The sequence below is a fragment of the Rutidosis leptorrhynchoides genome, chromosome 10 (genome assembly GCF_046630445.1).
Source record: "Rutidosis leptorrhynchoides isolate AG116_Rl617_1_P2 chromosome 10, CSIRO_AGI_Rlap_v1, whole genome shotgun sequence".
In the NCBI taxonomy this organism is placed as follows: Eukaryota; Viridiplantae; Streptophyta; class Magnoliopsida; order Asterales; family Asteraceae; genus Rutidosis; species Rutidosis leptorrhynchoides.
Genome location: NC_092342.1, coordinates 33,981,618 through 34,053,706, shown reverse-complemented (window position 1 = coordinate 34,053,706; position 72,089 = coordinate 33,981,618). Strand labels below are relative to the sequence as shown.

Genomic DNA, 72,089 nt, shown 5'->3' with positions numbered 1-72,089 from the left:
GTATTGATCACAACTCAAACTATATATATTTTGGAATCAACCTCAACCCTGTATAGCTAACTCCAACATTCACATATAGAGTGTCTATGGTTGTTCCGAAATATATATAGATGTGTCGACATGATAGGTCGAAACATTGTATACGTGTCTATGGTATCTCAAGATTACATAATATACAATACAAGTTGATTAAGTTATGGTTGGAATAGATTTGTTACCAATTTTCACGTAGCTAAAATGAGAAAAATTATCCAATCTTGTTTTACCCATAACTTCTTCATTTTAAATCCGTTTTGAGTGAATCAAATTGCTATGGTTTCATATTGAACTCTATTTTATGAATCTAAACAGAAAAAGTATAGGTTTATAGTCGAAAAAATAAGTTACAAGTCGTTTTTGTAAAGGTAGTCATTTCAGTCGAAAGAACGACGTCTAGATGACCATTTTAGAAAACATACTTCCACTTTGAGTTTAACCATAATTTTTGGATATAGTTTCATGTTCATAATAAAAATCATTTTCTCAGAATAACAACTTTTAAATCAAAGTTTATCATAGTTTTTAATTAACTAACCCAAAACAGCCCGCGGTGTTACTACGACGGCGTAAATCCGGTTTTACGGTGTTTTTCGTGTTTCCAGGTTTTAAATCATTAAGTTAGCATATCATATAGATATAGAACATGTGTTTAGTTGATTTTAAAAGTCAAGTTAGAAGGATTAACTTTTGTTTGCGAACAAGTTTAGAATTAACTAAACTATGTTCTAGTGATTACAAGTTTAAACCTTCGAATAAGATAGCTTTATATGTATGAATCGAATGATGTTATGAACATCATTACTACCTTAATTTCCTTGGATAAACCTACTGGAAAAGAGAAAAATGGATCTAGCTTCAATAGATCCTTGGATGGATCGAAGTTCTTGAAGCAGAATCATGACACGAAAACAAGTTCAAGTAAGATCATCACTTGAAATAAGATTGTTATAGTTATAGAAATTGAACCAAAGTTTGAATATGATTATTACCTTGTATTAGAATGATAACCTACTGTAAGAAACAAAGATTTCTTGAGGTTGGATGATCACCTTACAAGATTGGAAGTGAGCTAGCAAACTTGAAAGTATTCTTGATTTTATGAAACTAGAACTTTTGGAATTTATGAAGAACACTTAGAACTTGAAGATAGAACTTGAGAGAGATCAATTAGATGAAGAAAATTGAAGAATGAAAGTGTTTGTAGGTGTTTTTGGTCGTTGGTGTATGGATTAGATATAAAGGATATGTAATTTTGTTTTCATGTAAATAAGTCATGAATGATTACTCATATTTTTGTAATTTTATGAGATATTTCATGCTAGTTGCCAAATGATGGTTCCCACATGTGTTAGGTGACTCACATGGGCTGCTAAGAGCTGATCATTGGAGTGTATATACCAATAGTACATACATCTAAAAGCTGTGTATTGTACGAGTACGAATACGGGTGCATACGAGTAGAATTGTTGATGAAACTGAACGAGGATGTAATTGTAAGCATTTTTGTTAAGTAGAAGTATTTTGATAAGTGTATTGAAGTCTTTCAAAAGTGTATAAATACATATTAAAACACTACATGTATATACATTTTAACTGAGTCGTTAAGTCATCGTTAGTCGTTACATGTAAGTGTTGTTTTGAAACCTTTAGGTTAACGATCTTGTTAAATGTTGTTAACCCAATGTTTATAATATCAAATGAGATTTTAAATTTTTATATTATCATGATATTATCATGTATGAATATCTCTTAATATGATATATATACATTAAATGTCTTTACAACGATAATCGTTACATATATGTCTCGTTTAAAAATCATTAAGTTAGTAGTCTTGTTTTTACATATGTAGTTCATTGTTAATATACTTTATGATATGTTTTCTTATCATAGTATCATGTTAACTATATATATATATATCCATATATATGTCATCATATAGTTTTTACAAGTTTTAACGTTCGTGAATCACCGGTCAACTTGGGTGGTCAATTGTCTATATGAAACCTATTTCAATTAATCAAGTCTTAACAAGTTTGATTGCTTAACATGTTGGAAACATTTAATCATGTAAATATCAATCTCAATTAATATATATAAACATGGAAAAGTTCGGGTCACTACATGTATTTGAAGGAAGTCGTCTCCAGACATGGAATACCAATCTCTATTATCTCTGATAGGGATGGCAGATTTATTTCAAGATTCTGGCAGACGTTACAACAAGCATTAGGAACTCGTCTAGACATGAGTACTGCCTATCATCCACAAACTGATGGGCAGAGCGAAAGGACGATACAAACGCTTGAAGACATGCTACGAGCATGTGTTATTGATTTCGGAAACAGTTGGGATCGACATCTACCGTTAGCATAATTTTCCTACAACAACAGCTACCATTCAAGCATTGAAATGGCGCCGTTTGAAGCACTTTATGGTAGAAAGTGCAGGTCTCCGATTTGTTGGAGTGAAGTAGGGGATAGACAGATTACGGGTCCAGAGATTATACAAGAAACTACCGAGAAGATCATCCAAATTCAACAACGGTTGAAAACCGCCCAAAGTCGACAAAAGAGCTACGCTGACATTAAAAGAAAAGATATAGAATTTGAAATTGAAGAGATGGTCATGCTTAAAGTTGCACCTTGGAAAGGAGTTGTTCGATTTGGTAAACGAGGGAAATTAAATCCAAGGTATATTGGACCATTCAAGATTATTGATCGTGTCGGACCAGTAGCTTACCGACTTGAGTTACCTCAACAACTCGCGGCTGTACATAACACTTTCCACGTCTCGAATTTGAAGAAATGTTTTGCTAAAGAAGATCTCACTATTCCGTTAGATGAAATCCAAATCAACGAAAAACTTCAATTCATCGAAGAACCCGTCGAAATAATGGATCGTGAGGTTAAAAGACTTAAGCAAAACAAGATACCAATTGTTAAGGTTCGATGGAATGCTCGTAGAGGACCCGAGTTCACCTGGGAGCGTGAAGATCAGATGAAGAAGAAATACCCGCATCTATTTCCAGAAGATTCGTCAACACCTTCAACAGCTTAAAATTTCGGGACGAAATTTATTTAACGGGTAGGTACTGTAGTGACCCGAACTTTTCCATGTTTATATATATTAATTGAGATTTATATTTACATGATTAAATGTTTCCAACATGTTAAGCAATCAAACTTGTTAAGACTTGATTAATTGAAATAGGTTTCATATAGACAATTGACCACCCAAGTTGACCGGTGATTCAGGAACGTTAAAACTTGTAAAAACTATATGATGACATATATATGGTTATATATATAGTTAACATGATATTATGATAAGTAAACATATCATTAAGTATATTAACAATGAACTACATATGTAAAAACAAGACTACTAACTTAATGATTTTGAAACGAGACATATATGTAACGATTATCGTTGTAACGACATTTAATGTATATATATCATATTAAGAGATATTCGTACATCATAATATCATGATAATATAATAATTTAAAATCTCTTTTGATATTATAAACATTGGGTTAACAACATTTAACAAGATCGTTAACCTAAAGGTTTCAAAACAACATTTACATGTAACGACTAACGATGACTTAACGACTCAGTTAAAATGTATATACATGTAGTGTTTTAATATGTATTCATACACTTTTGAAAGACTTCAAGACACTTATCAAAATACTTCTACTTAACAAAAATGCTTACAATTACATCCTCATTCAGTTTCATCAACAATTCTACTCGTATGCACCCGTATTCGTACTCGTACAATACACAGCTTTTAGATGTATGTACTATTGGTATATGCACTCCAATGATCAGCTCTTAGCAGCCCATGTGAGTCACCTAACACATGTGGGAACCATCATTTGGCAACTAGCATGAAATATCTCATAAAATTACAAAAATATGAGTAATCATTCATGACTTATTTACATGAAAACAAAATTACATATCCTTTATATCTAATCCATACACCAACGACCAAAAACACCTACAAATACTTTCATTATTCAATTTTCTTCATCTAATTGATCTCTCTCAAGTTCTATCTTCAAGTTCTAAGTGTTCTTCATAAATTCCAAAAGTTCTAGTTTCATAAAATCAAGAATACTTTCAAGTTTGCTAGCTCACTTCCAATCTTGTAAGGTGATCATCCAACCTCAAGAAATCTTTCTTTCTTACAGTAGGTTATCATTCTAATACAAGGTAATAATCATATTCAAACTTTGGTTCAATTTCTATAACTATAACAATCTTATTTCAAGTGATGATCTTACTTGAACTTGTTTTCGTGTCATGATTTTGCTTCAAGAACTTCGAGCCATCCAAGGATCCATTGAAGCTAGATCCATTTTTCTCTTTTCCAGTAGGTTTATCCAAGGAACTTAAGGTAGTAATGATGTTCATAACATCATTCGATTCATACATATAAAGCTATCTTATTCGAAGGTTTAAACTTGTAATCACTAGAACATAGTTTAGTTAATTCTAAACTTGTTCGCAAACAAAAGTTAATCCTTCTAACTTGACTTTTAAAATCAACTAAACACATGTTCTATATCTATATGATATGCTAACTTAATGATTTAAAACCTGGAAACACGAAAAACACCGTAAAACCGGATTTACGCCGTCGTAGTAACACCGCGGGCTGTTTTGGGTTAGTTAATTAAAAACTATGATAAACTTTGATTTAAAAGTTGTTATTCTGAGAAAATGATTTTTATTATGAACATGAAACTATATCCAAAAATTATGGTTAAACTCAAAGTGGAAGTATGTTTTCTAAAATGGTCATCTAGACGTCGTTCTTTCGACTGAAATGACTACCTTTACAAAAACGACTTGTAACTTATTTTTCCGACTATAAACCTATACTTTTCTGTTTAGATTCATAAAATAGAGTTCAATATGAAACCATAGCAATTTGATTCACTCAAAACGGATTTAAAATGAAGAAGTTATGGGTAAAACAAGATTGGATAATTTTTCTCATTTTAGCTACGTGAAAATTGGTAACAAATCTATTCCAACCATAACTTAATCAACTTGTATTGTATATTATGTAATCTTGAGATACCATAGACACGTATACAATGTTTCGACCTATCATGTCGACACATCTATATATATTTCGGAACAACCATAGACACTCTATATGTGAATGTTGGAGTTAGCTATACAGGGTTGAGGTTGATTCCAAAATATATATAGTTTGAGTTGTGATCAATACTGAGATACGTATACACTGGGTCGTGGATTGATTCAAGATAATATTTATTTATTTCTGTACATCTAACTGTGGACAACTAGTTGTAGGTTACTAACGAGGACAGCTGACTTAATAAACTTAAAACATCAAAATATATTAAAAGTGTTGTAAATATATTTTGAACATACTTTGATATATATGTATATATTGTTATAGGTTCGTGAATCAACCAGTGGCCAAGTCTTACTTCCCGACGAAGTAAAAATCTGTGAAAGTGAGTTATAGTCCCACTTTTAAAATCTAATATTTTTGGGATGAGAATACATGCAGGTTTTATAAATGATTTACAAAATAGACACACGTACGTGAAACTACATTCTATGGTTGAATTATCGAAATCGAATATGCCCCTTTTTATTAATTCTGGTAATCTAAGAATTAGGGAACAGACACCCTAATTGACGCGAATCCTAAAGATAGATCTATCGGGCCCAACAAGCCCCATCCAAAGTACCGGATGCTTTAGTACTTCGAAATTTATATCATATCCGAAGGGTGTCCCGGAATGATGGGGATATTCTTATATATGCATCTTGTTAATGTCGGTTACCAGGTGTTCACCATATGAATGATTTTTATCTCTATGTATGGGATGTGTATTGAAATATGAAATCTTGTGGTCTATTATTATGATTTGATATATATAGGTTAAACCTATAACTCACCAACATTTTTGTTGACGTTTTAAGCATGTTTATTCTCAGGTGATTATTAAGAGCTTCCGCTATCGCATACTTAAATAAGCACGAGATTTGGAGTCCATGCTTGTATGATATTGTGTAAAAACTGCATTCAAGAAACTTTTTGTTGTAACATATTTGTATTGTAAACCATTATGTAATGGTCGTGTGTAAACAGGATATTTTAGATTATCATTATTTGATAATCTACGTAAAGCTTTTTAAACCTTTATTGATGAAATAAAGGTTATGGTTTGTTTTAAAATGAATGCAGTCTTTGAAAAACGTCTCATATAGAGGTCAAAACCTCGCAACGAAATCAATTAATATGGAACGTTTTTAATCAATAAGAACGGGACATTTCAGTTGGTATCCGAGCGTTGGTCTTAGAGAACCAGAAAATTTGCATTAGTGTGTCTTATCGAGTTTGTTAGGATGCATTAGTGAGTCTGGACTTCGACCGTGTTTTCTTTAAAAATGATTGCTTAACATTTTTGTTGGAAACTATATATTTTTAACATATGAATATTATGTGATATATTAATCTCTTAACTTGTTTGATATTATGTGATAGATGTCTACCTCTAGAACAAGTCCCATTGACTCACCTAATAATAATGAAGAGTCAAATGTAAATTGGAATGATTCGTGGACTGATTCACAAGTTCCCGAAGAGGAACCGGAAGAAGAGTCGGAACCGGAAGAAGAATCGGAACCGGAAGAAGAATCGGAACCGGAAGAAGAAATAGAACCGGTGGGGGAAATAATAAAACGGTTAAGTAAAAGAGAATCCTCAACCAACCGACCAAGGTTAATTATGGTCAATGGTGTTTCCGCCAAGGAAGCAAAATATTGGGAGGATTACCAATTCTCCGATGAATCGGATTCCGACGAGAATTCCGATGATGTTATAGAAATTACCCCAACTGAATTTAAAAAGGCAAAAGAAAATAATAAGGGAAAGGGCATAAAAATAGAGAAATCTAATTCCAACCCCGATGAACTTTATATGTATCGTCAACCCCCGAAGTCCTTAAGTTGTAACAATGACCCGGGAACCTCTAAACCACCAGGTTTTTCTAAACCAATGTGGACAACGACGGCTCGTATTAGGGGAACATCATATATCCCTAGAAACTTGGCAAAACGAACCAAAACCGAAGAAGAAGAAACGAGCGAGTCGGAATAAGATAGTTGTATTCGTGTGGTGTAATATATGTAATATAGTGTGCTTATGCTTTATGATATATGTAAAAATTGCTTGTATTAATAAGTATTTTTTATGAATCTAACTCTTGTCTATTTTACAGTTTAAAAACACAAAATGGATAGACAACCCAATATTTTAAGAGACCTACCCGGAGACATGATTGATGAAATCTTGTCTAGAGTCGGTCAGAATTCCTCGGCACAACTATTTAAGGCGAGATCAGTTTGTAAGACATTCGAAGAACGTTCCAAGAATGTCTTGGTTTATAAGAGACTTTCGTTTGAAAGATGGGGGATATCACATTGGGAAACCCATAAGTTACGATGTGTTTACTTTGACGCATATATTGCAGGGAACCCAAATGCTATTTTACGCAACGGGTTAAGAAATTATTTTGACTCAATATATCCGAATATTGGACTTCGTGATTTAGAAAAAGCGGCTAACATGCAACATAAAGAAGCATGTTATGCTTACGGATTAGTAATGTTCGCTTCTCACCAAAGTGAGAACAAGAACATCGGGCTACAACTATTAAACAAAACGTTTCCACAAGTGACGGAGTCGGTAATTGGGGTAAGAAATGAGGTTTTTAGATTGTTACGGGACTGTTGGACATTACGTAACCCTCGTCCCTTTGACGACGTTACAACACGCTGTCTTATCAACGGCCATAACAGTTATGTTCCACAAGACCAAGGATGGGAAGTAGTCCTAGTAAAACCAGAATGCATGACTTGTTTCTGGACGTATGAATTACGTGTCTTTATTGCCTTTGCTGAACGACTTGTGTACTAGCTAGAATTATCTTCACAACTATCTTGTATCAAAGTTATTGTGTGCTATATTTCATGCTTTATGTAAAATAAGCGGTATTGTAAGTTTGTAAAATATTGTATAAAAGTTTGAACGCGAAATATTATTACAATCAGTTTTTCATATAGAATTGTAGTAGTTGAATTGTATATTAGCTACTAAGTATGAACTTAACGGGTAGGTACTACCCGAATTTAAACTTATAAAACGCTAATATGAAGAAAAAGCTTTTATAAATGAGTTCATATTATGCTACGAAATACTATTAACTACTCTTAATATTCTGTATGATTAACTTGTTCCATTTGACTATTTTGAAGGAAATGGCACCGACTACTCGACACACCATGAATATGAATGAAGAGGAATTCCGTACTTTTCTAGCTTCAAACATAGCCGCAGTACAGGCTGCGCTACATACCAACAATAACCTTGGATCTAGCAGTACAGGAAATCGTGTAGGATGCACCTACAAAGAATTCACTACCTGCAAACCTTTGGAATTTGATGGAACCGAAGGACCGATCCGATTGAAACGGTGGACCGAGAAGGTCGAATCGGTGTTTGCCATAAGTAAGTGTACTGAAGAGGACAAAGTGAAGTACGCTACGCATACCTTCACAGGTTCTGCATTAACATGGTGGAATACCTATCTAGAGCAAGTGGGACAAGATGATGCTTACGCACTACCGTGGTCAGCATTCAAGCACTTGATGAACGAGAAGTACCGTCCCAGAACCGAGGTCAATAAGCTCAAGACAGAACTTAGAGGATTACGAACCCAAGGATTTGATATTACCACGTACGAAAGACGATTCACAGAATTGTGCCTATTGTGTCCGGGAGCGTTCGAAGATGAGGAAGAGAAGATCGACGCGTTTGTGAAAGGATTACCGGAAAGAATCCAAGAAGATATAAGTTCACACGAGCCCGCCTCCATACAACAGGCATGTAGAATGGCTCACAAACTAGTGAACCAGATTGAAGAAAGAATTAAAGAACAGACTGCTGAAGAGGCCAATGTGAAGCAAGTCATAAGAAAGTGGGAGGAAAACGGTGATAAGAATCACCAATACAACAACAACAACAATAATCGCAACAATTATCCCAACAATCGCAACATCAATCGCAACTACAACAAACGGCCCAACAACAACAACAACAGCAACTACAACAATCATCCCAGCAACAATAATAACCACAACAACAACAACAATCAGAAGCAGCTATGCCAAAGGTGTGAAAAGTATCACTCGGGGTTCTGCACCAAATTTTGCAACAAGTGTAAAAGAAATGGTCATAGCTCGGTGAAGTGTGAGGTCTACGGACCAGGGGTTAATAGAACGAAAGGAACAAATGGTGTCGGAATGAGTAATGGCGGAGCAAGTAGTGTCGGAGCAAGTTATGCCAATGTAGTTTGTTATAAATGTGGAAAACCGGGCCACATTATTAGAAATTGCCCGAACCAGGAGAACACGAATGGACAAGGCCGCGGAAGAGTTTTCAATATTAATGCGGCAGAGGCACAGGAAGACCCGGAGCTTGTTACAGGTACGTTTCTTATTGACAATAAATCTGCTTACGTTTTATTTGATTCGGGTGCGGATAGAAGCTATATGAGTAGAGATTTTTGTGCTAAATTAAGTTGTCCATTGACGCCTTTGGATAGTAAATTTTTACTCGAATTAGCAAATGGTAAATTAATTTCAGCAGATAATATATGTCGGAATCGAGAAATTAAACTGGTTTGCGAAACATTTAAGATTGACTTGATACCAGTAGAGTTAGGGAGTTTTGATGTGATAATCGGTATGGACTGGTTGAAAGAAGTGAAAGCAGAGATTGTTTGTTACAAAAATGCAATTCGCATTATACGAGAAAAAGGAAAACCCTTAATGGTGTACGGAGAAAAGGGCAACACGAAGCTACATCTTATTAGTAATTTGAAGGCACAAAAACTAATAAGAAAAGGTTGCTATGCTGTTCTAGCACACGTCGAGAAAGTACAAACTGAAGAAAAGAGCATCAATGATGTTCCCGTCGCAAAAGAATTTCCCGATGTATTTCCGAAAGAATTACCGGGATTACCCCCACATCGATCCGTTGAATTTCAAATAGATCTTGTACAAGGAGCTGCACCAATAGCTCGTGCTCCTTACAGACTCGCACCCAGCGAGATGAAAGAACTGCAAAGCCAATTACAAGAACTTTTAGAGCGTGGTTTCATTCAACCAAGCACATCACCGTGGGGAGCTCCTGTTTTGTTTGTCAAGAAGAAAGATGGTACATTCAGGTTGTGTATCGACTACCGAGAGTTGAACAAACTTACCATCAAGAACCGCTACCCACTACCGAGAATCGACGACTTATTTGATCAACTACAAGGCTCGTCTGTTTATTCAAAGATTGACTTACGTTCTGGGTATCATCAAATGCGGGTGAAAGAAGATGATATTCCAAAGACTGCTTTCAGAACACGTTACGGTCATTACGAGTTTATGGTCATGCCGTTTGGTTTAACTAATGCACCAGCTGTGTTCATGGACCTTATGAACCGAGTGTGTGGACCATACCTTGACAAGTTTGTCATTGTTTTCATTGATGACATACTTATTTACTCAAAGAATGACCAAGAACACGGTGAACATTTGAGAAAGGTGTTAGAAGTATTGAGGAAGGAAGAATTGTACGCTAAGTTTTCAAAGTGTGCATTTTGGTTGGAAGAAGTTCAATTCCTCGGTCACATAGTGAACAAAGAAGGTATTAAGGTGGATCCGGCAAAGATAGAAACTGTTGAAAAGTGGGAAACCCCGAAAACTCCGAAACACATACGCCAATTTTTAGGACTAGCTGGTTACTACAGAAGGTTCATCCAAGACTTTTCCAGAATAGCAAAACCCTTGACTGTATTAACGCATAAAGGGAAGAAATTTGAATGGAATGATGAACAAGAGAAAGCGTTTCAGTTATTGAAGAAAAAGCTAACTACGGCACCTATATTGTCATTGCCTGAAGGGAATGATGATTTTGTGATTTATTGTGACGCATCAAAGCAAGGTCTCGGTTGTATATTAATGTAACGAACGAAGGTGATTGCCTATGCGTCTAGACAATTGAAGATTCACGAACAAAATTATACGACGCATGATTTGGAATTAGGCGCGGTTGTTTTTGCATTAAAGACTTGGAGGCACTACTTATATGGGGTCAAAAGTATTATATATACCGACCACAAAAGTCTTCAACACATATTTAATCAGAAACAACTGAATATGAGGCAGCGTAGGTGGATTGAATTATTGAATGATTACGACTTTGAGATTCGTTACCACCCGGGGAAGGCAAATGTGGTAGCCGATGCCTTGAGCAGGAAGGACAGAGAACCCATTCGAGTAAAATCTATGAATATAATGATTCATAATAACCTTACTACTCAAATAAAGGAGGCGCAACAAGGAGTTTTAAAAAAGGGAAATTTAAAGGATGAAATACCCAAAGGATCGGAGAAGTATCTTAATATTCGGGAAGACGGAACCCGGTATAGGGCTGAAAGGATTTGGGTACCAAAATTTGGAGATATGAGAGAAAAGGTACTTAGAGAAGCTCATAAAACCAGATACTCAATACATCCTGGAACGGGGAAGATGTACAAGGATCTCAAGAAACATTTTTGGTGGCCGGGTATGAAAGCCGATGTTGCTAAATACGTAGGAGAATGTTTGACGTGTTCTAAGGTCAAAGCTGAGCATCAGAAACCATCAGGTCTACTTCAACAACCCGAAATCCCGGAATGGAAATGGGAAAACATTACCATAGATTTCATCACTAAATTGCCAAGGACTGCAAGTGGTTTTGATACTATTTGGGTAATAGTTGATCGTCTCACCAAATCAGCACACTTCCTGCCAATAAGAGAAGATGACAAGATGGAGAAGTTAGCACGACTGTATTTGAAGGAAGTCGTCTCCAGACATGGAATACCAATCTCTATTATCTCTGATAGGGATGGCAGATTTATTTCAAGATTCTGGCAGACGTTACAACAAGCATTAGGAACTCGTCTAGACATGAGTACTGCCTATCATCCACAAACTGATGGGCAGAGCGAAAGGACGATATAAACGCTTGAAGACATGCTACGAGCATGTGTTATTGATTTCGGAAACAGTTGGGATCGACATCTACCGTTAGCAGAATTTTCCTACAACAACAGCTACCATTCAAGCATTGAAATGGCGCCGTTTGAAGCACTTTATGGTAGAAAGTGCAGGTCTTCGATTTGTTGGAGTGAAGTAGGGGATAGACAGATTACGGGTCCAGAGATTATACAAGAAACTACCGAGAAGATCATCCAAATTCAACAACGGTTGAAAACCGCCCAAAGTCGACAAAAGAGCTACGCTGACATTAAAAGAAAAGATATAGAATTTGAAATTGGAGATATGGTCATGCTTAAAGTTGCACCTTGGAAAGGCGTTGTTCGATTTGGTAAACGAGGGAAATTAAATCCAAGGTATATTGGACCATTCAAGATTATTGATCGTGTCGGACCAGTAGCTTACCGACTTGAGTTACCTCAACAACTCGCGGCTGTACATAACACTTTCCACGTCTCGAATTTGAAGAAATGTTTTGCTAAAGAAGATCTCACTATTCCGTTAGATGAAATCCAAATCAACGAAAAACTTCAATTCATCGAAGAACCCGTCGAAATAATGGATCGTGAGGTTAAAAGACTTAAGCAAAACAAGATACCAATTGTTAAGGTTCGATGGAATGCTCGTAGAGGACCTGAGTTCACCTGGGAGCATGAAGATCAGATGAAGAAGAAATACCCGCATCTATTTCCAGAAGATTCGTCAACACCTTCAACAGCTTAAAATTTCGGGACGAAATTTATTTAACGGGTAGGTACTGTAGTGACCCGAACTTTTCCATGTTTATATATATTAATTGAGATTTATATTTACATGATTAAATGTTTCCAACATGTTAAGCAATCAAACTTGTTAAGACTTGATTAATTGAAATAGGTTTCATATAGACAATTGACCACCCAAGTTGACCGGTGATTCACGAACGTTAAAACTTGTAAAAACTATATGATGACATATATATGGTTATATATATAGTTAACATGATATTATGATAAGTAAACATATCATTAAGTATATTAACAATGAACTACATATGTAAAAACAATACTACTAACTTAATGATTTTGAAACGAGACATATATGTAACGATTATCGTTGTAACGACATTTAATGTATATATATCATATTAAGAGATATTCGTACATCATAATATCATGATAATATAATAATTTAAAATCTCTTTTGATATTATAAACATTGGGTTAACAACATTTAACAAGATCGTTAACCTAAAGGTTTCAAAACAACATTTACATGTAACGACTAACGATGACTTAACGACTCAGTTAAAATGTATATACATGTAGTGTTTTAATATGTATTCATACACTTTTGAAAGACTTCAAGACACTTATCAAAATACTTCTACTTAACAAAAATGCTTACAATTACATCCTCGTTCAGTTTCATCAACAATTCTACTCGTATGCACCCGTATTCGTACTCGTACAATACACAGCTTTTAGATGTATGTACTATTGGTATATTGATGATGTAGCATGAGGGTACGAAATAGTATTATTTTTAATACAAAATACTACAAAATATGACACAAGTTTTATTAATTTACGGATGGGATATACCTAAACCTTGCTACAACACTATAGGCAGTGTACCTAATCGTAGAGTAGTGTAGTTTTTAGTAAGTCCGGTTCGTTCCACAGGGAGCTGGTGAAGTTAACGCTATATTATTAAGTTTATTTGTAAAAATATATATATAAATAAGTAGTAGTATTATTATAAAATGGGGGTTTTACCGTTTAATGACCGGTTTGTCGATTTTAAGCGTAAAAATAAATGACAAAAATTAAAGTGCGTAAAATAAATTGCGATAAATAAAATGACAGAAAATAAAATTGCGAGTAATAAAATGACAGTAAATAAAGATACGATGAGAAATATAATAAAAGAATTATGCTTATTTAAACTTCCGTAATCATGATGTTTGACGTGTTGATTTTAATTTATTACCATGGGTTAATTGTCCTTTGTCCTGGTTTATTTGATACATCTATCTGGTTTTTGTCCATAATAGTCCATCGGTCATAAATATAAAGTGCGAGTATCCTCGTCAAATTACCCTTATACCCGAAGTCAAATATTCCAACTGATTAAGGATTTAAACTGTGACGCAGTTATCACTTCTGTCAACAATTACACCAGTTATCACTGTATGTAATCCACCCCTGTTTTAATTAGTTTATGAATATTAATTCATCCACTTGATCAGAATGAATAATCAATTACCCAACCCAATTGATTAATTAAATGATTATAACAGATTCCATATGAACATCACTAAATAGGACAACCATAATCATTATTAATTATTAGGTTAATTAATTTGAAGATAGGTTCGACAGACTCCAATGAGTTGTCACTCAATTAGACAATACCCCCCATCTATTAATAGTCAATAGTTCAATTTCCACAAGTGTCGGTCTTTTGCCCAAACCTTAATTATGGTACAAAGCCCAATTACCCAATTTTAGTAATTAGCCCAACATCATGATTACTTCGTTTTAAATAAGCATAATAATAACTTAGCTACGAGACATTAATGTAAAAAGGTTGAACATAACTTACAATGATTAAAAATAGCGTAGCGTTACACGGACAGAATTTCGACTTACACACTCAAACGATCTCTATCATAAATCTTATTATTATCATAATTTAAAATTAAAATTAAGATTATTGTTATATCTGATTACATTAACATTATGATAGAGATATAGAATATAGATATTGATCGATATATAGATAAAAAAAAAAGGATAGAAAAGTTCCTCCTTCCTTCGATCGTTACATAGCCTTTTATAGGCGAAATTAGAAATTGAATTTTCATTTACGACCCCTGAACTATGCTCAATTAACAACTTTTTATTATTTAATATTATTCTTATTATGAATTATTTAAATATTATATTTTATTCTTGTGCATAGTTGACTCGTAATTTTTACACCGTTGCGTCGAGCGCTGAAAGTTGGTTCATGCCCCGGTTCCGGATTTTCGAACGTCCTTTCGTACTATTTTATATCGTGTACTTTGCGTTTTGTAACTTGTACTCTTGTCATTTTTAGACGTTCATCATCAATAATTTGAACCTTTTTAATTGTATCTTGTACATTTGAGCTTTTTGGACGTTTTGGTCTTTCAAATCTTTGTTTTTGTCTTTAAATCTTCATTTTCGAGCGATTTGCGTCTTTCGTCTTCGCACTTATTTATTTAACTATTACAACTAAAAATAAGGAAATTACATTTAAAAACTTTACATAATGGAACGATATTGCTACTAAATATATGTTCATTTGGAGCACTATCAAATATCCCCACACTTGAGCGTTGCTTGTCCTCAAGCAATACAGAACTTGAAATAAAAACATACATGAATCACTTTTTTATTCATCACACTTTGTACATCAGTGATTTTGATATAGCGGTATAAACAATGACAGTAATGATGGTTAAAGGTGGGTGTGTCATCCACAGTTGCCTCGGGTTTAGGTCAACGACACTTGCAATCAAATAGCCGATTTACTTTCGGTTTCCAAAGCAAAGTGCACATTTGAAAGACGGTTTACAGTCCCACATGACTATAAAAATTTAGATCCTTTAGGAAATAGGATCTTTATGAAAACATTTGATCTTTTGAAAATTCAATCTAGCTTTTACCCTAGATAAGTTTTCTGATTTGATCCACCATTGGTGTTGCAAAATATATTTGTGGATCAATATTTTCGCTAAAAACATTTAGGTTCGTGTAATCCACTGCTATCCCGGTATCGGAAAGCACACATCTAGTTTACTTGTTCCGTATATTACCTTTCGGTAAACTACCGTCCGGTTGTAAAGGAAAGCGATGAACAAGAAACTGTTAAGGCAATGTCCCGTGACATGCAGATGATTATGGTCTTTTAACGTGTCGGATGCTAGAACTATCCTTGGTAGGAGCGATAGTAAAGATCATCCTATGATTTTTCGGTCTGGCACAAGGTCCTGTCTCTGACCATGCTATGCAACCACCGTTCTTACGGTTGACACCCGATTTGGTTCAGGTGACCTAATGAATTCTGATGAATTCTCAGGATTTTACGTTCAATGGTAATGAACGCATTGAAAATGGGTTTTCAGAAAACAAATCGGTTTGTATTTTTGATCAAAATATTTTCTCGTTCAAGCTCGAGTTTAGATATCATTGAATTCCATGAGTTTGAATTCTCAATCTTTAAGGTCAATCTCTAGGATTGAGTAATATCAGTCTTAAAAGCTGATTTTTAATCTTTAAGGAGATTATCCTTTCTGGGGATCTGATTCATTAGTCTTATCAAGCTAATTTGCACGGTGCCCTCCCCATTTTACAAGACAGACCCTCTCATGGTTAGGATAAGTCTGACCACTTGGCGACCCTGTTTGATGCTGAGGTCCGTGGATTTCTTGCTGATTTTAGTGATGACTTTTCTAGGTTTTTCGTCAACCTACAGCTGGTCTGGACGACAACTTCATGACCTAAATCAAGAAGCGCGTGTCTTTTTCGGAAGACTTTACTTCCTTTTAATGATGGAATTGATTCATCGTGTAGATCCATCTTTCTTTCAAATGTATTACAGTAAACCGGGTAAAACTGATTAGTATCGTCCAAAGCAAAAGTACCTGCAATAATCTTGTACAAAAATATGTGATATATGTTTTAAATTGAATAACTTGGTACATTCTTCCCACACTTAGTTTCTTTCTTTGCCTTTTTATTTTCTTTTATTTCATTTTAAATGAATTCAAGCGTTTTAGGGTGTTTCTCAATTTATGTCCTTTTCGAGGTAACGATAATTTCGGTATTATCACCTAGTTTTCACCGTTCATAAATATGTATAAACATGATTTTAAATTCATTTAGTTGAAAATTTTTCAAATTTTCACAAAATTTGGCAAATAAACTAAGTGGAAACCCGAGAGAATTTATAACCCTTCCCCACACTTGAGATCATGCAATGCCCTCATTTGCATGAAATCAGACTATAATTATAAATTCATGAGGGTGATTAGTGTAGAAAAGTGATTAAAAATACCCAGTTTGTAAGCATATTATTTTACATCACATTTGATATTTTGCTTCTTGTCGTCAAAATCAGTAGCTATTGCTGAACTTAATGTTAGTCTTTGAAAGTGCGTTGTTCTACCCTGTTTTGTACATAATATAAAATACAAACATATATATACATATTTTTGAAGTTGGGTATATTACCCCACGTTCAAAAATTTATAAAGTCTAATATCTTTTTGGCATACTTTAGATCAATAAAATTAAAAATAATGATAACAAAATTTACCGTCCCACCCTCGGGTAAAGCAATTTCGGCTTAATGACCTAGTCTTCAACTCACGACGAATTTTAGAAATCATTTTTTCAACTTAATGAATTAAAGTAAATTTTGTTTTTAAATATCACACAAAACTTAAAAGCATATTAATTTCATATAAAACCTAAAAAAACAAAAATTCAGAATGGGGGGAGAAAACTAGTTCTTTAGTGTCTGCTAGCGGAAAAGACCAATCGGATTCCATTCTCGGAACTACACGAGAACAGAACAACTAACTCTAGATAACATTTTCTTAGAACATTTGAATCTCCCCACACTTAGGTAGCTGTGGTGTCGAAATTGTGATTAACTTCATCGTCAATTTCTTTTGGTCCATAATCAACTTGCCTATCTGTGACTTTTTCTTTAAGCCAGTGCCCGGCTTCTTTCGTAATATCCCAAAATTCAACTAGTTTCGCCTTTTCTTTAGGCGACAGATTGGATACTAACCGGTTACATAACTTAAAGTTCCCATTACTTCTAGCATCGATAGCCCGTTTAAAAAGTTTCTTCATTGAACTGTTAATAACGGGGTCATTTAATTTCGTATCAACAACGGGGTTCTTTATTATCAAGTCATCATTAGGTTTTACTTCATATTCCCCACACTTAGGCGTTTTATTATTGCTAAGCACTACCGTTGGAGTTGGTAAAACAACATGGTTATTACCAATCGTTTTTACTGGTTCAACGGTTTTAGTTGGTGGAGATTTAGACTTTCGAATCATAAAGGTGATTGATTTGTTACCAATTTTAAGTGTCATTCTTCCATTTTCTACATCAAATAACGCCCCGGTGGACGCAAAGAATGGTCGACCTAAAATTAGAGGAACGTTTGGGTCCTCTTCTATGTCAATGACAATAAATTCGACTAGAAAGGTTAAATTGCCTACTTGAACGGGTAGGTTGTCAGCAATTCCAACTGGGTGCTTAATGGTTTGATCAAAGAGTCGAACACTCATATCCGTTGGACTTAACTTACCTACACCTAATCTCTTATATAAGGAAAGAGGCATAACACTTACACTTGCACCTAAATCTGCTAGTGCATCATACATGACACAATCACTAAGTAGACAAGGAACAATAAATTCACCCGGATCACCTACCCTAGGTGGAGGTTTTGGTGGAACTGTCTTCACCGGGTTTATATTTACGGCTTTTGTTTCTTGCACTTTCTTATTCTTTTTCTTCTTCTTCTTTCCAGAGGTATCACAATCTTTATTACCTATCACTTGCTCATACTCAACTCCTTTTCTTGGAAACGGGATGGGTGGTTTGTATGGTGCCACCACTGGCTTTACATACTCGGGTGGTGGTGGTGTAACTTCTTCATTGTTACTCTCATCTAAAACCTTCCCATCTTCTGGTGCTGGTTTTTCAGAATTCGTTGAAACCATATTAACATTCTCATTCCGAGGATTTACTTCAGTATTAATCGGTAGCTTTCCTTGTTCCCTCTCACTCATCATGCTAGCAAGAGTACCTACGTGTTTTTCTAGATTCAAAATGGAAGCTTGTTGAGTTCTTAATGACTGATCAAATCTCTCGTTCGTTTGGGTTTGAGTTTCAATAATTTGTGTTTGAGATTCAACTAGCTTGAATACCACGTCTTCCATATTTGACTTTTTCTCTTCGGTTTGTTGTTGTGGTTTATATAAGCCAGGTCTTTGTTGATTGAAAGTGTTGTTTTGAGTTGGTTGGTTATTCGGACCTTGTTGGTTATACCAGTTATTTTCGGGTCCTTTTGGATTGTAAAGAATGTTTTGATTTCGATTGAAGTTTAGCTTTGGTTGTTGATAATTATTTTGATAATTATTTCCAGGCCTTTGGTTCATATAGGAAACATTCTCTCGTTGTTCCAATGTTGGTTCAATGTGACAATCTTTCAATAAGTGTGGTCCACCGCATAGCTCACAACTGATTCGTATTGCGTGAATATCTTTATTCATCTTTTCCATTCGTCTTTCGAAAGCATCTATTTTTGCGGAAACGGAATCAAAGTCATGGCTAGAATCGGCTCTAGCCACTTTAGATGAACGAAAAATATCTTTTTCTTGGTGCCACTCATGCGAGTGGGAGGCTGTGTTATCAATAATTTTGTAAGCTTCAGTTGCGGTTTTCTTCATAATGGAACCACCAGCTGTTATGTCGATGTCTTTTCGTGTAGCAACGTTGACACCTTGGTAGAATATTTGTACTATTTGGTAAGTGTCTAAACCGTGTTGAGGACATCCTCTCAACATCCTTCCGAATCTTGTCCACGCCTCATATAATGTTTCATTTGGCTTTTGCGCGAACGTAACAATTTCTCCTTGAAGTCTCACGGCTTTAGATGCCGGAAAGAATTGTTTAAGAAATTTTTCAACTAAAACATCCCATGTGTCAATCGCCCCTTCAGGTAACGATTCTAACCAATCTTTGGCTTCTCCCTTTAAAGTCCAGGGAAACAACATGAGATAGATCTGCTCATCTTCCACTTCTCGGATTTTGAATAGTGTACAAATTCTTTTAAACGTACGAAGGTGTTCGTTAGGATCTTCATTCGGTGCACCACTGAATTGGCATTGGTTAGTTACCATGTGTAGGATTTGTCCTTTAATTTCATAATCTGGAGCATTAACTTCTGGTTTAATAATGGCGTGACCTTGGCCCGTGCGTGTGGCTCTCATTCGATCTTCCATACTTAGAGGTTCCGTTACTTCCATAATTGAATTTGTTGAATACGAATCACTAGAGGATTCTGATTTAATGGTTTGTGGCTCAGGAGGAATAATTAGTGGTTCAAGATCTTGGAATTGTCCTTGAATATGCTCCGGGTTCTTAATTGTGAAGTCGGGTTCAAAAGATGGATTATCGGAAATTTGAGTTGGAGTTCTTGTTCGACTAGATGACGATTCTAAAGAAAAATCAACGGCGACAATATTTGCTAGATGTCTTGATCGAGTTACAGGTGGTGAACGTATGACCGGCGGCGAACGTCTTGCTCGGTGTATTCACTGAATATCCTATTAGTTTTTAAAAAGGAAAGAAAAATTATAATAAGTTATCCAATTAATAGACTTTTCTGATTTTGCCCACGTTTCGAATAGCCAAAAGATGCAGCAGAGGGGCAGGATTCGTTTGGTCTCAATATAATTGAGTACTGTTTGGCTCCAATAACCCGGTCCACGTACAAATCCAACTATTACTACGAACCAGAAAATTTTGATGTCTATCAATTTAACCACTTAAAATAAATTTTCGTAATTTTAAGAAATTTAGAGAAGAAGTAGAAAAAATTCTAAGTCCTAAAAACTAGAATGGCGAGAAATAAGAGAGAAAAAGAGTGCGCGTCGAAAAGTGTCGAAAAATGAAAAAGACGAAGAGTGGTTTGTAAACACGCGGTTAATCCAACCTTATAACGATCACTATCTTAAAATTAAAGCTACAAATGGAGATCAATAATTGGAATTGTAATTGATACATAGGTAAAAGGCATCGAAAAATAAAAATAAGAAAATAACTATGGCAAAACTAAACTTAATATTAAAAGTTGCGACTATAGTCTAAAAATCTAAAGATAATAAAACTAAAAAAACATTTTTTTTATAGACAAAATCTTAAAAAATATATTTTTTTTTTTAATAATTTTTTTTTTTACATAAAAAACGAATTTTTTTTTTTTTTACATAAAAAACGAATTTTTTTTTTCTTTAAAAAAAAAACGTTTTTTTTTTTTACACAAAATTTTTTTTTTTAACTCATTACTATTCATGAATAGTAAATGAAAAGAAATTAATTAATTTATTATTCACATGAAAGCGACATGATAGTAATTATTAATTACAAGTTACATAATATACCCCTGAAGTATTTAATAAATACGACTTTTTAAAACTTTTACGATTATATTTTGATTCTAAAATATTATTATATTATTATATTCTATTTCAATATTATTATATTATTATATTCTATTTCAATATTATTATATTATTATATTTATTTCAATATTATTATATTATTAAAAATATAGCGTTTTAGCGTCCCCGGCAGCGGCGCCAATAACTTGATGATGTAGCGTGAGGGTACGAAATAGTATTATTTTTAATACAAAATACTACAAAATATGACACAAGTTTTATTAATTTACGGATGGGATATACCTAAACCTTGCTACAACACTATAGGCAGTGTACCTAATCGTAGAGTAGTGTAGTTTTTAGTAAGTCCGGTTCATTCCACAGGGAGCTGGTGAAGTTAACGCTATATTATTAAGTTTATTTGTAAAAATATATATATAAATAAGTAGTAGTATTATTATAAAATGGGGGTTTTATCGTTTAATGACCGGTTTGTCGATTTTAAGCGTAAAAATAAATGACAAAAATTAAAGTGCGTAAAATAAATTGCGATAAATAAAATGACAGAAAATAAAATTGCGAGTAATAAAATGACAGTAAATAAAGATACGATGAGAAATATAATAAAAGAATTATTCTTATTTAAACTTCCGTAATCATGATGTTTGACGTGTTGATTTTAATTTATTACCATGGGTTAATTGTCCTTTGTCCTGATTTATTTGATACATCTATCTGGTTTTTGTCCATAATAGTCCATCGGTCATAAATATAAAGTGCGAGTATCCTCGTCAAATTACCCTTATACCCGAAGTCAAATATTCCAACTGATTAAGGATTTAAACTGTGACGCAGTTATCACTTCTGTCAACAATTACACCAGTTATCACTGTATGTAATCCACCCCTGTTTTAATTAGTTTATGAATATTAATTCATCCACTTGATCAGAATGAATAATCAATTACCCAACCCAATTGATTAATTAAATGATTATAACAGATTCCATATGAACATCACTAAATAGGACAACCATAATCATTATTAATTATTAGGTTAATTAATTTGAAGATAGGTTCGACAGACTCCAATGAGTTGTCACTCAATTAGACAATACCCCCCATCTATTAATAGTCAATAGTTCAATTTCCACAAGTGTCGGTCTTTTGCCCAAACCTTAATTATGGTACAAAGCCCAATTATCCAATTTTAGTAATTAGCCCAACATCATGATTACTTCGTTTTAAATAAGCATAATAATAACTTAGCTACGAGACATTAATGTAAAAAGGTTGAACATAACTTACAATGATTAAAAATAGCATAGCGTTACACGGACAGAATTTCGACTTACACACTCAAACGATCTCTATCATAAATCTTATTATTATCATAATTTAAAATTAAAATTAAGATTATTGTTATATCTGATTACATTAACATTATGATAGAGATATAGAATATAGATATTGATCGATACATAGATAAAAAAAAAAAAGGATAGAAAAGTTCCTCCTTCCTTCGATCGTTACATAGCCTTTTATAGGCGAAATTAGAAATTGAATTTTCATTTACGACCCCTGAACTATGCTCAATTAACAACTTTTTATTATTTAATATTATTCTTATTATGAATTATTTAAATATTATATTTTATTCTTGTGCATAGTTGACTCGTAATTTTTACACCGTTGCGTCGAGCGCTGAAAGTTGGTTCATGCCCCGGTTCCGGATTTTCGAACGTCCTTTCGTACTATTTTATATCGTGTACTTTGCGTTTTGTAACTTGTACTCTTGTCATTTTTAGACGTTCTTCATCAATAATTTGAACCTTTTTAATTGTATCTTGTACATTTGAGCTTTTTGGACGTTTTGGTCTTTCAAATCTTTGTTTTTGTCTTTAAATCTTCATTTTCGAGCGAATTGCGTCTTTCGTCTTCGCACTTATTTATTTAACTATTACAACTAAAAATAAGGAAATTACATTTAAAAACTTTACATATTGGAACGATATTGCTACTAAATATATGTTCATTTGGAGCACTATCATATATACACTCCAATGATCAGCTCTTAGCAGCCCATGTGAGTCACCTAACACATGTGGGAACTATCATTTGGCAACTAGCATGAAATATCTCATAAAATTACAAAAATATGAGTAATCATTCATGACTTATTTACATGAAAACAAAATTACATATCCTTTATATCTAATCCATACACCAACGACCAAAAACACCTACAAACACTTTCATTCTTCAATTTTCTTCATCTAATTGATCTCTCTCAAGTTCTATCTTCAAGTTCTAAGTGTTCTTCATAAATTCCAAAAGTTCTAGTTTCATAAAATCAAGAATACTTTCAAGTTTGCTAGCTCACTTCCAATCTTGTAAGGTGATCATCCAACCTCAAGAAATCTTTGTTTCTTACAGTAGGTTATCATTCTAATACAAGGTAATAATCATATTCAAACTTTGGTTCAATTTCTATAACTATAACAATCTTATTTCAAGTGATGATCTTACTTGAACTTGTTTTCGTGTCATGATTTTGCTTCAAGAACTTCGAGCCATCCAAGGATCCATTGAAGCTAGATCCATTTTTCTCTTTTCCAGTAGGTTTATCCAAGGAACTTAAGGTAGTAATGATGTTCATAACATCATTCGATTCATACATATAAAGCTATCTTATTCGAAGGTTTAAACTTGTAATCACTAGAACATAGTTTAGTTAATTCTAAACTTGTTCGCAAACAAAAGTTAATCCTTCTAACTTGACTTTTAAAATCAACTAAACACATGTTCTATATCTATATGATATGCTAACTTAATGATTTAAAACCTGAAAACACGAAAAACACCGTAAAACCGGATTTACGCCGTCGTAGTAACACCGCGGGCTGTTTTGGGTTAGTTAATTAAAAACTACGATAAACTTTGATTTAAAAGTTGTTATTCTGAGAAAATGATTTTTATTATGAACATGAAACTATATCCAAAAATTATGGTTAAACTCAAAGTGGAAGTATGTTTTCTAAAATGGTCATCTAGACGTCGTTCTTTCGACTGAAATGACTACCTTTACAAAAATGACTTGTAACTTATTTTTCCGACTATAAACCTATACTTTTCTGTTTAGATTCATAAAATAGAGTTCAATATGAAACCATAGCAATTTGATTCACTCAAAACGGATTTAAAATGAAGAAGTTATGGGTAAAACAAGATTGGATAATTTTTCTCATTTTAGCTACGTGAAAATTGGTAACAAATCTATTCCAACCATAACTTAATCAACTTGTATTGTATATTATGTAATCTTGAGATACCATAGACACGTATACAATGTTTCGACCTATCATGTCGACACATCTATATATATTTCGGAACAACCATAGACACTCTATATGTGAATGTTGGAGTTAGCTATACAGGGTTGAGGTTGATTCCAAAATATATATAGTTTGAGTTGTGATCAATACTGAGATACGTATACACTGGGTCGTGGATTGATTCAAGATAATATTTATTTATTTCTGTACATCTAACTGTGGACAACTAGTTGTAGGTTACTAACGAGGACAGCTGACTTAATAAACTTAAAACATCAAAATATATTAAAAGTGTTGTAAATATATTTTGAACATACTTTGATATATATGTATATATTGTTATAGGTTCGTGAATCAACCAGTGGCCAAGTCTTACTTCCCGACGAAGTAAAAATCTGTGAAAGTGAGTTATAGTCCCACTTTTAAAATCTAATATTTTTGGGATGAGAATACATGCAGGTTTTATAAATGATTTACAAAATAGACACAAGTACGTGAAACTACATTCTATGGTTGAATTATCGAAATCGAATATGCCCCTTTTTATTAAGTCTGGTAATCTAAGAATTAGGGAACAGACACCCTAATTGACGCGAATCCTAAAGATAGATCTATCGGGCCCAATAAGCCCTATCCAAAGTACCGGATGCTTTAGTACTTCGAAATTTATATCATATCCGAAGGGTGTCCCGGAATGATGGGGATATTCTTATATATGCATCTTGTTAATGTCGGTTACCAGGTGTTCACCATATGAATGATTTTTATCTCTATGTATGGGATGTGTATTGAAATATGAAATCTTGTGGTCTATTATTATGATTTGATATATATAGGTTAAACCTATAACTCACCAACATTTTTGTTGACGTTTTAAGCATGTTTATTCTCAGGTGATTATTAAGAGCTTCCGCTGTCGCATACTTAAATAAGGACGAGATTTGGAGTCCATGCTTGTATGATATTGTGTAAAAACTGCATTCAAGAAACTTTTTGTTGTAACATATTTGTATTGTAAACCATTATGTAATGGTCGTGTGTAAACAGGATATTTTAGATTATCATTATTTGATAATCTACGTAAATCTTTTTAAACCTTTATTGATGAAATAAAGGTTATGGTTTGTTTTAAAATGAATGCAGTCTTTGAAAAACGTCTCATATAGAGGTCAAAACCTCGCAACGAAATCAATTAATATGGAATGTTTTTAATCAATAAGAACGGGACATTTCAGTTGGTATCCGAGCGTTGGTCTTAGAGAACCAGAAAATTTGCATTAGTGTGTCTTATTGAGTTTGACCAAAAATAAATTTGACCAAAAATAATTTTCAAAAATCTATACATGATTAATATATAGTTTAAATATCGTCCATTTATATTTTTAAATATTTTTAAAAGATTTATTAGAGTAAATAATATAATTTATTTATTAATAAATAAAATTTTTATATTAAATTTATATAATAAAATATACTTTTATATATATTAAGTAATAAAATTTATAGGGTTCATTTAATATCATAAAGATAATATGATAGGTATTATTAAAGTAAGTTATTACACGTAGTAAAATATATTTGTATCACATATTTATTTGATAAAATAATATCTATAATGATAGTAAGTAAAAGTTGTATTATTTTGTAATAATAATTATTATTATAAAAATATCAATATTTGTAATTACTAAGATGACATTATGACAAAACGATAATTCTAATTATGATAACTTTAATATTTACGATAATTTTTAATATTATCTTTAAAATAATAATTCTATTTAAAATAATAATTATTATGATATTTTATAGTAACAATGACATTTCTATTAAAATGATAATTTTTGTTAAAATGATAGTTTTAATACTAACGATACTTTTAATAATAATAGTAATGATAAAAATAATAAGAACGATAATTTTATCTAAATCAATATCTTATAATATTTTAATTTCATCATGATACTCTTACTCATTATTTCCTAATCGTTTCGTTTAATAGCTTTTAATCGTCTTTTATATCGTGTTCATAATAATGATAATAATAGTAATCAAAATAATTAGGTGTTACAAATATTTGTTTTAATTACACTAATATTAATAATAATAGTTACTATAACATTATTAACGATAATACTAATAATTATCTTAATGATAATATAGTAATAATAATAATAACAATAACAATAACCATTTTTAAATAATAATATATATATATTAATAATGATAATAATAATAATAATACTAATAATAATAATAATAATAATAATAGGATAATAATAATAATACTAATTATAACTTTAACGATAATAACGATAGTAATAATAAAAAAAATAACAATTTTTAATGATAAATCCCTTTTATTGATAAAGATAATAATAATGATAATAATAAGATAAAACTAGAACGACGATAAAAACGACGATAATAATAATCATTTTTAATAAAAATATCGAAAATTCAATTGATTATAACTTCTAATCCGTTCATCGAAACCATTCGATATCTAAAGGAAAAGTTCTTAATTTTTCGCTAGCTTTCCAAGGACAAGCATATCTTATATCTTATCTCAACCGCAAGTGTAACTAATTCAATATTCAACCTAACCTGTCTAAGGGCAATATCAAAAGTACAAGCATGCATAATCCTAAATACTCGAGCACTAGTCAGGGATACACTATTAGTATGTAAAAGTTAAATTATGAGTACTCACGTATCAATATTGAGATTCAATATTGCAGGAAAGGTACGTAGACGCAACGGAAATGATAAACACTATATTGACCTCACGAGCATACCCATGAACCATACTCAATCACCTCCATAGCTATAACCCATAATTTCCTTAATCCTATCCTACTCGGAAAACAATTTTGAAATCACTCGGACAGCACTCTGTCGTAATATTTTATGTATACTAATAATATCTTGAAATAATATGGAGTAAATATATATATGTAAATCGATTGAGAGAGTTTAGAGAAAAATATTTTCAAGTTTCTATGAAATAATGAAACCTATTGAATTCTATTTATAATAGATTTTTGAATTATTAAAGTGAATTATTAAAGTATGAATTATTAAAGTGAATTATTAAAGTATGAATTATTAAATTGAATTATTAAAGTATGAATTATTAAAGTGAATTATTAAAGTATGAATTATTAAAGTGAATTATTAAAGTTAAAGTAAAGTAAAAATAAAGTAAAGGTAAAGTTTAAGTATAGTAAAAGTATAAAACTATGTACGTATAATACGCGTATAAATATATATAATATTAATTTAAATCGTTATATATATTTAATAAAATAAAATATAAATATCGTTATCTTTATCATAATAGTTAAGTAATGAGTTGTCAAAAGTGGTTCTAGATATTTATAAAAGTTATATACGTTTTAATAATAAAGTTTTTTTTAAACTGAAAACGTTTTTGTACGTTAGAAACTAAATAGATCAATCGAGTCTTTATGAGATTCAATCTTCCACTATCCTTTATCTAGTTCTCAATGACTGACAATTTGTTCTTATTTATAAATCACTTTACCATTTTCTGAATATTGTTAAAATGGAAAGATTTCTCAAATCAACGTGGGCCTTTCAACAGAGACTTGTAATCATAATTCAATATATCTGATAATTCAATCATTTGATCTTATCTTCTAATTCCATTGATAAACATTTTGAAACAGATACAATCATATAAAGTATTTAATCTAATATTTTGTTTACGTTTCAAGTTATAATATATATACACATATACATATATAATCATATTCGTTCAATGGTTCGTGAATCGTTGGAACTTGGTCGAGGTTGAATGAATGTATGAACATAGTTTAAAATTCTTGCAATTTAACTTAACAAATATTGCTTATCGTGTCGGAAACATATAAAGATTAAAGTTTAAATTTGGTTGAAAATTTCTGGGTTGTCACAGTACCTACCCGTTAAAGAAATTTCGTCCCGAAATTTGAATGGAAAGGTCGTGAATGATAATAAGTATGTTTTCATGATGCATACGGGCTGAAAATTAGAGTTTTATCATCAGCGAATAATTTGGATAAACAATCCATTTATATGAAGAGTACGAATGAAGCTAACATAGAAGAGTGAAATGAGTAAGTGTAGATTCATCTTATCATTTGACGTAGATATGATTGATTCCGAGATTTCAAGGGATTTGAAGAAAATCTTCTTAATAAGATTTGACTCTCCGGTAATCAAGGGAATTAGGATCCGCTTTAAATGCGATCGTCCATTTTAATTGTTCTATCGGAGATTTTCTTATAAATTCACCTCCTTCATTTCCTTACAACTCACACCTTCTGTTGATTCATTTTATGCAAGTCCCTAGACATCTACCCACGTCCATTGCAGGTACAATAATTTACAGGCCACCATGATTGCTCGTTATTATCCTATCCGTGTTTGTATGTGGTTACAGGAACTGCAGGAACGAGATTTAGATGTTTGACTATGTTAGACTTTAGAAAAACGTACAAAAACGTTTTCAGTTTAAAAAGACCTTTATTATTAAAACGTATATAACTTTTATAAATATATAGAACCACTTTTGACAACTCATTACTTAACTAGTATGATAAAGATAACGATATTTATATTTTATTTTATTAAATATATATAACGATTTAAATTAATATTATATATATTTATACGCATATTATACGTACATAGTTTTATACTTTTACTATACTTAAACTTTACCTTTACTTTATTTTTACTTTACTTTAACTTTAATAATTCACTTTAATAATTCATACTTTAATAATTCACTTTAATAATTCATACTTTAATAATTCACTTTAATAATTCATACTTTAATAATTCACTTTAATAATTCAAAAATCTATTATAAATAGAATTCAATAGGTTTCATTATTTCATAGAAACTTGAAAATATTTTTCTCTGAACTCTCTCAATTGATTTACATATATATATTTACTCCGTATTATTTCAAGATATTATTAGTATACATAAAATATTACGACGGAGTGCTGTCCGAGTTGTTTCGAAATTGTTTTTCGAGTAGGACAGGATTAAGGAAATTATGGGTTATAGCTATGGAGGTGATTGAGCATGGTTCATGGGTATGCTCGTGAGGTCAATATAGTGTTTATCATTTTCGTTGTGTCTACATACCTTTCCTGCAATATTGAATCTCAATATTGATACGTGAGTACTCATAATTTAACTTTTACATACTAATAGTGTATCCCTAACTAGTGCTCGAGTATTTAGGATTATGCATGCTTGTACTTTTGATATTGCCCTTAGACAGGTTAGTTTGAATCTTGAATTAGTTACACTTGCGGTTGAGATAAGGTATAAGATATGCATGTCCTTGGAAAGCTAGCGAAAAATTAAGAACTTTTCCTTTAGATATCGAATGGTTTCGATGAACGGATTAGAAGTTATAATCAATTGAATTTTCGATATTTTTATTAAAAATGATTATTATTATCGTCGTTTTTATCGTCGTTATAGTTTTATCTTATTATTATGATTATTATTATCTTTATCAATAAAAGGGATTTATCATTAAAAATTGTTATTTTTTTTATTATTACTATCGTTATTATCGTTAAAGTTATAATTAGTATTATTATTATTATTATCCAATTATTATTATTATTATTATTATTATTATTATTATTATTAGTATTATTATTATTATTATCATTATTAATATATATATCATTATTTAAAAATGGTTATTGTTATTGTTATTATTATTATTACTATATTATTATTAAGATAATTATTAGTATTATCGTTAATAATGTTATAGTAACTATCATTATTAATATTAGTGTAATTAAAACAAATATTTGTAACACCTAATTATTTTGATTACTATTATTATCATTATTATGAACACGATATAAAAGACGATTAAAAGCTATTAAACGAAACGATTAGGAAATAATGAGTAAGAGTATCATGATGAAATTAAAATATTATAAGATATTGATTTAGATAAAATTATCGTTCTTATTATTTTTATCATTACTATTATTATTAAAAGTATCGTTAGTATTAAAACTATCATTTTAATAGAAATGTCATTGTTACTATAAAATATCATTATTATTATTTTAAATAGAATTATTATTTTAAAGATAATATTAAAAATTATCGTAAATATTAAAGTTATCATAATTAAAATTATCGTTTTATCATAATGTCATCTTAGTAATTATAAATATTAATATTTTTATAATAATAATTATTATTACAAAATAATACAACTTTTACTTACTATCATTATCATTATAGATATTATTTTATCAAATAAATATGTGATACAAACATATTTTACTACGTGTAATAACTTACTTTAATAATACCTATCATATTATCTTTATGATATTAAATGAACCCTATAAATTTTATTACTTAATATATATAAAAGTATATTTTATTATATAAATTTAATATAAAATTTTATTATTAATAAATAAATTATATTATTTACTCAAATAAATCTTTTAAAAAATATTCAAAAATATAAAACGACGATATTTAAACTATATATTAATCATGTATAGATTTTTGGAAATTATTTTGAGTCAAATTTACTTTTGTTGACTTTTGCATATTAGTCTCGAGCATTATGATTGTGGTACACTATGACTTGACCTAATTTGTTAGACAAATATTGACCAACACATAAATATATATAATTAATATAGGTTCGTGAATCCGAGGCCAACCTTGCACTTGTTCAATGACGTTATATGTATTTTTACTACGAAATACAGTATGGTGAGTTTCATTTGCCTTTTTACCCTTTATATTTTTGGGACTGAGAATACATGCGCCTTTATAAATGTTTGACGAAATAGACACAAGTAATTGAAACTACATTCTATGGTTGAATTATCGAAATCGAATATGCCCCTTTTTATTAAAGTCTGGTAATCTAAGAATTAGGGAACAGCCACCCTAATTGACGCGAATCCTAAAGATAGATCTATTGGACCTAACAAACCCCATCCAAAGTACCGGATGCTTTAGTACTTCGAAATTTATATCATGTACGAAGGAGGATCCCGGAATGATAGGGGATATTCTTATATGTATCTAGTTAATGTCGGTTACCAGGTGTTCACCATATGAATGATTATTTTTGTCTCTATGCATGGGATGTATATTTATGAGAACTGGAAATGAAATTCTTGTGGTCTATTAAAATAATGGAAATAAATGATTATGATAAACTAATGAACTCACCAACCTTTTGGTTGACACTTTAAAGCATGTTTATTCTCATGTGTTAAAGAAATCTTCCGCTGTGCATTTGCTCATTTTAAAGATATTACTTGGAGTCTTTCATAGCATATTTCGAAGAACGTTGCATTCGAGTCATTGAGTTCATCAAAGATTATTATTAATCAATTTATAGTTGGATAGTGGATATTATGAAATGGTATGCATGCCTGTCAATTTTCGATGTAAAGAAAGTTTGTCTTTTAAAAACGAATGCAATGTTTGTAAAATGTATCATATAGAGGTCAAATACCTCGCAATGTAATCAACTATTGTGAATCGTTTATAATGTATATGAACGGGTCCTTTCAGTTGGTATCAAACTGTAGTGACCCGAACTTTTCCATGTTTATATATATATTAATTGAGATTGATATTTACATGATTAAATGTTTCCAACATGTTAAGCAATCAAACTTGTTAAGACTTGATTAATTGAAATATGTTTCATATAGACAATTGACCACCCAAGTTGACCGGTGATTCACGAACGTTAAAACTTGTAAAAACTATACGATGACATATATATGGTTATATATATAGTTAACATGATTTTATTATAAGTTTGTATCTCATTAGGTATTTTAACAATGAGTTATATACATAAAAATGAGACTATTAATTTAAGAAACTCGAAAACGATATATATAACGATTATCGTTATAACAACGTCTTACTAGTTACATATGAATCATATTAAGATATTGATACACTTGGTTAATTATGTTAAATGATAAGTAAATATATTATTAAGTGTATTAACAATGAAATACATATGTAAAAATAAGACTACTAACTTAATGATTTCGAAACGAGACATATATGTAACGATTATCGTTGTAACGACATTTAACTGTATATATATCATACTAAGATATATTATATATCATAATATCATGATAATATAACAATATAACATATCATTTGTTATAATAAACAATGGGTTAACAACATTCAACAAGATCGTTAACCTAAAGGTTTCAAAACAACATTTACATGTAACGACTAACGATGACTTAACGACTCAGTTAAAATGTATATACATGTAGTGTTTTAATATGTATTTATATACTTTTGAAAGACTTCAATACACTTATCAAAATACTTCTACTTAACAAAAATGCTTACAATTACATCCTCGTTCAGTTTCATCAACAATTCTACTCGTATGCACCCGTATTCGTACTCGTACAATACACAGCTTTTAGATGTATGTACTATTGGTATATACACTCCAATGATCAGCTCTTAACAGCCCATGTGAGTCACCTAACACATGTGGGAACCATAATTTGGCAACTAGCATGAAATATCTCATAAAATTACAAAAATATGAGTAATCATTCATGACTTATTTACATGAAAACAAAATTACATATCCTTTATATCTAATCCATACACCAACGACCAAAAACACCTACAAACACTTTCATTCTTCAATTTTCTAAATCTAATTGATCTCTCTCAAGTTCTATCTTCAAGTTCTAAGTGTTCTTCATAAATTCTACAAGTTCTAGTTACATAAAATCAAGAATACTTTCAAGTTTGCTAGCTCACTTCCAATCTTGTAAGGTGATCATCCAACCTCAAGAAATCTTTATTTCTTACAGTAGGTTATCATTCTAATACAAGGTAATAATCATATTCAAACTTTAGTTCAATTTCTATAACTATAACAATCTTATTTCAAGTGATGATCTTACTTGAACTTGTTTTCGTGTCATGATTCTGCTTCAAGAACTTCGAGCCATCCAAAGATCCGTTGAAGCTAGATCCATTATTCACTTTTCCAGTAGGTTTATCCAAGGAACTTAAGGTAGTAATGATATTCATAACATCATTCGATTCATACATATAAAGCTATCTTATTCGAAGGTTTAAACTTGTAATCACTAGAACATAGTTTAGTTAATTCTAAACTTGTTCGCAAACAAAAGTTAATCCTTCTAACTTGACTTTTAAAATCAACTAAACACATGTTCTATATCTATATGATATGCTAACTTAATGATTTAAAACCTGGAGACACGAAAAACACCGTAAAACCGGATTTACGCCGTCGTAGTAACACCGCGGGCTGTTTTGGGTTAGTTAATTAAAAAAAACTATGATAAACTTTGATTTAAAAGTTGTTATTCTGAGAAAATGATTTTTATTATGAACATGAAACTATATACAAAAATTATGGTTAAACTCAAAGTGGAAGTATGTTTTCTAAAATGGTCATCTAGATGTCGTTCTTTCGACTGAAATGACTACCTTTACAAAAACGACTTGTAACTTATTTTTCCGACTATAAACCTATACTTTTTCTGTTTAGATTCAGAAAATAGAGTTCATTATGAAACCATAGCAATTTGATTCACTCAAAACAGATTTAAAATGAAGAAGTTATGGGTAAAACAAGATTGGATAATTTTTTTCATTTTAGCTACGTGAAAATTGGTAACAAATCTATTCCAACCATAACTTAATCAACTTGTATTGTATATTATGTAATCTTGAGATACCATAGACACGTATACAATGTTTTGACCTATCATGTCGACACATCTATATATATTTCAAAACAACCATAGACACTCTATATGTGAATGTTGGAGTTAGCTATACAGGGTTGAGGTTGATTCCAAAATATATATAGTTTGAGTTGTGATCAATACTGAGATACGTATACACTGGGTCGTGGATTGATTCAAGATAATATTTATCGATTTATTTCTGTACATCTAACTGTGGACAACTAGTTGTAGGTTACTAACGAGGACAGCTGACTTAATAAACTTAAAACATCAAAATATATTAAAAGTGTAAATATATTTTGAACATACTTTGATATATGTATATATTGTTATAGGTTCGTGAATCAACCAGTGGCCAAGTCTTACTTCCCGACGAAGTAAAAATCTGTGAAAGTGAGTTATAGTCCCACTTTTAAAATCTAATATTTTTGGGATGAGAATACATGCAGGTTTTATAAATGACTTACAAAATAGACACAAGTACGTGAAACTACATTCTATGGTTGAATTATTGAAATCGAATATGCCCCTTTTTATTAAGTCTGGTAATCTAAGAATTCGGGAACAGACACCCTAATTGACGCGAATCCTAAAGATAGATCTATTGGACCTAACAAACCCCATTCAAAGTACCGGAAGCTTTAGTACTTCGAAATTTATATCATATCCGAAGGGTGTCCCGGAATGATGGGGATATTCTTATATATGCATCTTGTTAATGTCGGTTACCAGGTGTTCACTATATGAATGATTTTTATCTCTATGTATGGGATGTGTATTGAAATATGAAATCTTGTGGTCTATTATTATGATTTGATATATATAGGTTAAACCTATAACTCACCAACATTTTTGTTGACGTTTTAAGCATGTTTATTCTCAGGTGATTATTAAGAGCTTCCGCTGTCGCATACTTAAATAAGGACGAGATTTGGAGTCCATGCTTGTATGATATTGTGTAAAAACTGCATTCAAGAAACTTATTTTGTTGTAACATATTTGTATTGTAAACCATTATGTAATGGTCGTGTGTAAACAGGATATTTTAGATTATCATTATTTGATAATCTACATAAAGCTTTTTAAACCTTTATTGATGAAATAAAGGTTATGGTTTATTTTAAAATGAATGCAGTCTTTGAAAAACGTCTCATATAGAGGTCAAAACCTCGCAACGAAATCAATTAATATGGAACGTTTTAATCAATAAGAACGGGACATTTCAGTTGGTATCCGAGCGTTGGTCTTAGAGAACCAGAATTTTGCATTAGTGTGTCTTATCGAGTTTGTTAGGATGCATTAGTGAGTCTGGACTTCGACCGTGTTTACTTGAAAAATGATTGCTTAACAAATTTTGTTGGAAACTATATATTTTTAACATGTGAATATTATGTGATATATTAATCTCTTAACGCGTTTGATATTATGTGATAGATGTCTACCTCTAGAATAAGTCCCATTGACTCACCTAATAATAATGAAGAGTCAAATGTAAATTGGAATGATTCGTGGACTGATTCACAAGTTCCCGAAGAGGAACCGGAAGAAGAATCAGAACCGGAAGAAGAATCGGAACCGGATGAAGAAATAGAACCGGTGGGAGAAATAATAAAACGGTTAAGTAAAAAAGAATCCTCAACCAACCGACCAAGGTTAATTATGGTCAATGGTGTTTCCGCCAAGGAAGCAAAATATTGGGAGGATTACCAATTCTCCGATGAATCGGATTCCGACGAGAATTCCGATGATGTTATAGAAATTACCCCAACTGAATTTAAAAAGGCAAAAGAAAATAATAAGGGAAAGGGCATAAAAATAGAGAAATCTAATTCCAACCCCGATGAACTTTATATGTATCGTCAACCCCCGAAGTCCTTAAGTTGTAACAATGACCCGGGAACCTCTAAACCACCAGGTTTTTCTAAACCAATGTGGAAAACGACGGCTCGTATTAGGGGAACATCATATATCCCTAGAAACTTGGCAAAACGAACCAAAACCGAAGAAGAAGAAACAAGCGAGTCGGAATAAGATAGTTGTATTCGTGTGGTGTAATATAGTGTGCTTATGCTTTATGATATATGTAAAAATTGCTTGTATTAATAAGTATTTTTTTTTATGAATCTAACTCTTGTCTATTTTACAGTATAAAAACACAAAATGGATAGACAACCCAATATTTTAAGAGACCTACCCGGAGACATGATTGATGAAATCTTGTCTAGAGTCGGTCAGAATTCTTCGGCACAACTATTTAAGGCGAGATCAGTTTGTAAGACATTCGAAGAACGTTCCAAGAATGCCTTGGTTTATAAAAGGCTTTCGCTCGAAAGATGGGGGATATCACATTGGGAAATCCATAAGTTACGATGTGTTTACTTTGACGCATATATTGCGGGGAACCCAAATGCTATTTTACGCAATGGGTTAAGAAATTATTTTGACTCAATATATCCGAATATTGGACTTCGTGATTTAGAAAAAGCAGCTAACATGCAACATAAAGAAGCATGTTATGCTTACGGATTAGTAATGTTCGCTTCTCACCAAAGTGAGAACAAGAACATCGGGCTACAACTATTAAACAAAACGTTTCCACAAGTGACGGAGTCGGTAATTGCGGTAAGAAATGAGGTTTTTAGATTGTACGGGACTGTTGGACATTACGTAACCCTCGTCCCTTTGACGACGTTACAACACGCTGTCTTATCAACGGCCATAACGGTTATGTTCCACAAGACCAAGGATGGGAAGTAGTCCTAGTAAAACCAGAATGCATGACTTGTTTCTGGACGTATGAATTACGTGTCTTTATTGCCTTTGCTGAACGACTTGTGTACTAGCTAGAATTATCTTCACAACCATCTTGTATCAAATTTATTGTGTGCTATATTTCATGCTATATGTAAAATAAGCGGTATTGTAAGTTTGTAAAATATTGTGTAAAAGTTTGAACGCGAAATATTATTATAATCAGTTTTTCATATAGAATTGTAGCAGTTGAATTGTATATTAGCTACTAAATATGAACTTAACGGGTAGGTACTACCCGAATTTAAACTTATAAAACGCTAATATGAAGAAAAAGCTTTTATAAATGAGTTCATATTATGCTACGAAATACTATTAACTACTCTTAATATTCTGTATGATTAACTTGTTCCATTTGACTATTTTGAAAGAAATGGCACCGACTACTCGACACACCGTGAATATGAATGAAGAGGAATTCCGTACTTTTCTAGCTTCAAACATAGCCGTAGTACAGGCTGTGCTACATACCAACAATAACCTTGGATCTAGCAGTACAGGAAATCGTGTAGGATGCACCTACAAAGAATTCACTGCCTGCAAACCTTTGGAATTTGATGGAACCGAAGGACCGATCGGATTGAAACGGTGGACCGAGAAGGTCGAATCGGTGTTTGCCATAAGTAAGTGTACTGAAGAGGACAAAGTGAAGTACGCTACGCATACCTTCACAGGTTCTGCGTTAACATGGTGGAATACCTATCTAGAGCAAGTGGGACAAGACGATACGTACGCACTACCGTGGTCAGCATTCAAGCACTTGATGAACGAGAAGTACCGTCCCAGAACCGAGGTCAATAAGCTCAAGACAGAACTTAGAGGGTTACGAACCCAAGGATTTGATATTACCACGTACGAAAGATGATTCACAGAATTATGCCTATTGTGTCTGGGAGCATTCGAAGATGAGGAAGAGAAGATCAAAGAGTTTGTGAAAGGATTACCGGAAAGAATCCAAGAAGATATAAGTTCACATGAGCCCGCCTCCATACAACAGGCATGTAGAATGGCTCACAAACTAGTGAACCAGATTGAAGAAAGAATTAAAGAACAGACTGCTGAAGAGGCCAATGTGAAGCAAGTCAAAAGAAAGTATAAATTGATTAATAATAATCTTTGATGAACTCAATGACTCGAATGCAACGTTCTTCGAAATATGCTATGAAAGACTCCAAGTAATATCTTTAAAATGAGCAAATGCACAGCGGAAGATTTCTTTAACACCTGAGAATAAACATGCTTTAAAGTGTCAACCAAAAGGTTGGTGAGTTCATTAGTTTATCATAATCATTTATTTCCATCATTTTAATAGACCACAAGAATTTCATTTCCAGTTCTCATAAATATACGTCCCATGTATAGAGACAAAAATAATCATTCATATGGTGAACACCTGGTAACCGACATTAACTAGATACATATAAGAATATCCCCTATCATTCCGGGATCCTCCTTCGGACATGATATAAATTTCGAAGTACTAAAGCATCCGGTACTTTGGATGGGGTTTGTTATGCCCAATAGATCTATCTTTAGGATTCGTGTCAATTAGGGTGTCTGTTCCCTAATTCTTAGATTACCAGACTTTAATAAAAAGGGGCATATTCGATTTCGATAATTCAACCATAGAATGTAGTTTCAATTACTTGTGTCTATTTCGTCAAACATTTATAAAAGCGCATGTATTCTCAGTCCCAAAAATATAAAGGGTAAAAAGGCAAATGAAACTCACCATACTGTATTTCGTAGTAAAAATACATATAACGTCATTGAACAAGTGCAAGGTTGGCCTCGGATTCACGAACCTAAATTAATTATATATATTTATGTGTTGGTCAATATTTGTCTAACAAATTAGGTCAAGTCATAGTGTACCACAATCATAATGCTCGAGACTAATATGAAAAAGTCAACAAAAGTAAATTTGACTCAAAATAATTTCCAAAAATCTATACATGATTAATATATAGTTTAAATATCGTCGTTTTATATTTTTAAATATTTTTTAAAAGATTTATTTGAGTAAATAATATAATTTATTTATTAATAAATAAAATTTTATATTAAATTTATATAATAAAATATACTTTTATATATATTAAGTAATAAAATTTATAGGGTTCATTTAATATCATAAAGATAATATGATAGGTATTATTAAAGTAAGTTATTACACGTAGTAAAATATGTTTGTATCACATATTTATTTGATAAAATAATATCTATAATGATAGTAAGTAAAAGTTGTATTATTTTGTAATAATAATTATTATTATAAAAATATCAATATTTATAATTACTAAGATGACATTATGATAAAACGATAATTTTAATTATGATAACTTTAATATTTACGATAATTTTTAATATTATCTTTAAAATAATAATTCTATTTAAAATAATAATAATAATAATGATATTTTATAGTAACAATGACATTTCTATTAAAATGATAATTTTAGTTAAAATGATAGTTTTAATACTAACGATACTTTTAATAATAATAGTAATGATAAAAATAATAAGAACGATAATTTTATCTAAATCAATATCTTATAATATTTTAATTTTATCATGATACTCTTACTCATTATTTCCTAATCGTTTCGTTTAATAGCTTTTAATCGTCTTTTATATCGTGTTCATAATAATGATAATAATAGTAATCAAAATAATTAGGTGTTACAAATATTTGTTTTAATTACACTAATATTAATAATGATAGTTACTATAACATTATTAACGATAATACTAATAATTATCTTAATGATAATATAGTAATAATAATAATAACAATAACAATAACCATTTTTAAATAATGATATATATATTAATAATGATAATAATAATAATAATACTAATAATAATAATAATAATAATAATAATAATAATAATAATAATAATAATAATAATAATAATAATTGGATAATAATAATAATACTAATTATAACTTTAACGATAATAACGATAGTAATAATAAAAAAAATAACAATTTTTAATGATAAATACCTTTTATTGATAAAGATAATAATAATCATAATAATAAGATAAAACTATAACGACGATAAAAACGACGATAATAATAATCATTTTTAATAAAAATATCGAAAATTCAATTGATTATAACTTCTAATCCGTTCATCGAAACCATTCGATATCTAAAGGAAAAGTTCTTAATTTTTCGCTAGCTTTCCAAGGACATGCATATCTTATACCTTATCTCAACCGCAAATGTAACTAATTCAAGATTCAACCTAACCTGTCTAAGGGCAATATCAAAAGTACAAGCATGCATAATCCTAAATACTCGAGCACTAGTCAGGGATACACTATTAGTATGTAAAAGTTAAATTATGAGTACTCACGTATCAATATTGAGATTCAATATTGCAGGAAAGGTACGTAGACGCAATGGAAATGATAAACACTATATTGACCTCACGAGCATACCCATGAACCATACTCAATCACCTCCATAGCTATAACCCATAATTTCCTTAATCCTATCCTACTCGAAAAACAATTTCGAAACCACTCGGACAGCACTCCGTCGTAATATTTTATGTATACTAATAATATCTTGAAATAATACGGAGTAAATATATATATGTAAATCAATTGAGAGAGTTTAGAGAAAAATATTTTCAAGTTTCTATGAAATAATGAAACCTATTGAATTCTATTTATAATAGATTTTTGAATTATTAAAGTGAATTATTAAAGTATGAATTATTAAAGTGAATTATTAAAGTATGAATTATTAAAGTGAATTATTAAAGTATGAATTATTAAAGTGAATTATTAAAGTATGAATTATTAAAGTGAATTATTAAAGTTAAAGTAAAGTAAAAATAAAGTAAAGGTAAAGTTTAAGTATAGTAAAAGTATAAAACTATGTACGTATAATATGCGTATAAATATATATAATATTAATTTAAATCGTTATATATATTTAATAAAATAAAATATAAATATCGTTATCTTTATCATACTAGTTAAGTAATGAGTTGTCAAAAGTGGTTCTATATATTTATAAAAGTTATATACGTTTTAATAATAAAGGTCTTTTTAAACTGAAAACGTTTTTGTACGTTTGAAACTAAATAGATCAATCGAGTCTTTATGAGATTCAATCTTCCACTATCCTTTGTCTAGTTCTCAATGATTGACAATTTGTTCTTATTTATAAATCACTTTACCATTTTCCGAATATTGTTAAAATGGAAAGATTTCTCAAATCAACGTGGGCCTTTCAACAGAGACTTGTAATCATAATTCGATATATCTCATAATTCAATCATTTGATATTATCTTCTAATTCCATTGATAAACATTTTGAAACAGATACAATCATATAAAGTATTTAATCTAATATTTTGTTTACGTTTCAAGTTATAATATATATACACATATACATATATAATCATATTCGTTTAATGGTTCGTGAATCGTTGGAACTTGGTCGAGGTTGAATGAATGTATGAACATAGTTTAAAATTCTTGAAATTTAACTTAACAAATATTGCTTATCGTGTCGGAAACATATAAAGATTAAAGTTTAAATTTGGTTGGAAATTTCCGGAATGTCACAGTACCTATCCGTTAAAGAAATTTCGTCCCGAAATTTGAGTGGAAAGGTCGTGAATGATAATAAGTATGTTTTCATGATGCATACGGGCTGAAAATTAGAGTTTTATCATCAGCGAATAATTTGGATAAACAATCCATTTATATGAAAAGTACGAATGAAGCTAACATAGAAGAGTGAAATGAGTAAGTGTAGATTCATCTTATCATTTGACGTAGATATGATTGATTTCTAGATTTCAAGGGATTTGAAGAAAATCTTCTTAACAAGATTTGACTCTCCGGTAATCAAGGGAATTAGGATCCGCTTTAAATGCGATCGTCCATTTTGATTGTTCTATCGGAGATTTTCTTATAAATTCACCTCCTTCGTTTCCTTACAACTCACACCTTCTGTTGATGCATTTTATGCAAGTCCCTAGACATCTACCCACGTCCATTGCAGGTACAACAATTTACAGGCCACCATGATTGCTCGTTATTATCCTATCCGTGTTTGTATGTGGTTACAGGAACTGCAGGAATGAGATTTAGATGTTTGACTATGTTAGACTTAGTCAGACGTACGAGTGAAGCCTCACTAGTACGGCTGACAGGCTCATACGCACGGTTGATGCTGAGCTAAGTCACAATTACAACCTAAATGAGAAGACACGAGTGAGTGATCACCCTTACGACTGATGAAGTGAACTCGTACGTGTGATGAATGAATCGTATGGGTGAGTCAACAGCAGGGGTATATAAAGTCTTATGTTCTTCATTTTAGGTTAAGCCTCTCATTTGTTACACACACTCAGATCTAGTGAGCTCCTCCGATTCTCTCTCAGTCCAAATCACCCAGGTGGTGAATAATAGCTCTAGGTGTTGATCTAATCACACTTGATTTAGTTGTGGTTTGACTAAATTAATCAAAAAAAAACTTAACCTATTCACTAGAGGGTTTGATTCACTTATTCTGCCATTACGTGAGTTAAATATGTTGATTTCAAAGTTCCTAGTCATGTTTCATCACCTTCTATTCTTTCCCCCTCAACTCATATTTTAAAGTATTCATCAATATGCTCCATCCAGTTCTGATTCTCGATATACTTCTAACTTTCATATCGGTCATTCTTCTTTTTCATCTACCGCCGGAAGAATCTATTTACTTCTACTATACTCTTGGGTTTATAGTGTTTCTAGTTCTCCCGTGTCTTTATATTGCTATATGCATCGATATATATGGTTTATAATTTCTGGTTTGTCGTTGGACTTTATATGTTCCCTTATATTTTAAAGTCTCTGCTTCTGTCTTCTATAATCATTATCATTCACAGTTAATGCTCTCTTTTATTTGCTGCAATTTATACCCCAATTTCTATTTCGGAGTTTTGCCCTTTTGTTTCTTCTTCTTGCGATTAAGCACCGCTTGTAATGGTCCAGAATTCACAGATATGAATTTCGGAATGAACAATGTTAATGTTCTAGGAAGGAAATTGTGATGGCACGATCTTGACTTGTCAAATTACTAGAATACCTTGGAAAAGGCCGAATCATCAAGAAATATTTTCTTGATATTTTAGAGGTTAAATAGAATACAAGAGTCGTATAACATGGCACATGATGATGTTATGATCTGTGAATCATCACGTTCCATTTAGAAACTCAGCATGACTTACTGTAATATAATCACATTGATCAAGTGTCATTATATTATACTAATTCATGCTTCAGTTCCCAACACTACTTCAAAATATTCCTATCTTAAACTTGAATGTTTCAGAATTTAGAAACTAAAACAGTTTCTTTTATGATGTAATACAGATAGCGTGAAGAGGTAAATGATTTCAAATAAGAAAAATTAAGAAAAATATCTTCAGAAATATGGAGGATATTTATAATGAAAGATATGATGATATTTTAGAATTTCTAATATCAGAGGATGATGAAGAATATTTTCCGCAGGGGTTTAGAGTCAGGAGCAAGGTATTCGTTAATGACTTCAGCAGGTACTGAATCATTTGGATCCTTTGAAGTCAGGTTCAGTCTTTGTAATTTGTCCACAGCCTCCTTCCTACTTTGCTCAATCCATTTTCCAGTTCCAAAACTTCTCTTTTTATGCGCTTTGCCAGAACACTTCATCATTATCATCCAGCTTTTACCGTTTAAAGTCGTTTATAGTTTTTGCTGCTTCATCAGCATTTTTTTTTCGGAGAACCAATTCGTAGTTCAGAGTGTTTTTCAGAAACTTCACATTCAAATTAAGTCCAGAAGATAGATGTTGTATATACACATATAACTGTTGGCGTAGACATGCTGCGAGATTTCAAAATACTAATTGCTAATTCCCAATTATTCGTATGGCAATTCTCATTACAAGATGCGAATGAGTAAATGATGGGGTTTCAATGAATATTTATAATGACTTTTTGAATAGGCTAAAGTCAAAGGGTAATGAAGTTGTTGGTACATCTGCTAATAATGTGGTGGAATGTAAAAGGTTCCCTGGTAACGATGGTGTATATCTCAAGGTTATAATAAGGTTAGTCTGACTGAAAAGTCGAAGTTGACTTGCTGGAGCTGTGACAAAACTGGCTACTATGAATAGGAGTCGCAAAGTTATTTTTGCTAATAAATGCCAAAGAATCTGACGCGGATATGTTGTTTAAACTTTTACTTTGGTTTCAAGAGTTTTTCGGGTACATAACTGTGGGTAACATGTGGTTGGATCATCATCTCGATTGCTCATCATTCGAAGTGTCTTCAAAAATTTTCGAAGGGTTTGAACACAGATTGTAATCGTTAACATACATTTGATGTTCTAACACAGTTTTGAAGTCAAAATATAGCTTGTGAAAGATGTAAGGATCTAAGAGTGATGATTTTGGTCATATCTCAAGTTGAATTTTGAGATTTCAAAATCAGAATATGTAATTAAATTTTGAATGAGTATGGTTGTTTTGATTTCTATAAAAGAATGTATATTGTTGTGAAATTAGGGAGTATAATGGATGATTTGCTGAATCAGATTCGAAGAATGTAACATGTTAATTGTGAATTTATATATCTCTCGGGTATTACCTACCCGTTAAAAAAAAGATTCACAATTAATATTTTGTACAAAAGAATTTTATTACAGTCTTTATGAAAATATATATATGTATATTTTTTTCAGATGTAACATAGATTTAATGAGTTAATGTTAAATTAAACTCATTTGATTTACGGTTGAAACTAGAATTGAATAATCCCTAAAGGCTTTAAAAAGTACATAACTTTTACGCAGTATTTCTTTAATGACATTGAAATTATGAATCAATACTTCGTTATTTGTTGATGTATGATGTTCGGTTCGTGGAATTCTTGTGAATTTCGCAAAGTACGAATGATGTTATCTGAAAAGTTTCGGGTACATCGATGATGAAAGTGTAAAATCAAATATATACTTGATTTATTATGAATTGGAATTTGTTGAATTGTGACAGAGATTGTAGTTAATGCTGGTTAAGTTGCAGACGAAGGACGTACATTATTGCATATTTGTAATATGAATTAACCGAGTAGTTAAGATTCACACACAATAGCTTAGCACGGAAAGATTTATTTCAATATATATATATATATATATATATATATATAAACTGAAAGGACCCGTTCATATACATTATAAACGATTCACAATAGTTGATTACATTGCAAGGTATTTGACCTCTATATGATACATTTTACAAACATTGCATTCGTTTTTAAAAGACAAACTTTCTTTACATCGAAAATTGACAGGCATGCATACCATTTCATAATATCCACTATCCAACTATAAATTGATTAATAATAATCTTTGATGAACTCAATGACTCGAATGCAACGTTCTTCGAAATATGCTATGAAAGACTCCAAGTAATATCTTTAAAATGAGCAAATGCACAGCGGAAGATTTCTTTAACACCTAAGAATAAACATGCTTTAAAGTGTCAACCAAAAGGTTGGTGAGTTCATTAGTTTATCATAATCATTTATTTCCATCATTTTAATAGACCACAAGAATTTCATTTCCAGTTCTCATAAATATACGTCCCATGCATAGAGACAAAAATAATTATTCATATGGTGAACACCTGGTAACCGACATTAACTAGATACATATAAGAATATCCCCTATCATTCCGGGATCCTCCTTCGGACATGATATAAATTTCGAAGTACTAAAGCATCCGGTACTTTGGATGGGGTTTGTTAGGCCCAATAGATCTATCTTTAGGATTCACGTCAATTAGGGTGTCTGTTCCCTAATTCTTAGATTACCAAACTTTAATAAAAAGGGGCATATTCGATTTCGATAATTCAACCATAGAATGTAGTTTCAATTACTTGTGTCTATTCCGTCAAACATTTATAAAAGCGCATGTATTCTCAGTCCCAAAAATATAAAGGGTAAAAAGGCAAATGAAATTTACCATACTGTATTTCGTAGTAAAAATACATATAACGTCATTGAACAAGTGCAAGGTTGGCCTCGGATTCACGAACTTAAATTAATTATATATATTTATGTGTTGGTCAATATTTGTCTAACAAATTAGGTCAAGTCATAGTGTACCACAATCATAATGCTCGAGACTAATATGCAAAAGTCAACAAAAGTAAATTTGACTCAAAATAATTTCCAAAAATCTATACATGATTAATATATAGTTTAAATATCGTCGTTTTATATTTTTGAATATTTTTTAAAAGATTTATTTGAGTAAATAATATAATTTATTTATTAATAAATAAAATTTTATATTAAATTTATATAATAAAATATACTTTTATATATATTAAGTAATAAAATTTATAGGGTTCATTTAATATCATAAAGATAATATGATAGGTATTATTAAAGTAAGTTATTACACGTAGTAAAATATGTTTGTATCACATATTTATTTGATAAAATAATATCTATAATGATAGTAAGTAAAAGTTGTATTATTTTGTAATAATAATTATTATTATAAAAATATCAATATTTATAATTACTAAGATGACATTATGATAAAATGATAATTTTAATTATGATAACTTTAATATTTACGATAATTTTTAATATTATCTTTAAAATAATAATTCTATTTAAAATAATAATAATAATAATAATATTTTATAGTAACAATGACATTTCTATTAAAATGATAATTTTTGTTAAAATGATAGTTTTAATACTAACGATACTTTTAATAATAATAGTAATAATAAAAATAATAAGAACGATAATTTTATCTAAATCAATATCTTATAATATTTTAATTTCATCATGATACTCTTACTCATTATTTCCTAATCGTTTCATTTAATAGCTTTTAATCGTCTTTTATATCATGTTCATAATAATGATAATAATAGTAATCAAAATAATTAGGTGTTACAAATATTTGTTTTAATTACACTAATATTAATAATGATAGTTACTATAACATTATTAACGATAATACTAATAATTATCGTTCTTATTATTTTTATCATTACTATTATTATTAAAAGTATCGTTAGTATTAAAACTATCATTTTAACAAAAATTATCATTTTAATAGAAATGTCATTGTTACTATAAAATATCATTATTATTATTATTATTATTTTAAATAGAATTATTATTTTAAAGATAATATTAAAAATTATCGTAAATATTAAAGTTATCATAATTAAAATTATCGTTTAATCATAATGTCATCTTAGTAATTATAAATATTGATATTTTTATAATAATAATTATTATTACAAAATAATACAACTTTTACTTACTATCATTATAGATATTATTTTATCAAATAAATATGTGATACAAACATATTTTACTACGTGTAATAACTTACTTTAATAATACCTATCATATTATCTTTATGATATTAAATGAACCCTATAAATTTTATTACTTTATATATATAAAAGTATATTTTATTATATAAATTTAATATAAAATTTTATTTATTAATAAATAAATTATATTATTTACTCAAATAAATCTTTTAAAAAATATTCAAAAATATAAAACGACGATATTTAAACTATATATTAATCATGTATAGATTTTTGGAAATTATTTTGAGTCAAATTTACTTTTGTTGACTTTTGCATATTAGTCTCGAGCATTATGATTGTGGTACACTATGACTTGACCTAATTTGTTAGACAAATATTGACCAACACATAAATATATATAATTAATTTAGGTTCGTGAATCCGAGGCCAACCTTGCACTTGTTCAATGACGTTATATGTATTTTTACTACGAAATACAGTATGGTGAGTTTCATTTGCCTTTTTACCCTTTATATTTTTGGGACTGAGAATACATGCGCTTTTATAAATGTTTGAAGAAATAGACACAAGTAATTGAAACTACATTCTATGGCTGAATTATCGAAATCGAATATGCCCCTTTTTATTAAAGTCTGGTAATCTAAGAATTAGGGAACAGACACCCTAATTGACGCGAATCCTAAAGATAGATCTATTGGGCCTAACAAACCCTATCCAAAGTACCGGATGCTTTAGTACTTCGAAATTTATATCATGTCCGAAGGAGGATCCCGGAATGATAGGGGACATTCTTATATGTATCTAGTTAATGTCGGTTACCAGGTGTTCACCATATGAATGATTATTTTTGTCTCTATGCATAAGACGTATATTTATGAGAACTGGAAATGAAATTCTTGTGGTCTATTAAAATGATGGAAATAAATGATTATGATAAACTAATGAACTCACCAACCTTTTGGTTGACACTTTAAAGCATGTTTATTCTCAGGTGTTAAAGAAATCTTCCGCTGTGCATTTGCTCATTTTAAAGATATTACTTGGAGTCTTTCATAGCATATTTCGAAGAACGTTGCATTCGAGTCATTGAGTTCATCAAAGATTATTATTAATCAATTTATAGTTGGATAGTGGATATTATGAAATGGTATGCATGCCTGTCAATTTTCGATGTAAAGAAAGTTTGTCTTTTAAAAACGAATGCAATGTTTGTAAAATGTATCATATAGAGGTCAAATACCTCGCAATGTAATCAACTATTGTGAATCGTTTATAATGTATATGAACGGGTCCTTTCAGTTGACTTCTTCTATTACACAGGGGTGATTGTCGGTTCGAACGAGCGGATAAATAAAATCTAAAATTTGATGTAATATATAATCGTGACGAGATACTCTGGAAATGAGTGAGAAAATGGTGTTTCGGACAGGTTTGCCGGTAAGTGCTTCAGGTTCTTCGTCAAGAGGGCAATGTGGTGGATGGAAGGGATCACCTTCTTCTTGTCTCCAATGATTGAGGAGGCTACGAACCCATCCCCAATTCATCCAGAATAGGTGATGACTGATTGGTTGATCTATTCCGGTCACACTGCTTTCGGAGCTTGAATGGGATTCCATTTCGGAATCTGAGTGATTTGAACTGATGACGAATTCCATTTCGTACGATTGGATAAAGGATTTTTTTTTCCGATATGAAATGATTTTGGCTAACGGATGGTATTCTAATTACATAGAATATATATATATATATATATATATATATATATATATATATATATATATATATATATATATATATATATATATATATAGAGAGAGAGAGAGAGAGAGAGAGAGAGATCAAAAGATTTCGTAGATTACGGAGGACTTTGCGGGATATGTCAGGCAAAGTTTAAAGTAACAGATATGATTTAGCAGATATGCTAAGATATGAATTTTTGTCTATACACTATTCATGCAATCAATGCAGCAAGACGTGTCTTAGACTAAAAATGATAAGCAGGTAATTTTCTGAGGATGATAAGTAGTTAATTTTTGACACAAAATGATAAGCAAAACTTTTGACATGCAGACAGGGTCGAAGTCCAGACTCACTAATGCATCCTATCGACTTATCAGTTAGACACACTAAGGCAGACCTGGTTCACTAAGACCACCGCTCTGATACCAACTGAAAGGACCCGTTCATATATATTATAAATGATTCACAATAGTTGATTACATTGCAAGGTATTTGACCTCTATATGATACATTTTACAAACATTGCATTCGTTTTTAAAAGACAAACTTTCTTTACATCAAAAATTGACAGGCATGCATACCATTTCATAATATCCACTATCCAACTATAAATTGATTAATAATAATCTTTGATGAACTCAATGACTCGAATGCAACGTTCTTCGAAATATGCTATGAAAGACTCCAAGTAATATCTTTAAAATGAGCAAATGCACAGCGGAAGATTTCTTTAACACCTGAGAATAAACATGCTTTAAAGTGTCAACCAAAAGGTTGGTGAGTTCATTAGTTTATCATAATCATTTATTTCCATCATTTTAATAGACCACAAGAATTTCATTTCCAGTTCTCATAAATATACGTCCCATGCATAGAGACAAAAATAATCATTCATATGGTGAACACCTGGTAACCGACATTAACTAGATACATATAAGAATATCCCCTATCATTCCGGGATCCTCCTTCGGACATGATATAAATTTCGAAGTACTAAAGCATCCGGTACTTTGGATGGGGTTTGTTAGGCCCAATAGATCTATCTTTAGGATTCGCGTCAATTAGGGTGTCTGTTCCCTAATTCTTAGATTACCAGACTTTAATAAAAAGGGGCATATTCGATTTCGATAATTCAACCATAGAATGTAGTTTCTATTACTTGTGTCTATTTCGTCAAACATTTATAAAAGCGCATGTATTCTCAGTCCCAAAAATATAAAGGGTAAAAAGGCAAATGAAACTCACCATACTGTATTTCGTAGTAAAAATACATATAACGTCATTGAACAAGTGCAAGGTTGGCCTCGGATTCACGAACCTAAATTAATTATATATATTTATGTGTTGGTCAATATTTGTCTAACAAATTAGGTCAAGTCATAGTGTACCACAATCATAATGCTCGAGACTAATATGCAAAAGTCAACAAAAGTAAATTTGACTCAAAATAATTTCCAAAAATCTATACATGATTAATATATAGTTTAAATATCGTCGTTTTATATTTTTGAATATTTTTTAAAAGATTTATTTGAGTAAATAATATAATTTATTTATTAATAAATAAAATTTTATATTAAATTTATATAATAAAATATACTTTTATATATATTAAGTAATAAAATTTTTAGGGTTCATTTAATATCATAAAGATAATATGATAGGTATTATTAAAGTAAGTTATTACACGTAGTAAAATATGTTTGTATCACATATTTATTTGATAAAATAATATCTATAATGATAGTAAGTAAAAGTTGTATTATTTTGTAATAATAATAATTATTATAAAAATATCAATATTTATAATTACTAAGATGACATTATGATAAAACGATAATTTTAATTATGATAACTTTAATATTTACGATAATTTTTAATATTATCTTTAAAATAATAATTCTATTTAAAATAATAATAATAATAATGATATTTTATAGTAACAATGACATTTCTATTAAAATGATAATTTTTGTTAAAATGATAGTTTTAATACTAACGATACTTTTAATAATAATAGTAATGATAAAAATAATAAGAACGATAATTTTATCTAAATCAATATCTTATAATATTTTAATTTCATCATGATACTCTTACTCATTATTTCCTAATCGTTTCATTTAATAGCTTTTAATCGTCTTTTATATCGTGTTCATAATAATGATAATAATAGTAATCAAAATAATTAGGTGTTACAAATATTTGTTTTAATTACACTAATATTAATAATGATAGTTACTATAACATTATTAACGATAATACTAATAATTATCTTAATGATAATATAGTAATAATAATAATAACAATAACAATAACCATTTTTAAATAATGATATATATATTAATAATGATAATAATAATAATAATAATAATAATAATACTAATAATAATAATAATAATAATAATAATAATAATAATAATAATAATAATAATAATAATAATAATAATAATAATTGGATAATAATAATAATACTAATTATAACTTTAACGATAATAACGATTGTAATAATAAAAAAAATAACAATTTTTAATGATAAATCCCTTTTATTGATAAAGATAATAATAATCATAATAATAAGATAAAACTATAACGATGATAAAAACGACGATAATAATAATCATTTTTAATAAAAATATCGAAAATTCAATTGATTATAACTTCTAATCCGTTCATCGAAACCATTCGATATCTAAAGGAAAAGTTCTTAATTTTTCGCTAGCTTTCCAAGGACATGCATATCTTATACCTTATCTCAACCGCAAGTGTAACTAATTCAAGATTCAACCTAACCTGTCTAAGGGCAATATCAAAAGTACAAGCATGCATAATCCTAAATACTCGAGCACTAGTCAGGGATACACTATTAGTATGTAAAAGTTAAATTATGAGTACTCACGTATCAATATTGAGATTCAATATTGCAGGAAAGGTACGTAGACGCAACGGAAATGATAAACACTATATTGACCTCACGAGCATACCCATGAACCATACTCAATCACCTCCATAGCTATAACCCATAATTTCCTTAATCCTATCCTACTCGAAAAACAATTTCGAAACTACTCGGACAGCACTCCGTCGTAATATTTTATGTATACTAATAATATCTTGAAATAATACGGAGTAAATATATATATGTAAATCAATTGAGAGAGTTTAGAGAAAAATATTTTCAAGTTTCTATGAAATAATGAAACCTATTGAATTCTATTTATAATAGATTTTTAAATTATTAAAGTGAATTATTAAAGTATGAATTATTAAAGTGAATTATTAAAGTATGAATTATTAAAGTGAATTATTAAAGTATGAATTATTAAAGTGAATTATTAAAGTGAATTATTAAAGTTAAAGTAAAGTAAAAATAAAGTAAAGGTAAAGTTTAAGTATAGTAAAAGTATAAAACTATGTACGTATAATATGCGTATAAATATATATAATATTAATTTAAATCGTTATATATATTTAATAAAATAAAATATAAATATCGTTATCTTTATCATACTAGTTAAGTAATGAGTTGTCAAAAGTGGTTCTATATATTTATAAAAGTTATATACGTTTTAATAATAAAGGTCTTTTTAAACTGAAAACGTTTTTGTACGTTTGAAACTAAATAGATCAATCGAGTCTTTATGAGATTCAATCTTCCACTATCCTTTGTCTAGTTCTCAATGATTGATAATTTGTTCTTATTTATAAATCACTTTACCATTTTCCGAATATTGTTAAAATGGAAAGATTTCTCAAATCAACGTGGGCCTTTCAACAGAGACTTGTAATCATAATTCGATATATCTCATAATTCAATCATTTGATATTATCTTCTAATTCCATTGATAAACATTTTGAAACAGATACAATCATATAAAGTATTTAATCTAATATTTTGTTTACGTTTCAAGTTATAATATATATACACATATACATATATAATCATATTCGTTTAATGGTTCGTGAATCGTTGGAACTTGGTCGAGGTTGAGTGAATGTATGAACATAGTTTAAAATTCTTGAAATTTAACTTAACAAATATTGCTTATCGTGTCGGAAACATATAAAGATTAAAGTTTAAATTTGGTTGGAAATTTCCGGGTTGTCACATTAATGTCCTATGTCACAACTAGTTAGAATTTTATGAAATATCATTTATGAATTCTATATAACATAATTAAATTTTAGTAGTATGTAGGTAAATAACTATTACTCCTTTCGTCCCAAATCCCTTGTCCATTATTCTATTTTGAGATGTCTCAAATTAATCGTCTAGATTCCTTTTTAACCAATCAAAAGAGGTTATTCTGGAGAATGAAGATATATTATTGGTGGAAAATAAAATTAGTGAGATTTCCTAAAACTGCGTATTTTTTATCTGGGGACAATAGATTTGGGACGGAGGGAGTAAAATATTATCTATATATAGTCATATAAAACTCTAAAATAATGATGCCATCATTAAGTTAATTTCCCTTTAATTTTCATAATGATGATGTCATAATTATATATTAATTTAATTAAAAAAATAATATGAAATCTTTTATAAAAGGAAATACTAATCTCTCTTAAATTGTAATTTTAATTTTCTAAAAAAATTTAAAAGGCACTTATTATTACTAATAATTATTATTATTATTAAAAATATAAATACTCAACTTGAACGAACTTTATTATTATTATTTACTTTTAATATAATAATTATAATTATAATTATTATATTATTAATATTCAAATATAGATTCTTTTTACGAAATTAATTACGTTACATATGTATGCGAAAATACATGTCTCTATATATTTTTAAAAACAACGACAAGTTTCTTAGTCAAACGGGTCATTAAAATAAATGACTTTAACATTTACTTAATACCTAAAACATGTCATAAAATTGTTTCGTTTAAACAAACCCGTAATTTCACGGGTCATTTCACTAGTTAAAATATAATTTTTCGTGAAACCTTTTAATTTTGATTATTGAATCTACCATCCCTTTTAATTTTGATCGTGACAAAATTACTCTCGTCATCCTTGAACTTGTATCCAAATCACTAACGTCGTCCTTAAACTGTTTCTTTATTTGGTCATCACTAAACTTTCAAAAAATAATGTTCGTCGTCCTTCTGTTTAGTTGCTGTTCAGTTCTGTTGTTAACCTCGAACATGTGCCAGACATGTGAGAGTATTTTAGTCTTTTTATCACTGTTTTTAGATATTTTAATTAATCTTTTTTTTTTCCTTTTTAACACTCATTGCTTCTTTATTTTCCACATTTTTTCTCGTTCACATTTTTTTCTCTTTCACTCATTTATAAGAAACAACCTGGATTCTCTTAATAAGCTTTCAAATCGCCGATCTACTTCTGCTTGCGTGTTCAAGGTTCAAAAACAATTAAATTCGTCAACAAGCCTATGTTCCAGATCCCTGCTTCTACTTGAGTGTTCATGCTTCCACATCAAATTCGTCAAAAGCCAAAATCAAGGCTCAAAAACGATTTAGATGCACTCATATATCAACGATTAATTATGAAGTATCTTCAAATAAAACATTAACAAATTCGATTTTAATAGCAGATCAGTGACGTGTTCTTCATAAAAGCTTCAATATTAGAATTGAAATTGAAGTCAAAATTCGATGTGTTTTAGATTTTGATTTCTACACGAAACTTGCTTCAAATCAACCATAGAACACTCAACTATCGTCATTCAAACCTGAATCATCAGATAATCATGAATTAAAACGTTGACCGAATATGACTAAAGTTTAACTTCAGATCTAAGAATCTTATGGTGTTTGTTCATGAGATTTGAAGCATCACGAAGCTTAATCAAGTAATGAAGATTCCAAATCTATGTTGTTTTCGTCATTTGATGGAGTAAATCTCTCTAAACTGATCGGTTTGTGAATTTTCGGCCTTAACACCTAAACAAATTTGAAGAGAGATTTAATACGAATCAGGAAAACAAAGGAATAATAGTCTCAGATGCTGGAAGTGATTCAACTGGTTTCCGTTTGATTAATAACTAGGGATGGCAATGGATACCCGATCCAGTGGATATCCACCCGATCCATCCGATTATTCGTGGATGTGGACGATCTAAATGGATATGGATACGGATATGTATGAATCGAAAATGGATATGGATGAAAAGTTTCATCCATGGATGAACCCGCTTTCACCCGAAATAACTAATATATAAATTTATCACTCGAATTAATATCATTTATGTAGTGATACTTCATTAATTATAATCATCTATCTTTATATTTTCTTTAAATTTTTTCTTATATTTTGTTTTGTTTAAATTACTAAATGTATTTAGTGGTTTAAATTTGCTTCCATGTAACTAAAAAGTAAGCAACTTACAAGTAATCGATATTTTTACACGTTTAATAGGCTATTTGTTGACTATTTGTTATGTAGATTAGTAAAAATGTGACTTTCGGTCGCATAAACTATTAAAAAATATTACTTTTGATCGTATTTGTTAAAAATAAAATAAATTTATATGGATATGGATGATTATCCATTAACCCGTTTCACCCGACGGATATGGATATGGATGGATGAAATTTTTATAAATGGATATGGATATGGATATGGATTAAAAAAATAAATGGATATGGATATGGATACGGCCTCACTCGATCCATATCCGATCCATTGCCATGCCTATTAATAACACAAGTAAACTCAGAATTCAAGGTTGATACAGAATTGGGGAAGAAAGGTTCTTTTGTTTGAAATTGAGGAAGGAAATGACTTGAATTAAAAGGAAGAAGATGATACGACGAGATTAGGGTTTTTATTTATGAAGAAAATGATGATAAGTAATTTAATTTAGAGGATTCATGGCTCAAGAAGAAGACGGTGATTCAACGCTCAATTTAGGGTTAAAAAAATAAAAAGACAAAAATACCCTCATGTGTCTGGCACAAGGGATGACATTAACAAAAAAATAGACGGAAGGACGACGAGTGTTATTTTTTGAAAGTTTAGTGACGACCCAAGTAAAAAAAAAAAGTTTAAGAACGACATCAGTGATTTGGATACAAGTTCAAGAACGAGTGGAATAATTTTGTCTTTAGTAACTACCATGTACATGTGATTCATTGTATGATGGGAACAGAGCAGGAATACATGGGGTGGCAAATCAACATGACGTGAAGGGTTCAACTGCATATGAGTTGTATAAAATTTTGTCTCAAGGCTCATTGATTTTTATGTACTTTTACTCGAATGTCCCGATTGTCCTGTATATCATCTACTCCGTATTGCTTTGAAAAATTTAATTATGTGGTATAGGTTAAATTTAAATGTGATTTAGGAATATAATTACCATACTAACTATTAGACAAAACTTATGAATAGTCCCAAGGGTATTTTCATCTTTTCACCTTTTTTCCTCCTCCTTTCTTTCAAGTAACACCACAAAAGCCCCCCCACACTTTGTTCAAAAATTAAAATCGGCCCCCAACACAGGGGTAAAGCGTCAAATCAAAATTTTCATAAAATATCTTAAATAAACTATACTCAAATATTCAACAGGTCATATCTTCTCGCTCGCAACGAGTTAAATTTTTCCGACACCATCCTTAAACTCGAAATAATTTTATGAACACAATGTCACTAACTATACGCAAAACGGACACTTTTAAAAAAACGCTAAATATTTATGGTACTTTTCATATATGTTGATTTTTCACTCGCAGACTCTGTAACTAAACACAATAAAATACATTAAAAATCGAACCCCCGGCGCGAAGCGAAGGTTCGAAAACTAGTTAATAACATTTAAATATTATAATTATAATTATAATAATTAATATTGGAAATATTGGATTAAGTAGTTGGTTGTGGGGTTAAGGAATATGGTCCATATGGATATGGTGGAATCAAGCATGCATGTTTGTGGTTTGACATCATATACCACCGTCAATTCCCAAAGACAACCAAGTGTGCAACCTTTTATTTATTATACTCCGTAATAATTAAATTATTATATTATAATCCTAATTAATATTTATATAACTATTGTGTATCAATCAATATATCATCACCAATAATGGTATATCAAACGCTTATTCAATTTCTATTTAGGGCTATCCGGATAACCAGGGGCGGAGCTTTGTGTAGACAGGGAGGAGCATCCGTCCCAGCTGGATTTATAAAAAAAAAATTACACTAAAAAAATGTTTTTACCAAAAAATAAATTTTTTTTAGTGTTTGCTCGATTTGTAATAAAAAATTAATAAGTTTTTGCATCCGCTTTATCTGTAGTCGGGTTTAAGTTCCGCCACTGCGGATAACCTAGATGTTAAAATAATCTAAGACTAAATCAAGATGATGGATGAAAGCAAGTTTATTGACAACACAAATAAAAAAAGAAAAGAAAGAAAAACCTAATAAATCCACCATACTTTTTTTTTAGCAGGAATTGATATTACTATCATGACTTTTGATAAATCTATCACAACTATATTTGAATGAGTTGTAAATTGTAAACTTGTAATGTAAAACTCAATAATGCATAATTGTGGTAGATCTGTTAAAAATCATGATGAAAATATCACCACACGTAATTAAATGAACATGAAAGAAGCGTAGAAAAATAAGATATATTACACCACTTACTATCTTACAATAATAATTTAAATTAATTATGTACTGTCATCATACGACCGTCATATCAAAACTAAAACTTAGTACTAATCAAAGACTAAATGTTGCCTAATCTAACACCTAAAATCAACCACACACAAAAATTATGGCAGTTTGTGCTCATAAGATCAGAGTTACCCAAAATGGAACTCGAGATGGAACCGTGCCTATGTTCTGTTGGGTAATCTTGAATTGAAGTCCAAGTATAGAAAGTTAAAGAGCCCAAGTTTATCGTGCAGTCCAATAAAAGAGTTCAGCCCAAAAGGAGTTCATGTGGTTTTAGAATAATTTGGTTCGCATGTTAATGTTCATGGATATATGTTGCAGTTTAATATAAGATGCAGTAAAAGAATTGGTGTTGCAAGTGGAAAGTGGTCAGTTAGAATAATTATATTTGTTATGTCTAATGTTTAGTTATTAAGTTGAATTAGCATGTGAGTCAACCGATATATTAGGAGTGTTAGTAGAGGTCAAATAGGTAGAGGTTTGAACGTGTAGGGTAGTACCAATTTAATAGGAGTATTTTATTAGTGGTTATTTATTACTTCCTAGTATTTAAAGAGTTGTACGTATGTTTTCTTTAATGTAGAAGAGTTACAAAATGTAGTTTTATATTTTTCATTGTTTCTTTTCCCACTTTATATTCAATAAACACATTTGTGTATATTGTGGGTATGTTTCAATATTTAGTATGAATGTAAGCAAGAGTGGAACTATATGTTCCAACATGTTCATCCTGGAAAAGGTGCACGAAGAAGATGGAGGACTAATATTTTTTTTTTTTGAAAGATCAACTTTTATTAAAAATAAAATAATTACATCACAACGGTTATATCCTAACTTAACCTACATATTACAGGTTAATATATTCGAATGTTACAACATTTTTTTTTGAAAAGCAAAAAAGAATATTATTAATATTACTCGAATTATAGTATTACAAGTCCCTATATGCTACAATACATTGCTATAGACAATCGAAACAGTCGGAAAAGTGGAATGAGATAAAACTAAATTGGAGAATCTGGAGTGACGTATACTAGCTAACACTATGAGGGAACGAACTTGAGTATTCAAGCGGGGGAGGAGGGCGCAACCGTGCCGATCAAGCGGCGACAAAGTTGACACACAACCAACCCATTTAATCTACCCCACATAGGCTAACTAGAATAACGAACACTACCTGATTAAAACTATCTACATTTTAACCGACACCCGTGCGAGATGAGGGAGATGATACATAGAATGACGGGTTGAGAAGCCATTGGTGCCACTCGATTGGTATTATTTTTTTTGAACGGTTTGAAATCCAACTAAAACTTTGGGTTTGTATTTCAGAAATTATTGCTGCGGGATTCCATATTTTTCCGGAAAAGATCTTCAGGTTTCTGTGTTTCCATATAATGTAACACGTGATCCATTTAGTAGCTTGCCAAAGGGACGAACCGGTTGAGTTATATGTGAAGCCTTGATCGGTGATGGTGGCTTCGTTGATGTTAGATATAAATGCGCTGTTTTGATTCCACCAGTCGAGAATTTGTGACCAAATTGGAGACACTTTTTGACAATTTACCAATGTATGTTCAGTGGTTTCGATATGATGCTCGCATAAGGGACATAAGATCGTATCGAGGTCAATTCCTTTTTTATCAAGTTCACTTCTAACAGGGATTTTTTGCTGGGTCACCCTCCATAGGAAGATGAAGACCTTTTGTGGAACGTATTTGTTGCGAGTTATTGACAGGTTTCTTGAATTTGCACCAGATTTCAGAGTATTGATCAGATTTGACATTGTTGATGTAGTGAAGATTCCGGATGCGTCGAGGGAGAATTTCCATGAGTCAGGGCAATCTGAAATATTTACAGAAGTTATAAGATTATTAAGTTCCGTGAGTTCATCCAATGCGCGGCCACTAGGAGGTCTGGACCAGTCCCAGTTTCCAGTCGAAGTGGAATTGCTACGCAGTATTCTTTCAGCTACGGTTGCTTCTTTTTGGGATTCCAACATGAATAATCTATGGAATGATGTTTTTAAGTTCTCAGTTTCGATCCATATATCATTCCAAAAACTAATTGAAGTGCCATTCCCGATGCGCTTTGAAATTGAGGAAGTGAAGGATGTGCCTACGTTGTCCGCAGTTTTTCCGGCTTTGATAATTTCTTTCCAAATGGTTCGACCTGAAATGTTCCTGCACAAGATGTTAGTATCCAACCCCCCCCCCCCCCCCCCCCGGCCCATAAATGCTTTTGATTATTTTTACCCATAATGCGTTGTTTTCATTTTTAAAGCGCCACCACCACTTACAAAGTAGTGATATGTTTTTAGCAAAAAGGGATCCCACGTTTAAGCCCCCGCATTCGTAAGGTAAGATTATTTGGTCCCATTTAATCCAATTAATTTTATTATCATTTGAAGAACCTCCCCAGAAAAATTTCCGCCTTTTAGATTCGAGAACCTTAAGGATAGCGGATGGTGCGTGGAATAAGGAGAAGTAGTATAAAGGGATACTGCTTAGAATAGATTTGATTATCGAATGTTACAACATGAACATTACAGACTCGAAGGATCAACGACACAAGACACGAATGCTATACATGAGGTACACGAAGGCTACAGGAAAAATTCCTATACCCATGTTCAAAGCCAGTTGCGACACACTTGAAAAGACAAGCTGGGATGAAGATGCTTTACAGTGCTGACAACTTCAGCGATAAAGTAAATCGATTCATCACACTTGGTCTCAACTTGTATATGTTTAAATTGTTACGGTACTTATTAATGTCGATGTATACTTCACCATTTTCAAATTTAGACTCGGGTTCAACCGCCTGCCCCTCGGGATGGTATAAGGTTCGGATCGCTGTAATGCAGTTCGGGTTTTCTGCCCAAAAGCGCATGTGTGCGTGACAGATGAGAATATTCGATGCCAACAACTTGTCTTCCAAAAAAAATTGGTGTCTGTAGATAAAAAATACACAGTTTAAGATATATTATTACGTTGTATTTTTATTGTATATTATTACGTTGTATTTTTACCTTCTATCTTTTACATATCTTTTTATTTTATATATATGTAAGTAAAATTATAAAAGAATTTTGTATTATTATATCTATTTTTAATTGACGTGAACAATATAATTAGTTTGGGTAATCTGAAAAAATTAGTGGAGAGTAAAGTTAAAATGATGGGAGTATAGAATTGCACGTATAGTAAATACGGAGTAATTCCCGTAATTATGATTAAAAATGTACAAAAAGGAGTCCGAGTGTGTATGCACCCAATTACACCTGACCACATAGCTACTTATTGCCCTATCGGACCTCTTTACCTAAATAGTTGGTCCCATTTCAACTTGACACCTCATTTATCAACAATATTTTATTTTAACCCTGTCCACATGAGTTGTTGGGCTAGCAAATTAATTACCAATGTTATAACGTTTTGATAGGTTGCAATCAATATCATATCATGGGTCACTTAGCTTTGATCCAAGACCATTTTGTCTGATTAATTTATTTCTTATTAACATTTAAATATTTATATTTATATTTATATTTGGATGATGATATGTACACAATCAATTTTTACAAATACATAATCAAACATGCTTTACAATATTGTACAGTACAACACTGTAAAACATGTTTGGTTGTGTATGTGTAAAAATTGATTGTGTACATATCACTCCCCTTTATATTTACGTTGATGTGATGCTCAAGAATTTAGAATTTTAATACGTTTAGAAATATAATATATACTTTTTTCTCATGATGGCTTCCGACACTTATTCGTCAACACCAGGTCAGCAGGTGAAGAGAAAGAGCAAGGCTGCTTAACATCATTGCTTTTATAGCATAGTGGGGCAAACAGTGCCCTCTACTACTAAGTAAAGGCGAAGAGCAGACATTGCAAGCAAATAGAGAGCCTCTGCATGTTTGATCGTTTGCAAGCCGAAAAGCGTACCAGCAGTTTGAGTCGCAAAGGTAAGCTGCTTTCAAGGTCTCGTCGCTTCGGTGAATCAATTGAGCCTTGATACATTTTACCACTATATGATCTCTCTCAATGAGAAAGTGCTATCAAAGTCGTTATCCCAATAGCTTCGTTCGGGGCGGTAAAGTGGACAATCCATTATTCCAGCTTGCTCAGAGCGAAACTCGGAGCAATCTAAAATCCCATGAGCTAATCCAAAATCACCTAATCTGTATATGTATATGGGTATGCCCCACGAGCTACCCTAAACCCAAATTACTCCTCTATATATAGATTACATCAAAGTTACTGACTCCACCTTCTTTTCCACCAGGTATGCTTTCCAATTTGCGTCTACCGCTCGCCTTACGATCGTCTACTCGATCGATGGTCGTACATAACATATTACGTAGCACTAACTCCGCCGGGTTCATCATATACGATTGAGTTTACGTAGCCTTATTTCTCAAGGTTTTCAGGTAAGTATTTTACGATGGTAACCTATGGGCCGGCGACCGATGTAAGTTGTCGATGGTAGACTTAACATTTAACCACCTGATCGATATCATCATATCGACCTAGGTTATTCACGGTAATCGGTTGAGAAGAGTCAAATCTCAAGATCCTTAAACTCTATATTATTCGCAATCAAGGATATATTTTCCCTTGGAAAAATATATGCTTGATTAGTGTTTTCATTGAGAGATACAACATAATGTCTCGTATTCCTAGAGTCGCACATTCGGGTATTGATTTGTTTTTTCTTATTGAACTATTAAATTTTATATGTGGTTCAAGTGCAACATATATTTCACGCTTGTTCGCAGAATCATTTGCGTAGTTGTTTGGGCGGTTTTACATGCAGCGTTTTGCACAGTTTTTATGCTCAGGTGTTTGCATGGTTTTACGTGCATCTGTTCTCGTGATTTAAGCGCAATTGTTCGCACGATTGTACGTGCAGCTATTCGCGCAACTTTTTGTGGACTTTTTTTTTCATAGCACAATAAGGAGTTCAATATGATATTTGACAAAGTTATCATACCGAACTAAGAGACTTCATGATGTAGGATTTTTATTAGGGTTGTACATGTGTCTGGCCCGCGAGCTACCCTAAACACTAATTACTCCCCTATAAATATAGGTTAGAAACCTACATCGAAGTCACCGCACACACCTTCTTTTCTACTACTTACGGCTTTCCAATTTGTGCCTACGACTCGCCTTGTGATCGTCTACATGATCAAAGGTCCGAGATAAATTGTTACGTAGCATAAACTTCGTCGCCTTCATCGTATACGATTGAGTTTACATAGTCTTCTCTCTCAAGGTTTTTAGGTCACTCTTTTACGACGGTAACCTACAAACCTGCCTTAGGCCATCGTCCAATGAAAGTTGTCGATGATGGACTTCACATTTAATCACCTCATCTATATCGTTATATCGATCTAGGTTATTCACGAGTAACCAAACCAGAGAGTCATATCACAAGATCCTCGCAATCAAGGGTATATCTTGGAAAATATATGCTTGATTACTTCCTAAAGAAAAATTAGGTCACTCGAGTAACTGCAGCCGATTAGAATCAAATTTGATTCCTCTTCAAAGAATCTCAAGAGTTAAACAAAGAATGAAGAAGTCTTTTGATTATATAAGTAGCTACTATTAACTATCTTATAATAAACTAGTACTTGACGTTTTCCAGAAAAATAATCAGAAAATGTTAAAGGGTAATATGATTAAGTCGCATGTATTCGAGTAAAGAACCTCGTTATCTCTTGATTGTCGCTTAGAATCTAAATTGAATTCCAGACGAGATTTAAAATCCATGGAATTTTGATTCAACCATTTTCATAGTGTCTCTATTTTTTATTATTTATTTTTATTCTATTTATTGACCGAATGTCCACTCAGAAGCAATATCTTTATCCAGTCGAAGAAAGAGATGGAGGACTTTCTTTACTGCTTGGAGTGTTTTCACTCTGGTGGAGAAATGACTTTTCTTTATTCAAATATACGGGAATGACTGTCTACAATCTCACCTCCTCCATACACCACTCATGTGGTATTGAGTTTTGTTAGTGGTGTTGTTGTTGTTGTTGTTGTTGTTGTTGTTGTTGTGACCTTGTTATCTCTTAATAACTTGAACAACATGAGTATTACATTATAACAATTAAAGTATAAATTATAAATATGTCCATAAACGTTAGTAGGTGTTTTTTAAAAGTATAATACAGACGACAAATATATTAGCGTCTATCATACTTTTAATGGAGATTGATTGGGCATGTCTTCATAGCCATGTATATAAAATATTTACGGATCGTATGACGATGCCCACTTGGCGTCCACTACATTTTACCCAAAACTATATACATTATACTTTTATAAAATTAACGAAAACGCACTATCTTTCACATAAAATTTGAGTGTAAATTTTGAGTGTAAGGTCATCCGCATACTTTTGAGCCTCCTACTGGGTTGTCACGTCTTCTACTAGGTTGACACGCCTCTTATTGTGTCGGCAAGTCTCCTATTGCGACGTACGCCTCTCATTTCGCTGTCACGCCTCCTATTGCGTCGTCATGCCTCCCATTGCGTCGTCACGCCTTCCATTGCGTCGTCACGCCTTCCATTGCGTCGTCACGCCTCCCATTGCATCGTCACGCCTCCAATTGCCTCGTCACGCCTCATACTACCTCGTCACACCTCCTATTGGCTCGTCACGGCTCCTATTGGCTCGTCACGCCTCCTATTGCGTCGTCACGCAACTTAATGCGTCGTCAGACCCCCTATTACGTCGGCACGCCTCGTCGCCACGCCTCCTACTAGGTCATCACGTTTCCTCCTGGGTCCTCACCCCTCCTGTTGGGTCGTCACGCCTCCTACTGGGTCGTCACGCCTCCTAGTGCATCTTCACGCCCCCTAGTGGGTTGTCACGCCTCCTATTTCGTCGTCACGCCTCTAATTGGGTCGTCACGCCTCCAATTAGGCCGTCATGCCTCATATTGTGTCGTGACGCCTCCAAATGCCTCGTCACGCCTCCTATTGCCTCATCACGCCTTTCTTATTGCCTCGTCACGCCCCCTATTGCCTCGTCACACCCCCTATTGCGTTCTCACGCGCTCCTATTGCGTTGTCACGCCTCCTATTGCGTCCTCATGCCTTCTATTGGGTCCTCACGCCTCCTAATGGGTCCTCATGCCTCCTACTGGGTCCTCAAACCTCCTACTAGGTCGTCACGCCTCCTATTTTCCCGTCACGCCTCCTATTGCATCCTCTAACCTCCTATTGCGTCGTACGCCTCATGTTCTGTCCTGTAGCCTCCTATTGGATCGTCACTTTTCCTATTGCGTCCTCTAGCCTTCTATTGGTTCCTCACGCAACATATTGCATCGTCATGCCTTCTTTTGGGTCGCCACGCCACATATTGCGTCATCACGCCTCTTATTGCGTCGTCACGCCTCCTAATGGGTCGTCACGCCTCCTATTGCGTTGTCACACTTCCTATTGCGTCGTCACGTCTCATATTGCGTCATAACGCCTCTTATTGGGTCATCAAGCCTCCTATTGCGCCGTCACGCCTCCTATTGCATCGCCAAGCCTCCTAATGGGTTGTCACGCCTCCAATTGGGTCGTCACACCTTATATTACGTCGCCACGCCTCCTATTGCCTGGTCACGCCTCTTATTACCTCGTCACCCATCCTATTGCATCGTCACGCCTCCTATTGCGTCGTCACACCCCCTGTTGCGTCGTCACACCCGCTATTGGATTATCACACCACTTCTAGCATCCATATGCCTACTACTGGGTCATCAAGCCTCCTAACAGGTCGCCACGCCTCCTAGTGCGTCGCCACGCCTCCTATTGCTTTGTCACGCCTCCTACTAGGTCGTCATACCTCCTATTGTGACGTTACACCTCTATTACGTCTTCACGCCTCCTAGTGCGCGGTCACGCCCCCTATTCCGTCATCACGTCCCCTATTGCGTCGTCATGCCTCTATTGCGCCGTCACGCCTCCTGCTGGGTCCTCACGCCTCCTAATGGGTCCTCACGCCCCCTATTCCGTCATAACGCCCCCTATGCCATCGTCACGCCTCCTATTAGGTCCCCACACCTCCTACTGGGTCCCCACGCATCCTACTAGGTTGTTACGCCTCCTGTTGGCCCGTCATGCCTCCTATTACGTCGTTACGCCCCCTATTGCGTTCTCTAGCCTCCTATTTCTTCGTCAAACCTCCTATTGCATCCTCTATCCTCCTATTGGGTCGTCATGTCTCTTATTGCATCCTTTAGCCTCCTATTGGGTCATCATGCCACATATTGCAACGTCAAGCCACATATTGCGTCGCCACACCTCCTATTGGGTCGTCACGCCACATATTGCGTCATCACGCCTTCTATTGCATCGTCACGCCTCTTCTAGGGTCGTCACGCCTCCTATTAGGTCGTCACGCCTCTTATTAGGTCGTCATGCCCCCTATTGCGTTGTCACGCATCCTATTGCGTCGACACGCCTCCTATTGGGTAGTCACGCTTCCTATTGCGTGGTCACGCCTCCTATTACATCGTCACACCTCCTATTGGGTCGTCACGCCTCCTATTTTGTCTTCACGCCTCCTATTGCATCGTCAAGCCTCCTATTGTGTCATCACGTCTCCAATTGGGTCGTCACGCCTCATATTACGTCGTTACACCTCCTATTGCCTGGCCACGCCTGTTATTGCCTTGTCACGCCTCATAGTGACTCGCCACGCCTCCTATTGCGTTGTCGCGCCCCTTATTGCTTTGTCACGCCCCCTATTGACTCGTCATGACTCTATGGCGTCGTTACACCTTTTATAGCGTTTTCATGCCTCCTACTGGTTCCTCACGCCTCTTCACAGGTCGTTACACCTCTTTCTGGGTCGTCACACCTCCTAGTGGGTCGGCACGCCTCCTATTGCCTCGTCACACCTCCTATTGGGTGTTCACGCCTCCTATTGCGACGTAACGCCCGCTATGCCGTCGTAACTCCCCTTATTGCATCGTCATGCCGCCTATTGGGTCCTCACACCTCCTACTGGGTCGTCACGCATCCTACTGGGTCGTCATACCTTTATTGTTCCGTTACGCCCCCTATTGAGTCCTGTAGCCTCCTATTTCGGCGTCACGCCTCCTATTGCATCCTCTATCCTCCTATTGGGTCGTCACCTCTACTATTGCGTCCTCTAGCCTCCTATTGGGTCATCTCACCACATATTGTGTCGTCATGTCACATTTTGCATCGCCACACCTCCTATTGGGTCGTCACGCCACATATTAAGTCAGTACGCCTCCTATTGCGCCTCCACGCCTCCAATTGTGCGGTCAAGTCTCCTATTGGGTCATCATGCCTCCTAATGGGTCCTCACGCCACATATTGCATCGTCACACCACATATTGTGTCATCACGCCTCCTATTGGGTCGTCGCACCACATATTGCGTCATCACGCCTCCTATTGAGTCATCACGCCTCCTATTGCGTTGTCACACCTCCTATTGCGTCGTCAAGCCTCCTATTGCGTCGTCAAGCCTCCTATTGCGTCGTCACGCCTCCTATTGCGTCGTCATGCCTCATATTGCCTCGTCACGCCACATATTGCGTCACCACACCTCCTATTGGCTCGTCACGCCACATATTGCATTACCACGCCTCCTATTGCATCGTCACACCTCCTATCAAGTTGTCAAACCTCCTATTGGGTCGTTACGCCTCCATTTGGGTTGTCACGCCTCATATTACGTCGTCAAGCCTACTATTGCCTAGTCACACCTCATATTGACTCGTTACACCTCCTATTGCATCGTCACCCCTCCTATAGCGTCGTCACACCCCCTATTCTTTCGTCACGCTCCCTATTGCGTCGTCACGACTCTATTGTGTCATCACGCCTCTTATAGAGTCCTCATGCCTCCTACTTGTTCCTCACGCCTCCTAGCATGTAATCACGCCTTCCACTGGGTCGTCATGCCTTCTATTGAGTCGTCACGCCTCCTATTGCATCGTCACGCCTCCTATTGCGTTGTCACGCCCCCTATGCTGTCGTAACACCCACTATTGCCTCCTCATGCCTCCTATTGGGTCGTCACGCCTCCTATTAGCTCGCCATGCCCCCTATGCCATCGTAACGCCCCCTATTGCATCGTCACGTCTCCTATCGGATCCCCACACCTCCTACTGGGTACTCACACCTCCTACTGGGTCCTCACGCGTCCTAATGGTCTTCACGCCTCCTATTGCATCCTCCATCTTCCTATTGGGTCTTCACGTTTCATATTGCGTCCTCTGACCTCCTATTGGGTCATCACGTAACATATTGCATCATCATGCCACATATTGCGTCGACACGCCTCCTATTGGGTCGTCACGCCACATATAGCATCGTCAGGCTTCCTATTGCATCGTCACTCCTCCCATTGGGTCGTCACGCCTCCAATTGGGCCGTCACTCCTCCAATTGCCTCGTCACGCCTCCTATTGCCTCGCCACGCCCCCATTGCGTCGTCACGCTTCCTATTGCCTCGTCATACCCCCTATTGCCTCGTCACGCCTCCTATTGCCTTGTCATTCCTCTATTGCGTCCTCACGCCTCATAGTGCATCCTCACGCCTATTACTGGGTCCTCACGCCTCCTACTGGGTCCTCACGCCTCCTACTGGGTCCTCACGCCTCCTACTGGGTCCTCACGCCTCAGGAAGTAAGACTTGGCCACTGTTGATTCACGAACCTATAACAATATATACATATATATTAAAGTATGTTCAAAATATATTTACAACACTTTTAATATATTTTGATGTTTTAAGTTTATTAAGTCAGCTGTCCTCGTTAGTAACCTATAACTAGTTGTCCACAGTTAGATGTACAGAAATAAATCGATAAATATTATCTTGAATCAATCCACGACCCAGTGTATACGTATCTCAGTATTGATCACAACTCAAACTATATATATTTTGGAATCAACCTCAACCCTGTATAGCTAACTCCAACATTCACATATAGAGTGTCTATGGTTGTTCCGAAATATATATAGATGTGTCGACATGATAGGTCGAAACATTGTATACGTGTCTATGGTATCTCAAGATTACATAATATACAATACAAGTTGATTAAGTTATGGTTGGAATAGATTTGTTACCAATTTTCACGTAGCTAAAATGAGAAAAATTATCCAATCTTGTTTTACCCATAACTTCTTCATTTTAAATCCGTTTTGAGTGAATCAAATTGCTATGGTTTCATATTGAACTCTATTTTATGAATCTAAACAGAAAAAGTATAGGTTTATAGTCGGAAAAATAAGTTACAAGTCGTTTTTGTAAAGGTAGTCATTTCAGTCGAAAGAACGACGTCTAGATGACCATTTTAGAAAACATACTTCCACTTTGAGTTTAACCATAATTTTTGGATATAGTTTCATGTTCATAATAAAAATCATTTTCTCAGAATAACAACTTTTAAATCAAAGTTTATCATAGTTTTTAATTAACTAACCCAAAACAGCCCGCGGTGTTACTACGACGGCGTAAATCCGGTTTTACGGTGTTTTTCGTGTTTCCAGGTTTTAAATCATTAAGTTAGCATATCATATAGATATAGAACATGTGTTTAGTTGATTTTAAAAGTCAAGTTAGAAGGATTAACTTTTGTTTGCGAACAAGTTTAGAATTAACTAAACTATGTTCTAGTGATTACAAGTTTAAACCTTCGAATAAGATAGCTTTATATGTATGAATCGAATGATGTTATGAACATCATTACTACCTTAAGTTCCTTGGATAAACCTACTGGAAAAGAGAAAAATGGATCTAGCTTCAATGGATCCTTGGATGGCTCGAAGTTCTTGAAGCAGAATCATGACACGAAAACAAGTTCAAGTAAGATCATCACTTGAAATAAGATTGTTATAGTTATAGAAATTGAACCAAAGTTTGAATATGATTATTACCTTGTATTAGAATGATAACCTACTGTAAGAAACAAAGATTTCTTGAGGTTGGATGATCACCTTACAAGATTGGAAGTGAGCTAGCAAACTTGAAAGTATTCTTGATTTTATGAAACTAGAACTTTTGGAATTTATGAAGAACACTTAGAACTTGAAGATAGAACTTGAGAGAGATCAATTAGATGAAGAAAATTGAAGAATGAAAGTGTTTGTAGGTGTTTTTGGTCGTTGGTGTATGGATTAGATATAAAGGATATGTAATTTTGTTTTCATGTAAATAAGTCATGAATGATTACTCATATTTTTGTAATTTTATGAGATATTTCATGCTAGTTGCCAAATGATGGTTCCCACATGTGTTAGGTGACTCACATGGGCTGCTAAGAGCTAATCATTGGAGTGCATATACCAATAGTACATACATCTAAAAGCTGTGTATTGTACGAGTACGAATACGAGTGCATACGAGTAGAATTGTTGATGAAACTGAACGAGGATGTAATTGTAAGCATTTTTGTTAAGTAGAAGTATTTTGATAAGTGTCTTGAAGTCTTTCAAAAGTGTATGAATACATATTAAAACACTACATGTATATACATTTTAACTGAGTCGTTAAGTCATCGTTAGTCGTTACATGTAAATGTTGTTTTAAAACCTTTAGGTTAACGATCTTGTTAAATGTTGTTAACCCAATGTTTATAATATCAAAAGAGATTTTAAATTATTATATTATCATGATATTATGATGTACGAATATCTCTTAATATGATATATATACATTAAATGTCGTTACAACGATAATCGTTACATATATGTCTCGTTTCAAAATCATTAAGTTAGTAGTCTTGTTTTTACATATGTAGTTCATTGTTAATATAATTAATGATATGTTTACTTATCATAATATCATGTTAACTATATATATAACCATATATATGTCATCATATAGTTTTTACAAGTTTTAACGTTCGTGAATCACCGGTCAACTTGGGTGGTCAATTGTCTATATGAAACCTATTTCAATTAATCAAGTCTTAACAAGTTTGATTGCTTAACATGTTGGAAACATTTAATCATGTAAATATCAATCTCAATGAATATATATAAGCATGGAAAAGTTCGGGTCACTACAGTACCTACCCGTTAAATAAATTTCGTCCCGAAATTTTAAGCTGTTGAAGGTGTTGACGAATCTTCTGGAAATAGATGCGGGTATTTCTTCTTCATCTGATCTTCACGCTCCCAGGTGAACTCAGGTCCTCTACGAGCATTCCATCGAACCTTAACAATTGGTATCTTGTTTTGCTTAAGTCTTTTAACCTCACGATCCATTATTTCGACGGGTTCTTCGATGAATTGAAGTTTTTCGTTGATTTGGATTTCATCTAACGGAATAGTGAGATCTTCTTTAGCAAAACATTTCTTCAAATTCGAGACGTGGAAAGTGTTATGTACAGCCGCGAGTTGTTGAGGTAACTCTAGTCGGTAAGCTACTGGTCCGACACGATCAATAATCTTGAATGGTCCAATATACCTTGGATTTAATTTCCCTCGTTTACCAAATCGAACAACGCCTTTCCAAGGTGCAACTTTAAGCATGACCATCTCTCCAATTTCAAATTCTATATCTTTTCTTTTAATGTCAGCGTAGCTCTTTTGTCGACTTTGGGCGGTTTTCAACCGTTGTTGAATTTGGATGATCTTCTCGGTAGTTTCTTGTATAATCTCCGGACCCGTAATCTGTCTATCCCCCACTTCACTCCAACAAATCGGAGACCTGCACTTTCTACCATAAAGTGCTTCAAACGGCGCCATCTCAATGCTTGAATGGTAGCTGTTGTTGTAGGAAAATTCTGCTAACGGTAGATGTCGATCCCAACTGTTTCCGAAATCAATAACACATGCTCGTAGCATGTCCTCAAGCGTTTGTATCGTTCTTTCACTTTGCCCATCAGTTTGTGGATGATAGGCAGTACTCATGTCTAGACGAGTTCCTAATGCTTGCTGTAA

At 32.5% G+C, this 72,089-nt stretch overlaps 1 protein-coding gene across 1 annotated transcript; it reads right to left on the bottom strand.

Annotated features, from left to right (window-relative positions):
• Positions 1-59,334: 59,334 nt before the first annotated feature.
• LOC139870180 (uncharacterized) lies at positions 59,335-60,138 on the bottom strand. Its single transcript, XM_071858022.1, has one exon. The coding sequence runs from the start codon at positions 60,136-60,138 to the stop codon at positions 59,335-59,337; it is 804 nt and encodes a 267-aa protein (XP_071714123.1).
• Between the last annotated feature and the right edge of the window lie 11,951 nt (positions 60,139-72,089).

Coding starts and splice junctions, on each gene's coding strand:
- LOC139870180 (XM_071858022.1), bottom strand. CDS start 60,138: ATGTTGGAATCCCAAAAAGAAGCAACCGTAGCTGAAAGAATACTGCGT.